Source organism: Rutidosis leptorrhynchoides, chromosome 1 (genome assembly GCF_046630445.1).
Source record: "Rutidosis leptorrhynchoides isolate AG116_Rl617_1_P2 chromosome 1, CSIRO_AGI_Rlap_v1, whole genome shotgun sequence".
In the NCBI taxonomy this organism is placed as follows: Eukaryota; Viridiplantae; Streptophyta; class Magnoliopsida; order Asterales; family Asteraceae; genus Rutidosis; species Rutidosis leptorrhynchoides.
The window spans coordinates 246,868,078-246,940,166 of NC_092333.1; the positions used below are offsets into that span (position 1 = coordinate 246,868,078).

General features: G+C 34.5%; 3 protein-coding genes across 3 annotated transcripts; 1 reads left to right on the forward strand and 2 right to left on the reverse strand.

Annotated features, from left to right (window-relative positions):
* Positions 1-14,482: 14,482 nt before the first annotated feature.
* On the reverse strand, positions 14,483-15,844 carry LOC139896466 (PKS-NRPS hybrid synthetase cheA-like). Its single transcript, XM_071879110.1, has 2 exons — positions 15,103-15,844; positions 14,483-15,018 (listed from the first exon to the last, which is right to left on the reverse strand). The coding sequence occupies exons 1-2, from the start codon at positions 15,842-15,844 to the stop codon at positions 14,483-14,485; spliced, it is 1,278 nt and encodes a 425-aa protein (XP_071735211.1).
* A 2,614-nt stretch (positions 15,845-18,458) lies between these two features.
* On the forward strand, positions 18,459-26,544 carry LOC139896475 (uncharacterized). The gene is made up of 18 exons (XM_071879118.1): positions 18,459-18,539; positions 18,640-18,750; positions 18,877-18,933; positions 19,171-19,244; positions 19,330-19,429; positions 19,637-19,710; positions 22,494-22,594; positions 22,694-22,797; positions 22,894-22,947; positions 23,026-23,081; positions 23,180-23,218; positions 23,555-23,696; positions 23,811-23,995; positions 24,108-24,175; positions 24,313-24,385; positions 24,492-24,553; positions 24,647-25,850; positions 25,956-26,544. The coding sequence occupies exons 1-18, from the start codon at positions 18,459-18,461 to the stop codon at positions 26,212-26,214; spliced, it is 2,844 nt and encodes a 947-aa protein (XP_071735219.1). The 3' UTR covers positions 26,215-26,544.
* Positions 26,545-30,335: 3,791 nt separating this feature from the next.
* On the reverse strand, positions 30,336-35,035 carry LOC139886542 (uncharacterized). The gene is made up of 3 exons (XM_071870380.1): positions 34,911-35,035; positions 30,858-34,676; positions 30,336-30,626 (listed from the first exon to the last, which is right to left on the reverse strand). Exon 2 carries the CDS (start codon positions 34,657-34,659, stop codon positions 30,859-30,861), a length of 3,801 nt encoding a protein of 1,266 aa, XP_071726481.1. The 5' UTR covers positions 34,660-34,676; positions 34,911-35,035; the 3' UTR covers positions 30,336-30,626; position 30,858.
* Between the last annotated feature and the right edge of the window lie 37,054 nt (positions 35,036-72,089).

Genomic DNA, 72,089 nt, shown 5'->3' on the forward strand with positions numbered 1-72,089 from the left:
GATAAATGATCACAAGGATGATATGAATCAATCCTTAAAGCCTCACAATCCAATTTAAGACTTAGATTCAATTAGGGTTTGTGAAGGGATGAAGTTTGGTACGTTCTTGTTTGAGAAGGTTCAAGAAATGAGAAGAGTGAAGCAGATATTACACACTTATGTGGGTTATAAACCCATACCCCATAACACACGGGTATTTATCAGTTATCTTAACTGATAACCTTTCGTATCTCCTTAGGCAGTCCTAACGGAGTCCAAATTAAATAAACCAACCTGTTCTGGGACCCTTGTCACAAACTGGTCATAACACAATTATAATAAAATAATAATAAAATAATTAAAATAAAAGCACTTAAGACTAAGCACAAACCCTAAGGGCAAAATAGGCAACTTATAACTAGCCCGGGTTTCAATCTGTTACAAATCCACCCCCTTAAGAAGATTCCGTCCTCGGAATCTAGTCTTAGTCAAACAAATGAGGGTAGTGTTTTCTCATCAACTCTTCCGTTTCCCACGTAAGATTAGATCCCAAACTGTGTTTCCACTCAATCAACACCATCGGAATCTCTTTCTTTCTCAGCTTAGTCACCTTTTGGTCAACCACACGGACCGGCTCTTCCACCAATTTCTTATTCAAATTGACCCTTAAATCTTCTAAAGGAAGAAGTTGTGTTTCATCGTCGACTTTACACTTACGAAGATAACATATGTTGAATGTATTATGAATACCGGCTAACTCTGATGGAAGATCTAACACCACAGTCTGATCATTCAACACTTCACTGATCGAAAACGGACCAATAAATCTCGGTGCTAACTTACCACGTTTACCGAATCTGATAACCCCTTTCCACGGCGAAATTTTCAGATACACTCGTTCACCCACATTAAAGGTTACCGGACGTCTACGCGGATCATCATACATTTTCTGCCTATCTCTAGCGGCTTTTAACTTTTCTCTCGCAATTGCAACTTTTTCGGCTGTCATTTGAACAATTTCGGGACCTGCAAACTGTTTCTCCCCGGCTTCTAACCAACAAGTCGGAGTTCTGCAATGACGACCGTATAACATTTCATAGGGCAGCATCCCTATACTCGAATGATATGAATTATTATACGCGAATTCCACCAACGGCAAATGTGCATCCCACGAACCACCGTAATCTAACACACAAGCCCTTAACATATCCTCCAAAGTCTGTATCGTTCTTTCACTCTGTCCGTCTGTCTGAGGATGATAAGCTGTACTTAAATTCACACGTATACCTAGATTCTGTTGAAGACTATTCCAAAAATTTGACACAAATCTGGAATCTCTGACTGAAACGATCGATAACGGCACACCATGACGGTTAACTATTTCTTTCACATACAATTCGGCTAACTCACTTAACGAAGCTGTCTCACGAGTAGCAAGAACATGAGCACTTTTAGTTAGACGATCCACTATTACCCAAATCATATCATGTCTTTTCTGAGTTCGAGGTAATTTGGTCACAAAATCCATCGTTATATGTTCCCATTTCCACTCTGGAATCTGTAACTGACGTAACGAACCATAAGGTTTCTGATGTCCTGCCTTCACTTGAGCACATATATGACACTTTTCGACATAACGGGTGATATCTGATTTCATTGTTGGCCACCAATACACTGTTTTCAAATCATGATACATCTTATTACTACCCGGATGTACTGTCAATCTGAATTTGTGAGCTTCTGTCATGATTAAATCCCTCAAATCTCCAAGCTTAGGCACCCAAACACGATTGTTTAAGGTCTTTAGTCCTTGTGAGTCATCAATTAAGTCCATTTTTCGTTTGGTCATTTGTTCAGATTTAATATGTGCGTCCTCTAAAGCACAGGCCTGAATGGTTCTTAAGCTGTTAATCAAATCTGAAGTTATATTCAAACGAAGAAATTTCACATTTTCACTTGACTTTTTACGACTTAGCGCATCTGCAACCACATTTGCCTTACCCGGATGGTATTTAATTTCACAATCGTAATCTTTGATCAACTCTTCCCATCGTCTCTGACGCATATTCAATTCTTTCTGTGAGAAGATATACTGCAAACTCTTGTGATCTGTACATATAACACAATGGGTTCCATACAAATAGTGTCTCCACAGTTTCAAAGCAAACACTACTGCGGCCATTTCAAGATCATGCACTGGATAATTCTTCTCATGAACTTTCAACTGTCGTGAGGTGTAGGCGATTACTTTATCTCTTTGCATTAATACACAACCCAACCCAGCAAATGACGCATCACAGTATACCACGAAGTCGTCTGAACCTTCTGGTAAAGCTAATACTGGTGCCTGACACAGTAGCTGTTTCAAAATCTGAAAAGCCTTTTTCTGTTCATCAGTCCATCGAAAGGCTACATCTTTACGAGTTAACTTAGTCAACGGACCCGCTATTTTTGAGAAATCCTTGATAAATCTGCGATAATAACCGGCTAATCCCAGAAAACTCTTAATCTCAGTCGGAGTCTTCGGAGAATTCCAATTCATTACCGCTTCTATCTTTGTCGGATCAACTTTTATACCCTCGGCACAAATCACATGACCCAAAAACTGCACTTCACGTAACCAAAATTCACACTTTGAAAATTTTGCAAATAGTTGTTCACGTTTCAACATGTTCAAAACCTGTCTCATATGTTCAGCATGTTCATTTTCGGTCTTTGAATACACTAGTATATCATCTATAAACACAATCACAAACTTATCTAAGAACGGGCGACACACTCTATTCATTAGATCCATGAAGATTGCTGGCGCATTCGTTAACCCAAATGGCATGACGAGAAATTCATAATGACCATACCTTGTTCTGAACGCTGTTTTCGGAATATCTGATTCAGCAACACGAACCTGATGATATCCGGATCGTAAGTCTATCTTAGAAAAGAATGAAGCACCCTGTAACTGATCGAACAAATCGTCTATTCGAGGTAACGGATACTTATTCTTCACTGTTCTTTTATTCAATTCACAATAATCAATACACATATGCATTGACCCATCTTTCTTTTTAACAAACAATACCGGAGCACCCCACGGTGAAGAACTCGGTCGAATAAAACTATGATCTAATAACTCTTGAATATGTGACATCATTTCACGGATTTCAGACGGCGCTAATTGGTATGGAGCTTTTGCAACTGGAGTTGTTCCAGGAACCAACTCAATCTTATATTCGACTTCCCTTACCGGTGGTAGACCTGGTAACTCATCTGGGAACACTTCGGAAAATTCTGATACTACCGGAATATCAGCCACTGTGTTCTTTTCTTTCTTCGTATCAATTACATATGCAAGAAATGATTCACAACCATTTCCCATCGACTTTTTCGCTTTCATCATGGTTATCAACGGAAGATTATACCCGCTCCCCTCCCCTCGGGCCACAACACGGGTTCCATCGGTCAGACGAAAGGTAATCATTTTCCTATTGCACTTAATATTTGCCCTAAGCGAGCTCAACCAATCCATTCCTAGTACTACATCAAAGCTAGTAATAGGTAACACTAAACAAGTCACCGGGAAAGACTTCCCTTCGATCTCTATACAAACCCCAGTCACATAGGTTGTGACGGGTGTGGTCTTACCATCGGCTACTTCTACACTAACCGGCTTGGGTAACACAGTAGCTGGTAAATTCAACTTAGCACAGAAATCTAGGGACATAAAACACCTATTGGCACCACAATCAAACAATACGCGAGCAGGTATTGAGTTGATTAGAAACATACCGGTGATCACTTCGTCGGTTGCCACCGCATTCTCAACCGACATCTGAAAAGCTCTAGCCTCTGCTGTTAGAGGGTTCTTCCTCTTTTACCCACTCGAGGCTGTTGACCCTCCGGCTGATGCTGAACGCGCCCCTGACCCTGCCCTGGAACTACCACTCTTCGACAGACAACTAATTGCACGATGCCCTGGTTTGTGACAACTCCAACACACACTATTCGGATACGGGCATGCTGAAGACTCATGCCCAACAACACCACACTTTAAGCATCTTCTTGTAGCCTCAGAACACTGACCACTATGAGAAGATCAACACGTGTGATACCAATTCCCTTTACCTGATCCAGATCCAGTACTACTCTGACCACTTTTACCCTTCGATTTAAACCCACTAGACTTCTTGGATTTAGATCCTGATTGACCAGATACTTGCCCACCTTGTTGTAGCACATTACCAAACATTCTGTTTCTGGCGGCCTGAACATCACTTTCTACCATCTTAGCCATCACAACAGCTTGAGACAATGATGTAGCTGTTCTAACAAAAGTTCAGTACTCTGGAAGAATAATACTAACAAAATGCTGAATACGAGATGCTTCTTCTGGCACCCATTGTTGTACAAACCTTAGTTTATCCATAAACTTCTCTACTACCTCATCGATCGTCATTTGAGGTGTCATCTTCATTTCAAGAAACTCAGTCTTGATTCGGTTCATATCAAATGGATTACAATACTGTTCACACACCTTCCCATAAAACTGCTCCCATGTGATCATACTCACTTGCTCTTTTGGTATACTGGAAATCAAAGAATCCCACCAAATCATAGCCATACCTTTCAACAGTCTACTAGCATATGTTACCTTCAACTCGAGTTCACACTGACACACTTCAAATACCCTTTCAAATTCTCGCAACCAATTGAGAGTTACAGTCGGATCAGTACTTCCAGAGAACTCGGAGGGTTTGCAATCACGAAAATTTTTATAAGTACACCTTTTGGATGGTTGCATGTAAGGTTGTTGGAACATTTGCATTTGGTATGGATTCATCATCATGGGATTTTGGTAAGTAAAGGTGTTTTGTGGTGGCATATAATATTGGTTAGGTATTTGATTCTGAAACTGGTTCTGGGGCACATTAGGTATCGTTTAAGATTGCGCGGTTGGAAATCCAGGTGGTGTATCATCATTTCCAGAATGCCTCGCCAATTCAAGCTCATTAATTTTGTCCTCAGCCTCTTTTAGCTTGCTTTCTAACTGAAGGATGTAACTACTCTGATCATCATCCGACTCAACACCCTCTTCTGGTGCTCTGAATGTTCCGGGGTTGGATGGGCCAGTTGCGTTTCTATCAGCCATACCTGTGCTACAAAACAGCTTACACAAAAGCTTAGTGGATAACAGTTAGTTCAATCACAACTAACACACGTATATCCTATTTTCACTTAGCCCCCACTCCCACAGACATGTTTGACTTGCCTCAGGGTTCGGGAACAAAATACGTGTACGTACTTGTTGCCAAACCATGCTCTGATACCAACTTGTAACACCGGCAAATTTTTTTTTTTTTTTTAAACACAGCGGAAGACTTTATTAACAAACACACTATAAGTCGCGTCATTACATTAATCTGAGTAATTAAGTTTAAGTTTACACAACGGTGTTACGTTGTTACAAAACATGATTTAAACAAAAGTCCACATCAGAGTAGGGTTGTCAAACATGTCTTCTGCATCAGCACCCATCCCTACTAGCAGTACCTAAACCTGCAAGGGAAGAATATGTGGGGGATTAGCACACCGCTAAGTGAATGGAATCTATCTAACAGATATAGCTTAAGTCACACACAAGCTATATACTAACAACAACACATGCTAACTACCAACTAGTATACAATAAGACAATACGAGGATCGGCAGCTTGTACGAGCACACGACTCCCAGCTGATCGGACTTGAGTCTACCGATAGTCCCTACTACTCAATTCACAGTATAGTTATCCAGATGCAGGGGATGCATCATTCACACTATACTCCACAATCAGTAGCCTATGGACCCAACCTCCCCTAGGCACGGTTGACCTCATATGGACTCTAACCTCTCCTAGGCACGGTCTCGAGTCCCTAGTCTCCCTAAGCCCGACTGGTGCCATTCACACAGTGTACACATAAATCACATACAACATCATGCATACTATATTATTCTAACATGGCAATTTCTACACTATGCATGGTAAAAGAGTCAACCACAGTAGCATGATATGCTACTTAAACTCTATCCGGAGATAGACCCACTCACTAATTACCAGCAACTGCTCAGTTATTATTTCTGAGCTTCCTCCTTGTCCTTATAACCTGAGAACAACACAAACAAAGTTAATATACATATCCAATAAATAATATAATTATTTCATACAATTAACTAGGTCATAACACCATATAATCATAATTTTATGAGTCTACATCATGACTCCATTCAATAATGGCATACAGGTGCGTGCAAAACACGATATACACACTAAAACTCCTTTTCCGATCCAAAAACAGTTTGATCTAGTTTCTTAAAAGTTCACCATTGAAAATTATTCTTTATTACGATTCTAACGATAGTTTATTCATCAAAAACGGAGTTACGTTTTGAAAGTTACGCCCGTTTTAATTTCATAAAGGTACTGTAGCAATAGTGACACTGTAGCAACTCGGTACTGCAGCAAATAGTGACACTGTAGCACCTCAGTACTGTAGCAAATAGTGACACTATAGCAACTCGGGCATTGTAGCAAATTGTGATACTGTAGCAACTCGGGCACTGTAGCAAATAGTGACACTGTAGCAACTCGGGCACTGTAGCAAATAGTGACACTGTAGCAACTCGATACTGTAGCAAATACTGTAGCAACTGGTTTCGAACACATTCGCTGATTTCGTGATTTCGTGATTTTTTCCCCAAAAACTCGATTTTTGAGCGATTTTGATCAAATTTTAAGCACATGGAAGCTACTAAACATATATACAACCTATTTCTAACATCAATTAACACATACAAACACATAATATGGAGATTCAAGCTCAAAATCATCAAAAACCCATTTACACCCAAAACCCAATTTCTATGAATTAAAGCACGAATTCAAGCTAACAAACCTGGATAAATGATCACAAGGATGATATGAATCAATCCTTAAAGCCTCACAATCCAATTTAAGACTTAGATTCAATTAGGGTTTGTGAAGGGATGAAGTTTGGTACGTTCTTGTTTGAGAAGGTTCAAGAAATGAGAAGAGTGAAGCAGATATTACACACTTATGTGGGTTATAAACCCATACCCCATAACACACGGGTATTTATCAGTTATCTTAACTGATAACCTTTCGTATCTCCTTAGGCAGTCCTAACGGAGTCCAAATTAAATAAACCAACCTGTTCTGGGACCCTTGTCACAAACTGGTCATAACACAATTATAATAAAATACTAATAAAATAATTAAAATAAAAGCACTTAAGACTAAGCACAAACCCTAAGGGCAAAATAGGCAACTTACAACTAGCCCGGGTTTCAGTCTGTTACAGTTTAAATATGAGTATTACTTTGTATTAGAAAGATATCTTATTGTAAATAAGAAAGATTTCTTGAGCTTAGATGATTACTTGGATTGGATTAAAAAGCTTGGAAGTAATCTTGCAAACTCGATAGTATTCTTGATTTTATGAAACTAGAACTTATAGAATTTATGAAGAACACTTAGAACTTGAAGATAGAACTTGAGATAGATCAATTAGATGAAGAAAATTGAAGAATGAAAGTATTTGTAGGTATTTTTAGTCGTTGGTATATGGATTAGATATAAAGGATGTGTAAGTTTGTTTTCATGTAAATAATTCATGAATGATTTATAATATTTTTTGTAATTTTGTGAGATATTTCATGCTAGTTGCCAAATGATAGTTCCCACATATTTAATGACTTACGTGGGCTGCTAAGGAGCTGATGATTGAGTGTATATACCAATAGTATATACATCTTAGAAGCTGTGAATTGTACGAGTACAAATACGGGTGCATACGAGTAGAATTGTTGATGATAATGAATGAGGATGTAATTGTAAGAACTTTTGTTAAGTAGAAGTACTTTGATATATGTCATGAAGTCTTCCAAAAGTGTATTAATACATCTTAATACACTACATGTATATACATTTAACTGAGTCGTTAAGTCATCGTTAGTCGTTATATGTAAGTGTTGTTTCGGAACCTTTAAGTTAACGATCTTGTTAAATGTAATTGATCCATTGTTATTACACTTAAATGAGATGTTAAATTTTTATGTTAACATGTTAACATGGTGTATTAATATATCTTAATATCATATAAATATGTGTAAAATACTATTACAACGATAATCGTTACATATATGTATTGTTTCGAAATCCTTAAGTTAGTAGTCTTATCTTACTCGTGTAGTTCATTGTTAATACGCTTAATGATATATGTAATTATCATTTCATGATGTTAAACATAGTGTTTTAATATCTTAACATGATACATATGTATTTAGTAAGACGTTGTTGTAACGATAGCCGTTATATATATCGTTTCACGTTTCTTGATTCACTACTTTCATTTTATGTATATAACTCATTGTTAATGTACTTGGTGAGATACTTACTTATCATAATATCATGTTATATATATATATATATATATATATATATATATATATATATATATATATATATATATATATATATATATATATATATATCTTGTTGTTTTTACAAGTTTTAACGTTCGTGAATCGCCGGTCAACTTGGGTGGTCAATTGTCTACATGAGACTCATTTCAATAAATCAAGTCTTAACAAGTTTGATTGCTTAACATGTTAGAAATATTTAATCATGCAAATATAGTTTTCATTTAATATATAATCATGGAAAAATTTGGGTCACTACATGGGTCACCATCACAGAGATATCCATTATTCAGCTCATCACTGCATAAATAAGTCTTGCAACATTTGTAGAGTTACTTCATAGGTCACCATCACAGAGATATCCATTATTCAGCTCATCACTGCATAAAGGTACTTTTCAATATTATTTACCTTACATTAATACTCTGTTGCTTATACTTTCTAGTGTTTTCGTGCGTCAATGCAAGTTGCTAACATTCAGCTGACTATATGTTTAGTACAATATATACTATCTTTCCCGGCGCACGCATAAAGGCATGATTAGTTCCACAAATCTCACTGCACTGACCATTGTAAACTCCTTCTCGTTGACCTGAAATAGAGACGTGTATTAACATCAACATGATTGTTACATTTTTATTACCATTAACTCGTGATAGTAAGTATTTATAGCTTTGATCTTCCATGTGTCTGAAGTAAAAGCCCTAACATCCCTCATGTCTATAGACAATTATATATTTGTTCATTTAGATATATAATTGTGTCATCTAATATTTAATGATTTTTCATGTGCGATAAGTTACTTCTTCCTACTGGACATCTAAGTAACAATGGTTTGTGTTAAAAGAATTTGCATTACATAAAAGCACCACAGTTTTAACACTATGAGGCTAAAATGTTCTTGCTTGAGCATAATCAAAATTGAAATGCAGTACATAAAAGTACCATAGTAATTGTTGTACCTGTAAAAATTTAGCATTTTCTTTTTGGGTGAAGGTACTACGTATAATTGGATAACAACTACAACGTTATTTTAAGGTGAGCTTTTGTTACACATGTATTATAGGTGTAAACAAGTATGAAATGGTGAAACATCAACATTAAGCCAATATACCTTTCGTTACTTCTTTATTATCCTGATGCACTAAAATTAACCCTATAATAGGTGTTGGGATCATGCTAACATCTTTTGCTAATGAGGTATTAAATATTTTGAAATCAGTTCTTATACTGTACTCCGCATTAGCTTGAGGGTGGTAATTTGAAATCAATAATGTGGGTCGATCATACATGTCCTTGGGTTTTGATGTGTGCGAGGTGTACTAGGAAATAGTATTATTTTTACAACGAAATACTATTAAATATGATACAATTTTACACAAGATATTTATTTATTTATAGAATGGATATACCTAAACCTTGCTACAACACTTATAGGCAGTGTACCTAATCGTACAGTAGTGTAGTTTTTAGTAAGTCCGGTTCTTTCCACAGGGATCTCTTAAACAAGCTTAACGCTATATATTTAAAAACTATATTTATAAAAATACAAAAATATATATAAGTAATATTATTATTATAAAGGGGGGTTTTTACCGTTTAATGACCGGTTTGTCGATTTTAAAACTTTAGTCGCAGTTAAAACCTAATGTAAAATATTAAATAAATAAAAGACTTAATTTAAAGCGTAAAGTAAATAACGAAAATGAAATTGCGATAAATAAAAGTGCGATAAAATAAAATTGTGATAATTAAAGAGAACGATAATTAAAAGTACAATTAAATAAAATGACAATAAATAAAAGTGCGATAATTAAAAGTGCAATTAAATATGAAATAAAAGAATTATGCTTATTTAAACTTCCGTAATCATGATGTTTGACGTGTTGATTTTTAGTTTATTTCCATGGATTAATTGTTCTTTGTCCTGGATTATTCAATATGTCTGGTTTTTGTCCATAACAGTCCATCAGTCATAAATATAAAGTGCGAGTGTCCTCGTCAAATTATCCTTATATCCGAAGTCAAATATTCCAACTAATTGGGGACTTAAACTGTAACAAGGTCTTAATACTTTATTTAATAATTACACCAGGATATCGACTGCGTGTAACCCAAGGTTTTAATACTTTGTTATCAATTATGCCAAGTGTCCTTGTACATAATTTCACCTCTGTTTTAATAAGTCTATTAACTATTACTCCATTCCCGTGTCCGGTTAAATGAACGATTATTCGTACATATAAATATCCCGCCCATCGTATCCGATCAAGTGTATATGGTTATTTCTAGGTACGTCCAATTGTAAATCTTTATATTAAAATTAACAAACTATCATTTAATTAAACAAATATAAAGCCCATTAATAGCCCATAGTCTAATTTTCACAAGTGTCGTTCTTTTGTCCAAACTCCAATTATGGTACAAAGCTCAATTACCCAATTTTAGTATTTTAGCCCAACATCATGATTACTTCAGCATTAAATAAGCATAATAATAACTTAGCTACGAGACATTAATTTAAAAATAACATTAACCATAACTTACAGTGATTAAAAATAGCGTAGCGTTACACGGACAGAATTTCGACTTACACCCTTACAACATTCGCTAACATACCCTTATTATTAGAATTTAAAATTAAAATTAAAATTAAAATATAAATATATATATATATATATATATATATACACGTTGATGAACGAGAAGAGAAAAAGATGTTAAATTTCGTCCAAAACTCGCGAACTTTATAGGACCAGGCCTGGATTTCAGGGCCATGCGATCGCATGGCTTTTGTGCCTCCAGGCCATGCGATCGCATGGTGGTAGGTAACAGCTCACATGATTTTGTTTTCTTGTTTGTCGACGTTTTAATAAATAAATATAATATATAAATAATTATAAGAATTATTTAAATATTATATTATATTTATGTGCATAGTTGACTTGTAATTTTTAGTCCGTTGCGTATAGCGTTGAGAGTTGACTTTGGTCCTGGTTCCGGATTTTCGAACGTCCTTGCGTACAATTTAATATCTTGTACTTTATGTTTTGCGTCTTGTACTCTTGTAATTTTGAGACGTTTCTTATCAATAATTGGAACCACTTTGATTGTACTTTGTACTTTTGAGCTTTTTGGTCGTTTGCGTCTTCAATTCGTCGAATCTGTCTTTTGTCTTCACCTTTTATTATTTAAATGAATATCACTTGTAAATAGAACAATTGCAACTAAAAGCTTGTCTTTCTTGAGGGATAATGCTATGAAATATATATTCGTTTTTAGCATTATCAGGTTTCTAATCAATATAATATATTGTTTTTAGTTATTTTTCTCACAATACCTTCAGTTCATCTTTTGACAATATATTAGGTTTCTTTGCACTTACTTGTATTTGAAAATATGTTTTACCCGATAATGATTAATACATCTATCTGCATGTAATGTAGGGTAGCAAAAGAACAGGATATCATCAAACTGTGTTTAATTTATCACTTACTCACATAAAGATAGCTCAATTTTCTTTAATTAGGATATGACCCAATACACTTAAGTGGTTTGCAGAAACTGAGTTGTGCATTAGATGGGATATGACGGCAATTGTTGGTATTCTGATTCCGGAGTGCTTAAAGGCCTGGTTATTCTTGACAACTTCTCGTGTTTCGATGCTGACTCTTGAGAATACTTTGATGAGTTAAGAACAATATTCGTGGTTCAATTAGCCTTGATGGGTTGGGTAAAGGGGCGAAGATGGGTTGACATGATCAAACCAGGGTTCGTTGACATCATGTTTGCATCTGTACATTTTCAAGCCAGGTGTAGCAAGATGATACTTCAATTATTTCGGTACATTAGGATACCTTCATCATGTACTTACCTTTGATGGTATTTATCCCATGTAGAGTTAACAATTTTCACTTATTTTTTCTAATTGTGTTGATTGGGTTTTGTTTAGTCAAAACATCTAAAAAGTGAAGAGCTCGGTTAAATTTGCTTCAAGTGTAATTTTAAAATATGGACAAGAATTTAGAAATGATAAAGGTTATATCTAAGTCGCGTTGATAGGTGCATACTTCTGGGTGGAATGGACACAAACAGAATTAGAAACCTTTTATTGCTTCAGGTTATATTGAAGAAAGTATATCGGTTAACTTGCAGAATATAAATGTTGATTTATTGAAGATCAAACATGTTGAGTTATATTGATCAAATGATGGTGTATCATGTTTAATGATGTTCATACCTTTTGTGACGATAATTTATGCATTATAGATTAAAACTTTCCTTAATGGATGGGCTTATAAATTTTCGGGGCTACATCAATGATAACTCCATATTTTTGCAGTTGATGATCAGGTGGATTTTGAGTGAAATGCACATAGTGGTACACTCTGAGATTACATATATATTACAGATACTTCAAGATATTTAAAAAGTTGTGACAATAAAAGATTACATATATTACGATAAAATTTAGTGTGGATCACCTATGACTGGTGACACCAGTGCATCTATTAATCTCACTGCCAGTATGGGTCATAACCCTCTAAAAAGCGTATTAAAGATGAAATGGAGTTGACTGCATTATCCGTAAAGTCATCCATAACGAAACCGAAGAAGTCCGTTCTCAGGTCAAATTGGTTTACTTTCATTAATTTTCTTAGGTGGATCTGTTTCGCACCGTTTAAAGACAATTCTCTTTGTAGCTACTTTTAACAGCTTTTATGTACATCAATGTTCGTTTCTTGGTCATTGTATATGCTTGGGTTCTTTCTATTTGTTAACAACTCATTGAATTACATGTACGTTATCATTTGTCATTATTGTCAGAATAAGTAAACTAAGTTATATGATTTTTAAAACTTCCATGCAACACACGAGCTTTTAGCCTAGATATAATAACTAATGGCATGTACTTTGGTTCATCTTAATTAGGAATTCGGTATACATATTTGTAATATATACATATCATACCACATTAAATTGAAATTATTTCATATATTTTTATTAAAAGATAAACTCACACACCCACCTAATACTAACACGAATATACACATCACGAATTATCCTAAACATGGCTCGAACCCTCAACATTAAAGTTGTAAGGGTGAACTCGATACCGCCAAATTATTGGCTCTTTGGTACAAATTATTTCATATATAGCTCACAATACTACCATGTTGATAAACTCAATTAATTTAACACGATTATTTTTACTAACCTACAACACACGAGCTCTAAACCTATTACATCATATATCTCATTATTAATTTTTAAAATTACATATTTACTCATTTAAAGAGACCTACATCAAATAAAATCATTATAAACCCTTAAACTCATCATAAATGTCCTTCAAATATCAAAATATCAGGTATCAAATATAATCAATAATCAATATCAATATCAATATAAATAATAAAACTCTCAAAATTAACCATTTAAATAAAAGATTTAATGAAACCAACTTCACGCAATTAAAATCCTTATATCCCCTAATATAGATATAGGTTAGTGATCTTTACACCACTAGACTTTTACCATACTTCACTTACTAACCTAAAATAAATAAACCTCTTAATTTCCCTAAAATTAATGTCCATAACTATCGTAAATTTTGTTCTTTTTAACTCATTCTTATAAACCTTTTGTTACAGTAGCCTACAACATTTGAGTATTTCTCAATTTTTTTTTATCACTTGACGCAACTACAATTTCAAAGAGTGTCCAAGACTTCGATGCTTAACAAACTATTGGCAAAGAAGTATCGGTATCAATTATACAATATATAACATTAGAATACATCCAAAAATGTAGATATAACTATTGTAAAAAAGACCAACACCATTCAAAAGAATCCATTCGAGTAATCATGATCATGATATTGAATAAAATTAAGAGTGTTGAAAGTACTCATAAACAAGTTTTACCATCAATCCCTCATTTGATTACAAAAGATAAAGTAGCAAAATACACAAAACAAAACATGTGTTATAATCAAAATAGAAAACAAAGTTTCATTGAAAAACTATCAAAATATGTCACTTGAAAGATCGGGATAAACATTTAAATCGATGATATTATTTTTATGATGAATTATGCTTACATTATTGCTCCCTTGAAATATGCAAGTAGAACTTGAGGGATTTTGTGATCTTGAGGATTCAACATACTCAAATCTTGAAGGATCCCTTGCGGTAGAAGTTATCCCCTTTCCTTTCTTCTTTTTTGATTTTGGTGGTCTACCTTTTAATTTTTGAATTATTGGCTCAAAGTACGTATCTGATTGGTTGACAAGTTTCGTAATCATTGAAGAAGCAACTTCTTTCTTGTTTCGAGGCCACTCTTGGTACTTCAAATACAACTCATCAAGCAAGTTCCGGAATGCCTTAATTTCATTATCTTCAGTATGTCGGTCATCTTCTAAATTCAGAGGGAACGTATCAATCCTCCATTGGGGATGAATAAGCTTTAGAGAAATTACATTTTCTTTAGACTCTTTCATCTTGTGAGCACATGGTAGACCCATAGTAGCCATTAAATGACCCGTACAAGGATTCATTGTACCTGAAAAATGACACAAATAATAAAGGTTAAAACGAATACACAATTATGTAAACAACGCAAAATACATTATTTTTCAGTTCGTACCTTTTTTCATTTTCTCATACTGATTAGATATTTCTTTTAGAGCAAACTGAGATACACGGTACAAAAGATCTCTATAAACTGGGTTATTGCAATACTTAGGGACTTGTATTTTCTGACTTGCGACTTTAACTTTAAGCTCATTAAATTCATGCTCTACTGCAAGACAAATTTTCTCCTTCACCATTTGAAACCCACCGGTAGAATTTTGTAAATACATCTTGAGTTTTGAATGAGCACCTTCCGCCCTTGACGATGCACGATTATGAAAATGTAAAAAAATTTCAGTCCATGGACTAACAAACTTTTCTTTCCAAGACAACCATATGTTCCTTATATACTCAATAGCATCTTTCTTGTTTGTATAAGTAAATTCGAATTCAGCCCAATTGTTCAAAAATATTGCTTCTGTTGTTGAATATACCACATTTTTCCAACTCAGCATAAACAAATCAAAATCTTCAGCATGCACAAAATACTTCTTGCAATTCGCCACTACATTCTTTTCAATATGCCAAACACACAAAAGATTTGTTGTCGATGGAAATACATTTGATATAGCATTCATCAATGCCAATTCTCTATCGGTCATAATCACCAAAGGGTGATTCTCATGTCCAATAATATCTTTAAACACATTTAGGGCCCACGTATAATTTTCTTCATCCTCTCTATCCAAAAAGGCAAACCCAGAGTAAAAAGAGCTATTAAAGCATGAAACACCAACAATATCAAGAAGAGGCATATTGTATTTGTTGGTTTTGTAAGTGCAATCCATCACAAAAATGTTGGAGAAGACTTTTGTCAGCTTGTTTGATAAGGGATGTGCAACGAACAAACGAGTTTTACGGCTTTCTGAATTATGTAAAACATCATAAAAAAACCTCCCTTTTGGAGCTGCTCAAATAATGCACCAACCTCTGAACGATTTCCTAAAGTTTCCTTTTTAATTTGTCTCTTCACATTGTATACAGTTCTGGAGGTTGCTGGAAGATTTGGGATTTGTTGTCGTAGAGAAGAAAGAATCTGCCTTGGGGGTATTCCAGCTTGGGTCATGTCTTTTACAACTTGTACCTTATTAGGTGATAATTGACGGAATGATGGATGACCAGAGATATCGGTGGATGGGTCATGGTTGTGTGCTAAGTTTTTTGGTTTAAATACCCAAATACCGTCACGTTCCTTGCTACCTATTATTCTGAATGGGCATTCAATTAAACGAGATATTGAGCTCTTTTTTTCTTTTAACCTCAATACCCTGTGTATCTCGATAAGAACCTCCCCTATCACATTGCAAAGTGTAGAACTTATCATTTTTCGAATTGCGAATTGATATTCCATATCCTCCTGCATAATAAAATTCACGCACACTCTTTAATAAATCATCCGACGATTCAAATTTAGAGCTAGAAAGATATATTTTTTCTTTTTCAATCAACAAATTCGACGAGTCATCAGATGCCTGTTACATAAAATAAATCAGCATGTAAACAATAGTATATACATCTAGTAAAACAAAACATCTAAAAAAAACCTAATAAAACCTAATAAGTAAAGTTATTTGAAAGACAACTATAAATATAAATTGAATACATATAATAATAATAAATTGAATATAAAGGTAAAGAACTTTTCCCTGTCCTACTATTCCTGCATGTTTGAGTGTTTGACAAAACTCCAACATACACATCTCATCATACGTGTATCAAATTCATATTAATATATTATTTATAATTTTATAATTTTATAATATTAATTAAAACGGAGTACTAATATTAATTGTATTCATTGTAGCAATAAATAAGATGTTAGAACATACCTATGTATTCATTGTATTAATTTGTTAGTTTCTTTGAGCTTTTGTTGTTTTTGTTTTTTGTGTTCGTGTTTGTAGAGGTGTTTGTGTTGTTTGGCCTCGGTGCCTATGTTTGTATCCTTGTTCCGAGTCTTCATTTTTTTGATGAAGGTCTCGTGTTTTATAAAAGTTTCGGTTTTTTTTGCCCAAAAAAAAAAAAAAAAGTATTCATTGTAGCAAAATACCAAAGAAGATGAGAATTGAAGCGGCCGTATGTATGTTTGTGAATATAGGTTTTATCACTAGGGTAATTAAAAGGTTTATATCTAATTAAGGCTAGTAAGGGTAAAATAGACAAAATACATATTTTAGTGGTGTATGGTAAAAGTTTAGTGGTGTAAAGATCACCACCCATAGATATAGGGTGATAACAACCGAATTCTCATTTATTCCACTTCACACAATAAATTTCATATAATACTAATGATCATCACAAAGATAAATAATCAACAAAATACTATTTTACTTTCAATACAAATAATATCAATAATAAAGACTTTTTTTAATTTTAATTGTATCATAAACATAATCGATAATCAATATCGCTATTAAAGTTTTCAAATAAACATACAGAGTCATAAATATATCTACTTCTGTTATAACAATAATATCAACAATAATAAAGAATTTTTTTATTTTAATTGTATCATAAACATAATAAATAATCAGTATCAGTACTAAAGTTTTCAAATAAACGTAGGAACTCGTAAATCTACTTCTACTATCTACTATTACATCTGTCCCACTACAAATTTTACTTAATTTTTGCACAAAGTTTTAAAAAATTTTACTAACATCATTCTCTATCAATCAGAAATTTTTTCTCTTCAGAATAACATTTTCTGATAACATTTTCTGATTGATCGAAACATCAAGAGGCCACTTGAAATAGGACATTTCAAAATAAAAAGGTGGACAAGGTATAATACGAGTAATAAATAAATATAAATAAATGGGGGATGATTCTCACACACACTTTTTTGATCCTCACACACCTATTTTAACCTTTTACTTTTCTAATAATACTCAATTGGTGTGTGAGGATCAAAAAAGTGTGTGTGAGAATCATCCCCAAAAAAACAGATGGCTGAAGTTGCCCATAGTGGTTGATAGGTGTAACATCCTCCGTCGTCGGTCATTCAACCCAATTTTTCTTTTTACTTCATCACCTCCTTATTTGATTTCACTTTTTTTTTTTTTTTTAATATTTTTTATTATTATTTTTTTTTAATTTTATGTTATCTTAAAAAAGTTGTTTAAATTCATTTTCAATTGAAGTCGGCTTACTGTCTTCACACACATAATTGCGATCCAGCTTTTAGGATTCAACTGCTAATTTACACCTGCTACCTCAACTTTAGGGTTTAGTTCACGAAATTAGGTTTCGTGCTTTCGATTTTGACATTTGTTTGGAGTTCAATCCACTCATTTTACGAGTTTATATTCGAAAGGATCTGAGATAATTTTTTTATTTTCAAAAATACAAAATTATAGCTTATAAGAAATGATTAGTGGAAATATATTTCATTTTAGAAAGAATTCATGGCCTGCTGAGGAATATATTAACCGGACTACTCGGCAACTGGTGAGTTAATTTAATATTTAATATTTAGATTTGAGATTTGATATTATTATTATTGTTGTTTTATTATCTCAATTTTTTGTTGATTTATTTTTTAATGTAGCTTGATTTTGATGGTGGTGCACCTCCTGAACAAGCATGGAGAAGAAAGTTGAACACTCATGCCAATATTCTCAAAGAATTCAGTATTACTTTTATGGAAGCATTAAAAATGGTGAGTTATTGTTTTTTATATTCATGTTTATCATTACAAAAGAATTCAGTATTACTTTTATATATTCATATTCATGTTTATGTTTATTATTACAAAATAAGTAGTGTTTATAAATGTTGATTGCAGATTCGGCTAGGGATACGATTATGGTCGTATGTTAGAGAAGAGGCCTCTCATGGAAGGGTAACTCTTTTAACTATGTTACTCTTGTGCATTATATGTGTATTTTGATAATTAAATTAGGATAGGATTCATGACTATAGACTATAGTATGATACCAAACAATCGGAATCAAGTAACCGATTGTGATTGTACTTAAACTTGCTGTAATAGAAATTAGTAAATGTATGTAAGTAATTATGGTTTAAGGATATGTGAATTGGATTCGGTTATGTATGATTTTGAGATTGATATGTGCAGAGAGCACCTATCGATCCTTTTAATCGTGAAGGCAAACCGTTAGCATCTCAAGGAGTTCCACTTGGTGGCATGGGGTAAGTTGGAAGGAAAAATCAATAATTTTGCATTCTGCTAATTAATCATTTTGAGAATGTTTTTGATTTAATTTTTTGTTTTCAGGAGTGGCAGCATAACGCGAGGTTTTAGAGGAGAATTCAGGCAATTTCAAATTCTGCCGGGTACATGTGAGGCCTCCCCTGTCATGGCCAATCAGTTCTCTGTAAAGCTCTATTTATAATTATACCTTTATTACTTATTTCATTACATTCTGTGTACCATGCGAGTGTATGGTTATTTAGAGCACTTATATTAAGGATGTTATGTAAACTAGTGGGTTGCAGGAAAATAAAATTTTTGATGTTATTTGGATATCTGATCAACATAAGGTTGGATCTTATTAATTCTAAGTTTTTATAAATGGACGCAGATTTTTATATCGAGAGAAGGTGGCAATAAAAAATACGCTTCAGTGTTATCCCCTGGCCAACATGAAGGGATAGGGTAAGGAGATAAATCCTTGTTTGTTATGTTTGATTGAAAGCGTACTAGTCTAGTGGGTCAAAAGTTGCATATCATGTATTTGTAAATTGTAAAGGATATAAGAACTTTTAAATTTTTATATCCAAGATATTGTAATATTTCCGAAAACCAATTTGGTTTCATGCCAGGGCGCTCTTCGATGGAGGCAATTCATATTTTAAGAAGCGTTATGGAGAAGTATAGGGAGAAACAAAAGGGTCTAGAGATGGTCTTCTTAGACTTGGAAAAGGCCTATGATTGCGTACCGCGAAAGTTGATTTGGAAGACCCTTAACGTTAGGGGTATCCCAAGTAGATATATTAGAGCTATTATGGATATGTACGATGGGGCGAAGGCCTGCGTTCGGACGCCTGTGGGAAACACAGAGTATTTCCCGATAGAAGTAGGGTTGCACCAGGGATCGGCCCTTAGTCCTTTCCTTTTTGCTTTGATCCTCGACGAGCTGTATCGAGGAATACAAGAGAACATCCCTTGGTGTCTGATTTTTGCCGATGATATCGTACTTGTATCGGAAACAAAGGATGAGCTTAATAGAAGGCTAGAACAATGGAGGGAAGCCCTAGAACAAAATGGGCTACGGATCAGTAGACAAAAGACGGAATATCTTAGTTGCGAATTCGGTAGGACTGATGATGAACTTAATGTTGGAGGGAACATCAGCATTGGGGACCAGATCTTGCACCCACAAGAGTCGTTTAGATATCTAGGCTCGGTCCTCCACAAATCAGGGAGGATAGATGAGGACGTGACTCATCGTATTAAGGTAGGTTGGTTGAAGTGGAGAGCAGCGAAAGGGGTTTTGTGCGACAAGAAGATACCACTCAAATTGAAAGGAAAATTCCTTAAGGTGGCAATCAGACCTGCCATGTTGTACGGATCAGAATGTTGGCCAATGACGAAGGCCCAAGAGAGAAGGATGGAGGTGGCAGAAATGAGGATGCTTAGGTGGACGTGTGGTAAAACCATGCTAGATATGATACCAAATGGTGTGTTTAGGGAAAAACTTGGAGTCAGTAGCATCATCGACAAGCTAAGAGAAGAACGACTTCGTTGGTTTGGGCATGTGATGAGACGACCACGTATTGCCCCGGTTAGGAGAGTTGAGGCACTCACGGTAGATGGTGTAAGGAGAAGGGGTAGACCTACTCGTAGGTGGATGGATAGACTAAGACTCGACATGAGGGAGCTTTCGTTGACCGAGGACATGACTTATGATAGGGATGCGTGGAGGGCTAGAATAAGAATAGTTGAGTAGGGCTATTTTTATTATTATTATTGTTATTGTTATTGTTATTGTTATTGTTATTACTGTTATTACTGTTATTACTGCTATTACTGCTATTACTGTTATTATTCTTACTATTACAATTATTAGTATTGTTATTGTTATTATTATTATTTTTTGTATCACTATTATTAATTATTAGTGTATTAGTATTTGTATTACAAATATTTATTACTATTAATATTTATATGAACTATTATTATTACTATTATTTGTATTACTATTACTATCGTTTTTATTAGTTTTATGTATTGTTACCAATAGTATTAAATGAGTATGTTTTTGGTATCTTTGGTTTTTGGATGTATGCATGCTTGCATGGTGGTTTGTACGTATGCACGTAGGTTCTTGTATGTTTGTATGTATGTATGCATGCAGGTAGGTTTTGTAATGAAGGTGTGATGCAGTTACACACGTTTTTATATGGGAGTTTGTTTTTTATGTATGTATATTTGTAGGTAGGTATGTATGTATGCTTGTTTTTACTTGTCTGCAGGTGTGGTATATTCACTCATGTATGTATGTTTTGCTAATAGGTTTATGTAGGACTGGGTGTTTATGCTATGTATGTATGGTTGTATGTGTGGCCTTATGCATGTATGTATGTACGTAGGTATGTTTCATACTTGTACGTAGGTATGTCTCATGTATTTACGTAGGTATGTCTGGTGTGTATGTAGGTTTAGGTATGTGTGTATGTATGTACGTATGTATGCATGTATGTATGATCAAGTGATTCGCATCGCTCGGTGCATCTTGGGACCATTTTGGCTGAGGACGACTTCCCTTGCCCTAGAGCTTGGTTGGTTCCTTTTAGTTGGGTAGTTTCGGGGGTGTCTACCGTAAAGGTGCATGAGTGGTTTTTGGTTTGCTAAGGGTGGTTGGCTCTTTGCTTGCGCAACAACTTCCACCCGGCATGCCCTCAAGTTGCTGTCCACAAGGTCTTTTGGCTCTTTTATCGAGGCAACGACAAGCGTCGTTTTAGTGGCGTCTTGACTGCAGCTCAGAGCCTAAATTGATTCTTAGGCATGCTTTAAACCCCATGAAAATCTGATTCTACCATCTTCATAGCGCCTCCCCTATATTTTATTATTATTACTATTATTATTATTATTATTATTATTATTATTGTTTTTTATTTATCTTTGTATGTTTTAATTTATTTTTTAATTTCTATTTTCTAGCTAAAAAAGTCTTTTTTTAGCCGGAGGTCCTCACGGAAGCAATCTCTCTACCCTGGAGTAGAGAGGGGGATGAATTTCCTTTACCGTGGGTGGAGAATTCTCTCGACTCGTGGTAACAGAAACGACTTCTCTTCTAGTTTAGGGTAGAGGAAGGATTGTCTACACCTTACCTCCCCCATACCTCGCAGGCGCGGGATTGGGTATTGTTGTTGTTGTTGTTGTTGTTGTATATTGTAATGCAAGTTTGATTGCTTAAATGTACATATATATTTCAGGAAATGTACAGATCAAGGTTTATCATCATGGGGTTGGAATTTGAGTGGCCAACATTCAACATATCACGCATTGTTCCCACGTGCATGGACAGTTTATGATGGTATCGTCTTTGGCATTTTACTTATTAATAAACATAACATTATGTTACTTATTTCCCTTCATATAAAGTATGAACTGTTTTCTCTTTGCTTGGTATCAGGCGAACCTGACCCGGAGTTAAAAGTGTCATGTCGCCAAATTTCACCATTTTTGCCTCATAATTACCGAGATAGTAGCCTTCCCACATCTGTATTTGTTTATACGGTATACAATTTAATCACTGTCTCATGAAAATTAATTTCTTCCATTATATTACGAATTTTATATCAAAGCATCACTCTACTTTCTTTTTTTTGTCAGTTGGTTAATACAGGGAAAGAAAGGGCACAAGTCAGCCTTCTCTTAACGTGGGCCGTAAGTCGCTATTTTGAGAATTTATAACGCTCTGCTTTGAGTTATTAGATCTTCATTTTCTGTATTTGTGTTTTACAGAATTCAATTGGAGGTATATCACATCTCTCCGGGGATCATGTGAATGAGCCATTCAAGTGAGTCTATTTTACTTGATGTTCTACTATTACTCCGTACCGAATGTATAATTTAATGTTTAGTGTGTCACTAAATTTTTCTCTTTTACTATTGACAGAGGTGAAGATGGTGTGTCTGGTGTGCTTCTGCATCACAAGTAAGTCAGCCATATTTCTGTTGCACTTTTAATTTTGGGCAATTCTACGTACTCAATTGGTTTTCACATTCTGTCTATATGTGACCATTTCAACCCAATTACTTATGAATGAGCTGAATCACGCTTGTGTTTTATCTTAAATGAGTAAAAGGGGAGTGGGTTAAAGGATTTAGAAGATGGCCTTGGTCTAATTATTAAAACATAAGTTTTCTGGGTCATTCCATCCTTGTTTGAACCCGTACTAAAAGTGACTGTCTTAAGCTGTTAAGTGTTACCCAATCAGCTTGATGCACACTGCTTGATAGGCCTAAATTTATCAGTAGTTAAAATTTACAGGACATCCAGAGGTAACCATCCCGTTACATTCGCCGTAGCAGCCTGCGAAACTCAGAACGTAAATGTGACGGTTTTACCAAGTTTTGGGTTGGCAGAGGGAAGTTCGGTTACCGCTAAAGAAATGTGGGGTAAAATGGAGCAGGTACATTTAAGCATCTCATATATGTAATGTTCATGTAAATTCCACATTTTTATCATATCAATTAGGCAAGTTATTAAATATTTTATGTTTTTCGTGTTGCTGATATGCATGTAGGATGGACATTTTGATCAGAATAACTTCAATAACGGGCCAACTTCTCCTTCATCAGCTGGTGATGCAAACTGTGCTGCAGTGTCTGCTTCAACATGGGTTGAACCAAATGGGAAGTGCACTGTTGCGTTTGCAATTGCATGGTCTTCTCCAAAAGTCAAATTTATGAAGGGAAAATCGTATCACAGGTTATCTATACGTATTCCCAAGTTACAATTATACGAGAACAAGTTATTCAACAAAATTAGCCTTGGAATTTCATATTCTGTGATATAATTAACTTTTGACTGTATTATACAGACGATATACTAGATACTATGGTACTTCCCAGAGAGCAGCTGAGGATTTGGTTCATGATGCTCTAACAAGTAGGTGTAGTCTCATATTTTATATTTTATAATATTATATCATTATTTACTATTATTATTATTATATTACGATGTAATTGGTATAAGGTAGATTGTTTTTTTAATATTTGTTTGCTGCATTTTGGTACTTCGGTTAGATTACAAAAGATGGGAAGATGAGATTGAGAAATGGCAAAATCCAATTTTGAAAAATGACAAGCTGCCAGAATGGTGAGTTTTAAATTCTAGTTATTTTAAGATTTATATTTGTCTTACTCGGGTGAAATGAATATCCACTTAATTGCTCAAAGAACTGATATATTTTGATTATATACAGGTACAAATTTACGTTATTCAATGAGTTGTACTTTTTGGTAGCTGGTGGCACAATCTGGATTGGTACTGATACTGAATGAACACAACCTAATTAATTTTATAAGGTTTCACTTATGTAGTTTGTAATTAGTATTTAACGACTTCTATTTTCCTTAGATACACAACTACCAGCAGCTGATTTCGTGCAAAATCAAGAGCAAAAACCTAAGATAACATATGACACTGATCATGGTCATGATGACACCACCGACAATGGTTTTGCATACGATGAAGAAAGTTCTATCACGGTTTCTAGTGAAGACGAGCTTGATGTGGAAGCCAGAAAACGTTTTTCCAATCAAAATGATGATAATGAAGACGTTGGCAGCTTTCTATATTTAGAAGGCGTTGAGTACATTATGTGGTGTACTTATGATGTTCACTTCTACGCGTCCTTTGCGCTTCTTGAACTCTTCCCGAAAATCGAACTCAGCATTCAACGGGAATTCGCACGAGCCGTTTTATTCGAAGACGAGAGAAAAGTCAAATTTTTAGCAGACGGAAAATGCGGTATTCGAAAAGTCAAAGGAGCAATCCCACATGATCTTGGAACTCATGATCCATGGCATGAAATGAACGCATACAACATACACGATACAAGCAAATGGAAAGATTTAAACCCTAAATTCGTGCTTCAAGTGTACCGAGATTTCGCTGCGACTGGCGATTTATCGTTTGGAGCCGAAGTATGGCCCGCTGTTTCTGCTGCTATGGCTTACATGGACCAGTTTGACCGAGATGAAGACTGTCTCATCGAAAACGACGGATTCCCTGATCAAACGTACGACGCATGGACGGTTCATGGTGTTAGTGCGTATTGCGGTGGTTTATGGCTAGCCGCACTGCAAGCGACGGCATCCATGGCTGCCCAACTAGGTGATACAGCCACTGCTGAAGGGTATAAGCGTAAATTCATCAAAGCAAAAACTGCTTATGAAACAAAACTATGGAACGGGTCTTACTTTAACTATGATAGTGGGTCAAGTAATAATAGTAAATCGATTCAAGCTGATCAATTAGCGGGTCAATGGTATATGGCGGCTTCGGGATTACCAAATTTGTTTGATGACGTGAAGATTCGAAGCACTTTGCAAAAGATTTATGATTTTAATGTTATGAAAGTTGGAAGTGGGCGGATGGGTGCGGTTAATGGTATGCATCCGAATGGAAAAGTTGATGAAACGTGTATGCAGTCTCGTGAGGTGTGGGCCGGGGTTACGTACGGTCTTGCGGCTACTATGATTCATGCGGGAATGGAAGAACAGGCGTTTACGACTGCTGAAGGTATATTTACGGCTGGCTGGTCAGAAGACGGTTTCGGGTAAGTATCTAAAAATCACTAATTTGGTATGTTGCTTTATATGTAAATGTACAAGTCGTTTAATGCAATATCCATTGCTAATAGGTTTGTTTTTGTTGTATGTAGATATGCTTTTCAAACACCAGAGGGATGGACGATGGATGGACATTTTCGGTCACTTGTATACATGAGGCCGCTAGCGATTTGGGGTATGCAGTGGGCATTATCCCCCGCAAAAGTAGTTTTGAATGCACCTTCGATTAACATGATGGACCGACTTCATGATTCTCCTGCTGCTGCTGTTTCGAATAATGAGACGGGAGCAAGAAAGATGGTTCACAAAGCCAAGTGCATGAGCGGTTCTGTATTCAATTGCACATGCTAACAGCACTCGTATTCGGTTAGTTTGTGCTTTCAGGGGCTAACGGATAAAACGACGTATTTTCGAGGGGATTGTTGGTGTTTTGGCAACTTACTCAGTTTAATCTAATTGATTCTTGGATAATGACATCGGTGTTGGTTAACATGAAAGCAAAATATGCATAAGCTTTGTAGACTACAAGTCAATGTTTATGTGATTCTCACTTGAGTGCGACTATGAAAGGGATGTTAAATCGGATATGGTTGTAATCATGTAAACTGTACATTCGTCCTATATTGTAAAAGCAAGAGCACATTATACTTTATAATTAAAGAAATAAAGTGGGCTTAAGGGTGGTTGTCATGTTTAGTTATTGCTTCTTTATAAAATGCTTGTATGGAATATGCGTAGGCCCTTCAGATGTCAACAGTATAACGCTTAATGAAATGAACATTATAATGAATGATTTATGTTGAACTAAAAAAAGTACACTTTCAAACTTGTGAAGTTGAGATATATTTTTGAAAACGAAGTTCATAATAATCGTATTTATGAGAAAATAATGAAATTAAAAGAATGTGCTCTCGTATTTTCTTAGAAAGGAAGCGATTAGATGATCTCGAGCTTTATTTCTGAAGTAGAAAGATCTTATTTCTTACACTTCACCTTTTTTTTTTTTTTTTTTTTAACGGCGGAAATTTTATATATAAGAAACTAGCAAGAAGCTAGAAAATTACAAAGAGCTAAGGCCACTTGCTATGGTACAACCCTTTCACTATCATTTTTCCTTCCACATCAGCGCCACATCAGCACAAACCCTTTAACATTCCTTTTGCTAAATACTCACTATCAGACTGTTTTTAACCAGGCGTCAGATTTCTCCCGTCATCCCAGTTGGCAAGTAGTTTGACGCCCTTGACGCCCCTAACGCGGCGTCAAAATTTGACGCCCCGGGCGTCAGTCGATAAGTTGAGGGATGTGTCAAAAAAATTTCAGCCAATCAGATTTCAGCACATATTTTTATATATTATTAATTAATAAATTATAAACCCAACTACTAATAATATTTTACCACATCACCCATTCATAAATTTAACCCTCAAATTTGACACTCCCCTTTATTTAACTTCATCTCTTGACCTTGCCACATCAACAAAAAGTAACTCACTTGACTTAGATGTCACCGCCACGGTTAGAAACAGTCTCATACACTCCATTTCAAACTTTAACCCATTTAAATTTATTAAATAAATATCACACATGATTTAAATTGGGACCCACACACCTCCTTTCACAATCCGTTACTACATTCACTAACAATCCTTTTCACAATGTGCTCACTATCATGGTGAGTGAGTGGCTGCCTTTAACAACCCCTTTCACATTACCATAGCATGTGGCCTAAGAAGCCAAAAGTTTCAATTTGAAACTAATTTTCTTTTGTTTTTTAGCCAATTAAAAGAGTACAATTTAATAAAGTCAAATAAACTACTCCTATTAACTGAAGTGTCACTGAAGACCACACAGTTACGATGCCGCCAAATAGTCCATAGAAGTGAAAGAAGGCATATTGCGGCTTAATCAAGCATTAAACCATATCTCAAACTCGTTCCAAGAAGAGAAAGAAGGCATATTGCGGCTTAACCAGACACTGAGTAAACGCCACAATTCCAAACTCCCTTAACACACCGGTTCAATAACAAGTAACTTAACTAATTATTGAATATTGTCATTTCAACTCATAAAATTTATTAATATTTAGATTTTGAGAAAATGGAACAATTTTTAGATGATAAACAAATATCTCTTTAACTTATAAAAATACACTAACGGAAAGATATGAGAAAATAAACGGATGTAACTACCATCTTCTCAATTTTATTAGACATTTTTTTTGTCTGCTTAAATAACGAACTATCAAAATTAAAGACAACTTCATGGATCCTAACATTAATAATCACCTCGCAAAATCTCCACTTAAAACACGAATAGTTGCGATGTTAGTTGTTAGATGTTAGTTTTTTGTGGCGTGCAATTAGTTAGTTGTAAGTTTAGTTTGTTGTTTAATTGGTTAGTTGCGATGTTTTGTTTATTGTGCGGTCAGCTCGGTCGTAGATAGCGGTTAGACTTTGTTTTCTAGTTCTGAGCCTTCCGTTTGTCGGTTGTATCTTTGTTCGGTTCGTTCATCTTTTGATGAATTATCCGTTGTTTTATAGTATTCGTTTTTTAGCCAAAAAAAAAAAAAAAAAAAAAAAAAAAAAAAAAAAACGAATATTTGTTATAGAAGTTACTAGTTTTTTTCTCTTGTTTCAATAAAATTCGCAATAGAGGTGTATTTTTAAACCATTTCTCGAGGCTTTAAAATTTGAACATTGCTAAGTTGCCTATTTTAACCTACGTTCACTTATAAAATCATATTAGGGCAAAAGAGATACTGAAGTAACAACAATGACCTCTTCAAAACATTGTGACATAGCGGTGTACATACCACCTCCCACTCTATTGACTCAACATCTTGAAACATTTTAGAGTGCAAGTCACAATAAGCATGAAAGGTGTGGTACTATAGACCATACAAGCATATGACCATAAGTAATGTGTACAATAACAAAAGAATCAACATTAACTCAGAGAACCAAACGAAGACAACCTTACATTCACGGAAAGATTAGTTCGGCAGAAGAAGAGAGAGAATGAAGAAAATTGGCTACACGTAAGAAGGAATCGAACGAAGAGAGGCCATTACCAATGTTGGTTGGACGTAGTGGTAGACAATATTGCAATTACGAGATCTCCTCTTGCCAAGGGTCGGGATTTACGGATAAGGGTGTCATTTGTCGAAAAATAAAAATCAATATAAAAATTAGGGGATGTTAGAATTTATAATTAGGGATGTTGGCCATTAATTTACAATTTTTAGTACACTATAATAGACACATTTAAAGAGTTGGGGGTTCCGGGTTACAAAGCATCCACATGCATCTCATATCTCCATCTCTGCCTCTTGCGAAGATTTTTGTAAATCGTATTCGTAGTACGTCTTAAATTGAAATGTTTCGAGATGTCTAATCGGTGAAGTTGTTACAAGGTCTTAAAAGAAGGCAAACGAGGCGTTCACCTCGGGTTCTTATAAGCTCAAAGATGATATTTGAGGATTCATAATACGGGGATGCAATTCTAAATATATTTTGGGAGGTTTTGATGTCAAGAAAAGCGGTTCATGGGCAAATGGAAATGGAAAAATGATCAAGGAGGCTTTTGCGACTTTTACCAAAATGATGATGAATATGGCCGATCAGAGTGAACCGGTTAACGCTTCTCGTATTTATTCCCGTGAGATCCCTAGTACGCCGCTCACAAACAAACATCAACAAAAGAAGAAAAAAATGATCCAAGATGCCGAGAGGGAGGTATTCGGTGTTTTTATTAAAGATATTTGAGCTCGTTGACCTCGGCTTCTCGTTGACCTTGCTAGTACGCCGCTCAAAAACAAACATCAACAAAAGAAGAAGAATTAATTGATCCAAGACGCAGAGGAGGTATTCGGCGTTTTCATTAAAGATATTTGAGCTCGTTGACCTCGACATCGTGGGCCATTGTGTCTTTGTCGTTTTAAAGTTTGGTGTCTTTGTTTGTATGTTTAAAGCGTTGCATTTTTTCCAGTTTTAGTTTTTCCAATTGTTTCGGATCTCAATTCGGTATGTTCAAGATGAAGCTCAGTATATATAGATAGTTCGCAAGTTTGCCACTTTCTAGATACGAGCCTCATCGGAGTTATCTTGTTGTATCCTTGTTGAAAACGTTTTCTATTCAAAAACGTTTTTCGTTATATAAAAGTTTTCGCTATTTTCTATAGAACAAAAATAAATAACCACCACCAACACATGCATCCCAAAAGAAGCAGTAAGCTGGTTCAGCACCAATAACCAGACATTTTTAGAGGTAAAACAACTGATGAGTTTAGTTTACTACACTACTGAAAACGCCCATATTGACCTTAAAGCATGGATATCCAAATCGACAACCATGAGATGCCAGCTTCCGAGGATCAACAATAAAGTAGGGTGCCAGCCTATCACGAGCATTTGTGCTTTAAGGGTTCCACAAAACAAAGAAATTTAGCTTCAAAGGAATGATGCATTAAACAGTAATTAAGAGAAAAGAAGTTCATTATATAAACCAGTATTTTAACTCATAGCAAGCAAAGGTCCATCCAAGAAGATCAGAGTAGTTCCAGCCATTTAAGACACCACACAACAACACGAAACTAATTAAAATGTTGACCCATTGAATAACTACTACAACTCATTCATCTTGACAGTCATTATCAATTTATCATATCTTAGTTTAAGTTTTAGCTATTTTGGGTCACACTATGATATATCAAATGTTTGTTGCCTTGAGTAGTCACGTCACTATAGACACGCATCATGTACCTGTCATCAACAAAAAACAAAAAACAAAAACCAAATCAGAAATCGCAAACAAAAAACAACCCCGGTGCTGCCAACAGCAAACATATACAAATAAAAAAAACATACACCAAATGTATCAAACTATCAATAATTCGACAAAAGTAGCAAGATAACATCCAAGGAAAGATCAAACAGACGATAATATTAAATGGCTACAACGCTATAAATAAAGATTTCAAAAGCATCAAGTACCTCAGATAAACATAGTCAGCTCGGGCCTACTGTAAACGTTCTGTCCTTCGTCTTCCAAAGTGGGATAAGCTGCCACAAGTGCATCCTGAGCGCCGATATAAAGCGAGTTGTAAATTTTCCAGTAAACTTCCCGAACCTTGCGTGCAGGATGGAACAGGCCCTGCAGACAGTAATTAAGCACAACCGCCGCACCCAATGCCACTCGCATACCCTCGATAGCTTCCATTACAGCATTTATAACATGTGGTGAAGTCTCAAAAATATTAGGCCATACATAGTTCAGTAAGTGAACCAACGCATCCTCACAGCCCAAACCAGCAACACCCAGAGCCATATGTTTAACCGCAGAGGCAGCAGTTTGTCTATGAACCAAGTCCCGGTCCATAAGAGCATCTTCAAGAAGTGGAGTCACTGCATATATGTAATCTTTCCCCATCTCACCAATGTACTCAAAAAGGAAAGATAAAGACTTGAGCACACCGTTCTGCACATTTAACTCGGGTACACGATACTCGTTCATTAAAGCGGGTAAAACAGTGAAAGGTGAACACGTTTCTGCAACGATTGCAATAGCAACGGTTGTGCAAACACGATTCTGTCTCTCTTGTACTTTGAGATTGTTTAAAAGGGTGGCCAGCACATCTTGAGGTCCTATAGCTTTTGCTATGTACCCAAACGTGTTTACAGTGGCCCGACGAATACCCTTCTTGTGGGCTTTTAGCATCTCAAGAAGCTCAAAACAGATCCTCATCCACTCACGTGCAGGAACAAACTCTGCACCACGATCAGCAATACGACCTACAAGATCGATACAGTTCTCCTGGACCTTTTCATGACGATTTTTCAAGATTGGGGTTAAACGTGGGAGTAAATCCTTTATCGGGGGAGTCATCTTGGTCATACCAATAACATTCACAATCGCTTTAAGAGCACCCAATATTGAACCCAAAACTTCAGGATATTCTTCTCCTAGATACTCATACAAAACAACCCCGAGATGCCCCATGAGTTGTTCTTCCTGGCATTGTTTCATTACGACTGCAATTCTTGAAATCAGATCTGCAGCCTGCTGTCTCACTTTCGCGCTTTTGTTGTTTAGACGCCACTTTATAGTACCACAAATTTGAGGAAGGTATGGTTTGACGCGTAGTCCAAGAGAGTTAACAACTGCACCAAACCCATTAAGCATCACATTGGCATCATCACTAGTTTGCTCCTGGAAGGCGTACAGAATACCATCAATGAGAAGCTCTTCTAAACGAGGATCAATATCAGATGCACCCAAATTTGCTACAACTTTCTCGATTGTTTCCATCACCATTCTTCTATATGGTTCGCTTTCGTCTTTCAAGTCTTCCACTATTCTGGACACAATGTCAGGAACACCAACTTTATTTGCTATCTCAACAGTAGTTTCAACAAGCTGTTTATAATTCCTGCGATCCAAAGCCATTCTTCTGACCCAAAAGTTTCTGAAAAACTCAGGAAGTATATCAGTACGAATGTAATCAGCCTCAACACCTTCAGTACTTACACACTGCTTTACAACTTTAAGCACAATTTTCTTCATTTCTTCATCTGGAGACTGGAACTCACGGATCAGTATAACCATAACTTCCTTGGTATAGTAGCTGGCATAGATTGCATCCATAAGAGGAATGATAAACCCGATCGCCTTCAAAAAAGCAGCCAAGACCTTGCCACGGTGGGACCGGATACCTTTCCATAAAGGTTTCAAAACCGAATCAAAGCTCTCAATACCATATGGTGCAGCAGCCTCAGCAAGTGCAGCCAAAGAGAGGGCTGTGATTGTTCTAACCTTTTGATTCTCATCGTTCAGACCATGTTCTATAATCTCCACAAGAGACTTCAAATGGGGTAGAACTGCACAGCCTATGAGTATAGCAATTTGCTGAACGATCTTGATACCAGTATGCCTTGCTTGCCATGATTTCTTACTTTGACATACAGCTTTTAAGAAAGGTAATAGAGCGGGGATTCCAAGTGCTGATGCAACAACACTAAAAGCTCTTGCGGTTGTATTCCTCACGTATTCATCAATGTTATCAATATCTGGACGCATTGCAGCAATCATAGTTGCTAATCCAGCTGCCTTACTGAGATTAGAAATGATTTCTCGACCCTCTACACGAGCATAATAGTCTTCATCAATCAACAATGGTTCTATGACGACTAAAATCTTATGAACATAAGGACGCACGAGCTCATCTAACTTGTAAAGTACTCTGTCAATGACCTTCACCAACAAGTGTCTTTCCTGATCCTCCAAAGTAGGTTGCATAAGCAAGGGAAGAATACGATTGAACAACGGGCCAGCACCAAGTTCACGAGCCTTATCAGTGAGCTGTCGCAAAGCTGTTTTCCTTTGTGGAGGAGTACCATTCTTAACCTTAAGCAACAATTTCATTATTTTACGCTCTTTTTGCTCGTCTGGAGACAACTCCTCTTCATCCTCTTCATTCAAAAGTGCACCAAAATACTGGTAATCCTCAGGCTTCATCATTGGCAAGCCACCTGGCATCTCTTTTGGAACATCAAACTGTTGACCCCTATTTTCTTCAGGAATTGCATACAAAGGTGTTCCTAAAGGAGTTGGGGTAGCAAGAAGCTTCCTTGCAGGAGTCCTAATAGGAATGTAAGAGGCTGGAGGTTCCAGAATCTTATACCCTTCTTGAGGAAACATCGCGTCCAATTCTTCATCTGTTAACGGTCTATTTCTTTCATCAATATCTTTCTCCCATCTAAGCAAATTATACTGCTCTGGCGTGATGGCACCGCGATTTAAGGCTCCTGGGGTGGGGGTAGCAAGTTCAATCCCACCAACAGGGGTAACACCAGGTGTATATGCAGCACCAGGTGTTGCACCACCTGGAGTAACACTTCCCATTGTCGCAGGGGTCTCATCCCACCTAGATCTCTGACGTTTAGGTGTAGGGGTTGCCATGCCCGACAACTTTGGCGTAGCATCCCAAGACATTCCAGCTGGTGTAGCACCTGGTGTGACTCCACCAGCTGGAGTAGCATCAGAATCGGCCAACCGACCAGGTGTTGGAGTTTCATCCCATCTGTTTTTCTTAGACAACGAAGGAGTTGCATCACCGATTCTCCCGGGTGTCGGTGTAGCATCCCATCTTCCAATCCCTGGAGTCGAATCTGGCATATCCCAATCAGAACCAGAACCAGTCTTTGCTTTCTTCGCTTCATTATCTTGAGACTGATCCCATCTGTTCCTTCTCTTTTGCGCAGGTTGTGAAGCTACAGGTTCTTTATCTTTTGCAGCAGCCTTATTCTCTTCCTCTTCCTTCTTCTTTCTAGCAATCACTTTCAAAGTCTCCTCTTTCTCTCTTTTCAAAGCTGCTTCTCTCATAACATCAGCATACGTTCTCGTTTCAGGTTTCGGAGTCTTATCACCGCTCGCAAAAGCATCGTGTCTCTCAGGCGAAATAACCTGATTCAGTCTCCTCCTCCTGTAATCATCCTCTCTATCAATAATCCTTTGCGATTTCTTAACCCCTAACGATTCGTCATCACCACCAAGAGGCACATTGTTTAACAAAGATCTTGGAGCAGTGTAAGAAGCTAGTTTCCTAGCAACCTCGTTATCCATAGTATCAGCAGTCTCATCATCATCATTAGCAGGAATCTCTCTGTTATAATCCTGAAACCGATTGTTTCCGTCATAAAGCTCGGTATCGAACGTAATCGAATTCGGAGCTAATGCCGCCTCCATTATTTTCCTTTCTTCCTGTGTTTTTGCAATCTCAGCATCCACTGGATCCATGCTTACTCTTCCAAAAACTGAAGAAAAATAACAACATATGTCAAATCTAGAAACAGCACATATAATAAAACGATCAACGATCAATAATATGATAAAAATAGCACAGAAATTAATAAACCCTAGCGAAATTAAGAAACGTATATATAATAAAACCTAAATGAAAACAACGAAACCCTAGAAAATTAGAAGCGTAGATATAAATAAGAATTGTAAATGTTCGTAGCTTAAATATGATGATACAAGTGAAATACCTTATCAGTGAAAGGATAAGAAAGAGCAGAATAGCAACTAGGGTTTGTAATTTTTAAGAAATATCTGAATAATGAAAACGAGAAAACTGAGAAGTCGGCGGTGGGGACTTGTATTTAGAGACGGGTTTTAAGTCGGTCTAATGGGCGGTTCCGGATGGACCTTGTTGATTCGAATCGGGTAAACGTACAAAATTACAGAAACGACAAAAGTAGTCCCTCGACTATAACATATTGTTTAATTTAGTCCGAAATAATCTGTTTTTGTATTACAAATATAAACTTCAATTTATTTTGAAAAAGTGATGAGTTTTTTTCGGTGCGGGTTACCCAGACAGTATTTTTACCATGATGTATGCGGATTAGTTGAATTAATCCTTGACTGTTTCAAATTCTTCCCTAAACACCATAGGATTTGAACTTAAAACCTTTTGTAAAAATATCATGCCCCAATCAATATAGTCTTTAACTTTGTTGTAAAATGTAAAAATGTAATGTAACTAGGTTAAGAGAATAGTAATAACAAAGAGGCTCTATAACCAACTGAGCTAACAACATTAATAGTCTTAATTCACATAGTACATATTATATACAAGACAAAGAGAGTGTTAAAAATAAATGACAAAATTGCTCATTTCATCCCTGTGTTTTTCACATTTTGCCCGTTTCATCCATGTATTTTATTTTCTGCATTTTTCATCCTTAAAAGCATTTTAAAGTCCCGATTTCATCCTTCACCCTAACGAAGGTTAACTGAGTCCGTTAAAACTATTCACATGGACTATTCACATAATCTTTAACTAATTAAACTTAAAAATCAATTCATTTTCTAATCCACATAAATATCAGTCTTTAAAATTTTTAACTTTTTCTTGAATTCATACATATTTTGTTCTGAAACATGAAATTACATTTGGACCACCTTAAATTGCACACGAATGAAAGATCACCGTTCAACAAAGGCACTTAGGTGTGAAGCTTTCGACATTGCAACCGATGGGTTCAACCCCCTATTGGTTATGATGATATTATGGAATGGAAACTATGCAAAACAGCAGGCTTTGATTTTCCCTAAGAGGTAACTATATGTGCAAACACACTTTCAGTTGTGCTAATCTTTTAATTCCTTACTGTAACAATTATTTTATTTAGCCAATTTGTAGTTAAATTTCTATATCATACTGTGTTGAAACCACGAGTTAAAAGGATACCTCTTCATATTGTATGTGAGATTGATTTTAATAAATGTAATACTTATAATAGTTTTGTGGCAATTCTTTCTTCATCCTTAAAGATGGTTGGAAATTGGAAACAGGTAGCATCAAAAGCTTAAAAACTACTTAGTACTAATTATGTATACATTGGATCCTTAATGAAGGGCTTATAAAGAAATAACAAGGAAACGAATCATATGTAAATAGTTTTAATCCAATAACAAGACAACAAATTATGTATAAAGTGGAGTTTTAAAACATAATCTTCAATATCAGTTCCAAGGTAATAAACACTTCTATGTTTTATCGTTATCAATCGTGATAAGTTATATATGAATTAAAGACATCGAGGCAAGGGAAAGGTTCAGTTATTAAGGATATAATATGCCTAATACCACAATCAAAAATCTGCAATGAAAGAATCTAGCAAGGCACTATAAGCAAAAAAAAAAAAAAAAAAAAAGAGGGACTGCAATCATAACTTTGCAGCAAGTCCAAGTTTACCCCTGATATAACCATTCCAAAAAAGAGACTGAATTTATTTTTGTAGTTTAATTAGTTGAAGATTACGTGAATAGTCCCTGTGAATAGTTTTAACGGACTCAGTTAACATTCGTTAGGGCGAGGGATGAAATTGGGACATTAAAATGCTTTTAAGGATGAAAAATGCAAAAAATAAAACGTAGGGATGAAACGCGCAAAAATTAGAAAACACAGAAACAAAATGGGCAATTTTGTCAAAATAAAACACTGTTCAGTTTTTTAATGATTTAGTATAAGGACTAAAATAATAAAAATAATAATAATTACATCAATTAATAATTATAAATCAATTTTAATATGGAATATTGAATAATATAAAGAATAAAAAAAATACACATAATGTAATGCAGGGTAACAGGTAAGAGTACTTGGAGTGGACCGTTGTCACTGAGAAAAAAGTGGAGAATCTTCAATAAAGTTGTGATATTAAAGTAACATTATTCTTTTAGAATTTGCTAGCTACAACTCTAACAGATGTCGTTAAGATGCATAAAAAACTTGTACACGGTGATTACGTTTGATTTTAATGTGACAGTTACTGAATTGTACATACTTTTTCTGCACCTATCATTTTCATTACTCCGTATCTTTTAGCTTGAATCATTATTTTCACAACAAACAAAAAAGAATAAAAGAAAAAAATTTGAAAAATCAATGTGTGCGAGAGAAAGTGATTAGAGACAATCTCCAATGCATGTAACATTGCCTGAGACATCGATCGAAAGTGGGGACTAGAGAGATACTATTATAAAAGTGTTGCAGAAATAGGACACCGTTGATAACGGTGCCCACTCCTAAAGTTCCAAGAAGTTAATAATTCAAATTCAGAGTGTTTGAGTAATACAGTACTCATACCAATACTTATTAACGATAGAATTCCTACACGTATAAATCTCGCATTCAGAGGTATTGACATTAGCACGATTGTATTGTTAAACTAAGAATTCGATATGCTAAATGTATGAATTTGATCTCTGTATTGATTTTGATATTGATTACAGATTGTATTGAATTGAAAAACATTTTTACAAGTGTTCTTTTATACAGTACAAAATGTAACAGCTATTTCTTAAAGGAGGTATGGCTCCATTTTGCTTTTGGAACCACCTTGTCATAAAAGGAAAAAGGCTGCTTTTGTATGGTGACTTGTAACCGTTGGATTCAGCTGTTTATGTACTCTTGTGATGAACTATAAAAGGAAGTGATGAAGATAACATTTTCTGATCCTAAAGTCAAATTACCTAAAATGGTAATTTGACTTTTGTTGACTTTGTAGTTGTATTCTAACACTCCCTCTCAAGTTGAATAGTGGAGTTTTCAATGTTCAACATGCCGAGAACTTCGCTGGAGAGTCTTCAATTGACTGATTTGGTAAGGATGTCGGTTAGCTGGTCTTCTGATCTGATTGATGGTAAAGAAATGATTTCACCATCTAAATTTTCTCTGATAAAATGTCTATCTATTTCAACATGTTTTGTTCGGTCATGTTGAATGGGGTTTTCTGAAATAGCGATTACTGCTTCATTGTCGTACAGGATTTGAATAGCTGTTTATGGTGGAAAACCAATCTCTGTTAGAAGCTTCTTGATCCATAAGTCATCGACTACTCCTTTAGCTATTCCTCTGAATTCTGATTCGGCACTTGAAAGGGAGACAACCTTTTGTTTCTTACTCCTCCGTGCAACTAAATTATCCCTGACATGTGTGAAGAATTCGGATGTAGATTTTCTATCCCCTTTTTCTCCAGCCCAGCTTGCATCTGTATATATTTGAGTCTTTAAATGTCTATGTCTCTTAAAAACAACTCCATGATCCGCTGTTTTCTTCAAATATCCGATGATTCTCATTACAGCTTCCATATGGTGAACCTGTGGTTGATGCATGAATTGGCTCACAACTCCAACTGCATGTGCTATATCAGGTCGAGTGTGAGCAAGATAGATGAGTTTTCCCACCATCCTTTGGTATTCCCCTTTATCAGCAAGATCAACTTCATCTTCCATGTATAGCTTCTGGTTTGAAATCATTGGAGTGTCAGCTGGTTTGCAATCAATCATACCTGTTTCTGCAAGAAAATCAAGAACATACTTATTTTGACAGATAAATATTCCCTGTTGGGATCGTAATACCTCCATCCCCAAAAAATATTTAAGTCTGCCCAAGTCTTTCATTTCAAGTTCTTTAAATAAGTTCATTTTTAAGTTAGAAATTTCCTCTCTATCATTTCCTATCATTATCATATCATCAACATAAATTATCAAGCATGTAATTAATTTTTCTCTTCTTTTAAAAAATAGAGTATGATCCGAGTTACTCTGTTTGAGATCATATTTTTTCATAAATAAAGTAAATCTCCCAAACCAAGCCCGTGGGGATTATTTTAACCCATATAAAGATTTTTTAAGTTAACAAGCTTCCCCATTTTTGAAGTTTCTGAAGAATCCTGGAGGAGCTTCCATATAGACTTCTTCTTTTAGTTCACCATGTAGAAAGGCATTCTTAACATCAAATTGGTGAAGTGGTCATTCTTCATTTGCAGCAACTGAGAAAAGAACCCTGATGGTATCAATCTTCGCAACTGGTGAGAAAGTCTCAGAATAATCTATTCCATATGTTTGAGTATATCCCTTGGCAACCAGCCGGGCTTTGTATCTTTCAATGGTACCATCTGGTTTGTATTTTATTGTAAACACCCATCGATTTTCTACTGCTTTTTTTCCTTGAGGAACGACACATTTTTTCCATGTGTCACTTTTCTTGAGTGCTTCCATTTCTTCTTCCATGGCCTTTCTCCATTTGTCAGATTTCATTGCTTGATCAACTGTAGCAGAATTGAATTTATGTGCTTCATTTGATAGATTCCCGTGTGCAATATTAGCAATTGGGTATCTGGATCTTTGAGCTTCTTTTTCTGGAGAGTATCTCTTCGGTGGTACTCCTCTGTTGGATCTTAGTGGTAGAACATATCTTTCTGTGGAATTGTTGTCAAGTGGTATATCTTGAGTTTGACTGTTTTGTTCCTCTTAAACTTCATTACTTGAGGAGACTTCATTTGGTTCAATGATAGGTGATTCGGGACAAGGATTTAGTGATTCGGGATTAGAATTTGGTGATTCTGGAATAAGATTTGGTGATTCGGGACAAGGATTTGGTGATTCGGGATTAGGATTTGGTGATTCTGGATTAGAATTTGGTGTTGGTGTTTGAATGTTACCAGGGTTAGGTATCCAGGCTATCCAACTGAGAGTGTCATTATCCTCTTTCTCCCCCTAACTCGTGAGTTGGGTATCATAAAAATATTCGGTTTCGACAAAGTCACAGTTCATTGTAGTAAAGACATGACGTCTTTTTGGACTATAGCACCGATATCCTTTTTGGTTTATTCCATAGCCAACCATGACACATTTTTCCGCACAAGGATCAAGTTTGGTACGCTCATGTTTTGGAATATGGACAAAGACCGAGCACCCAAATATACGAGGTTCAATGCTAAATGAAGTCGGGAGGTTGTGGAATTGGGAAAGGGTATCTTTAGGGGTTTTGTGCCCAAAACTTTAGTAGGTAAATGGTTGATAAGATAGGTAGCGGAAGCAAGAGCTTCAGGCCAAAAACTCTTCGGAACTTTAGATTTAATTAATAAAGCTCTAGTCATTTCTAAGAGTAGTCGATTTTTCCGTTCGGCTACTCCATTTTGTTCGGGAGTGTGAGTGCAAGATATTTGGTGAATAATCCCGTTTTCTTCGCAAAATTGTTTCATTGAAGTATTGACAAATTCACCCCCATTATCGGATCTCAAAATTTATATATTTTTGTTAAATTGAGTTTTTATCATTTTATAAAAATGGGAAAACTTTTCAAACACTTCAGAATTGTGAGTCAAAAAATAAATCAAGGTCATGCGTGAATGGTCATCAATAAACAGGAAAAAGTACCAAAAATTTCTCCCCCAATAACCGGTGCAGGACCTCACACATCAGAGTGGATTAGAGCAAAAGGTACATATTTCCTCGTATTACTAGTTTTGAATGTACTTCGATGACTTTTGGCCAAAATACAAGTTTCACAGTTTAAATTAACATTGGATTTAAAAAGATAGGAAATAAATCATGTAAGTATCCGGCAGAGGGATGACTCAATCTCCTATGCCATAATCATGCCTCTCTATCGGGTGTTCCGTGTGCAAGCATCACAGAACCTTGTTGGGTTGCTTCGTCTACATAGTATAACCCACCCCGTTCAGTGCCCCACGCAGTAATCACCCCAGTCCTGATATCTTGTAGGATACAAAAAGTAGGGTGTAATAAAACAGAACAATTCAGTTCTTTCGTAATGTGACTAACGGATAGAAGTTTATGAGATAGGGTTGGAATATATAAACAATTTGATAGTTTCATAGTCAGAGTGACTTCAATTCTCCCACCCCCTTCAACTTGTACAATCCCTCTGTTAGCCGTTTGAATTTTATTAACACGAGGTTTTGATTCGGAATAAAAATCGGACTTTTCAAAAGTTATAGTGTGTGTAGCACCGCAATAAAAAATACAATCGTTACTTTTTACGTTATTTGAAATAACATTAGCTTTTCCGATAAAACATGAGTTTTTAGTTGAATGTTTATTTTTAAACAGGTTTTGGACCGATTTAATATTTTTGTTCATCTCATGATTTTGAATCTGGGCCTGAACACTGCTATCAAACCCTCCCATTTTTCCTTTTTGGGCCGAATTAAGTCCACCTAGTAAGCTTAATTTGCTATGCCCACCCCTTTTGTCTTCTTGGGCCATGATGTGTAAAATTTAGTATATAAATTATCTCTGGAAAATGCCGGTTTAAAAGATTACTACACACTAACGGGCAGTGTACCCGATCGTGTAATAGTATAAAGTTGGTAATTCTGAAATCGTTCCAAGGACAGTTTAAAGTGAGAATTAAGATTGCAGCTAATGAAAATAGACTAAGTTAATCTATTAAAATTGAAAGTACGAGATAATTGGTTTGTGGCTATTTAACGATTAGCCAAATCAAGGATAGATCAAAAGTAAAAGACAATATTTTTAGTTTTTAAGTTTAAATAAATTAAATTGCAGACTCAACGAAAAATAAAGATAATTTAATTCAATAGATAAAAGAATGTTCGCCTAGATCTCCTATTCGCAGTGTCGGATGATTTTTTATTAAGCACTAGTTCAATTTACCAATACATGCAACTACAGAGTCGGTTTGCCCAAAGTTCTCTTTTAGCAAACACGTCAAACTAGGATTTATTGGCTTAGGGGTCCCTTTCACCAAAGACCTCTTTCATTTGTGACTTAGTAATTAACTAATTATAAGATTAAGATTCAATTGGTTACGCGTTCGCTCCACACAATTCACCCCTACTTTGTTCAATCTATGTTACCCGGTTTACTCTCTTGGTCCAGTAAGCACCCAATTGATTAAGACAAATCAATTGAAAATTAGTTCACTAAATTGAAACAGGGTTCCCTTTGTTCAAACAAGATCACTAATCAATCCAAGTAACAAATATCAAATCCCATAAGAATGGTTCTTAATCAAAACTCATAATTATCATGTATTAATCAAATTAAGCGTTAAGTATCATCCAAACACATACTAATATTCAATCTAGACAAACATTAAAGAACTTAGCCAACAATCATGGCTAAAACCAAAATCACAATCAAAATAATAGAAGAATTCATTGTTTGAAACAAAGAGATTAACCTAATAGATGATTGAATCTTGAACGATGAATGAATCGAAGCACGTTCCCGTAATGATTGAAGCATTAGAATGATCTTGGGATTCCCCAAAAATCACCCTTTTTCGTCAAAAAGCTGCTGCAAATCGTCTGGGAATAGAATATGATCATTAGGGTAAAAATTCGTGCCTTAAATACCCCAATTCTGAAACCGGCAGGAGATGGAGCGGCGCTCCATTTATTGAGCGGCGCTCAATATGCTGTAACATCTGATCTGTTGAACTTGAAAACCCTTGACCTCAAATTCTATGCCTACTGGAGCGGCGCTCCATGTTTTGAGCGGCGCTCCATGCCCATTTTGCTGAATCCGGAGCTGAAAACTCAGTAAATCCAATCAAACTCGAATCGAACCAACATCTTTCACTCGTTTACATAGAAAATCACTATAACCATAAAATAACTTAAAATTTCATCTTCTTGGTCTTAGAACTCAAACTTTCATAACACTTATCGAAATAAACGCCAAATCGTATCCAAAAGGACTAAAATGTGATCGATATCGCTAAGGAAAACGTGTATTAAATATGCGATATCAAACAACCCCACACTAGAGTTTTGCTTGTCCTCAAGCAATCGAACTCGAAAATAATCTTCTACCATATGATAACTTCTTCAAACATATATGTAGAACCAAACGAACAACCAACAAACCAACATCTAGCACGGGCACGATTTTGGAGTAAATATCAACCATTCCTCCCACTTGAATTCCCCCGAAATTAACTTCCCAAACCTCAAGCAATTAATATGAACAAAGTAGCTAAATAAAGTCTCGAATAGCGTACCATAATAATGAGGTAGAGAATCTCGAACCATAATATAAGTCTTCAAAGAAACCGGGAATCAAGTGGGAACTGAGCACCAAAAATATAGCAATCGAACATGTGTGCCAAAAAGAACGCACGGGCTACCCCGCAATTGGCCAAGCCAATGCCTCCCACAGTACCTAACATCATAAGATGTCGGTAAGAAAATAATGTGCTTAGGAGGATACACATTACGTCCGGATATCATCGAAAATCATGAGGTAATCATCTAATCCGTTAAGTCAATCATAAAGATTGAGGTTCATCAGGCTTAAAAGCTGATATCTTACCTTTCCGGAGGTTATCCACTGGGGATCTGATCAATCACAGATTTGTGTATCATGATACGCTCCCCATTTGACGAGACAGATCTCCCTCATCGAGATAAGTCTGACTACCATTTTCTCTGTTTGATGTTGAGGCATGGTAGATTTCCAGTCGATGTTAGAAATGACTTTTCAAGATTTTTTGTCACCCTACAACTGGTCTGGACTACAACTTCTGAAATAAATCAGCAAGTGTGTCGATTTGGAGACTTTACTCCTAGAGTTAAACAAAGTGGTCAGGTGCAACATTATCCTGGTTAGGAGAAACAATGAGGATCGCCCTATTAAAGTTTTCGATCTAGCGCATGGCCCGGTTTTGACCACACGATACAATCACCATTCATACGGTTAACACCCGCCTTGGTGCAGGTGACCTACATATGAATTTTTATGTTCATGTAGGATTTCACATTCAAAATAATGAACATGTTTTGAAAGTTCAAGACTTTCACCTCTAACAGTACCTCACCATGATGGGTAATGAAATGGTATAGTTTAAGAGGTATACGTACCAAGTGAAACAGTTGGAAGATTTTACTTCCTAGTTGCCTACTTCCCACATGACAAGCTTTTCTGCTTGTTTTAAGAAAGGTAGGAAGTAGATACTACCCTTCCGATAAATCCCAAAAACCTTTGGGTGCCATAGCTTTTGGCTATGGGTTGTGTTGTCTAAGCAAACATAAGCACATAGCTATTGTTCCTGAAAAGGACAACACTGATGAAGCTCAAGGCTCCTCTTCTCACAGTATCACACCATTAGATGATGTAATAATAAAATGGTATAGTTTCGGAAGTCTGCTATACCAAGTAACCAAAAGTTTTTGATCTGGCACATGATTCGATCACAATCACGCTATGCATTCACTGCTCTCTCACGATTTACACCCATTTTTGGTACAGGTGACCTAATATTGAGTTCCCCGAACTTGTAGGATTTCATGTCTAAGGAAATGAACATGTGGAACAATTTTGGCTTCTTTGAAACCACGAAATATGCCATAAAATACCAAGCCAAATCAAAACCAATTTTCATAACAAAGGTTTTGGCCGAATTTTTAATTGTTTTTCTACTTTTTTTTTTATATTTTTAAACTAACTTTTCTATTTTTTTTACCCCTAATTTTTCAATTTTTTTTTTGTTTTCGACCAAAACCTGTGAAACTGTCAAGTCTTTTAATATCAAAACTAAAATGACGATGACTCAATTAACAACCAACCCGAGAGATTTTACATCCCCCACCCCACTCTTGAGATCAAGTAATGTCCCCATCACTTGAGATAAAAAAATAGATTAAAATCGAAAGGGTTATGTGAGAAAGAAAATATAAAAACTTATCGAGCTTAACCACTGATCGCGGAATGCCAGTGACAGATGGCGCTGAACTGACTGCCAGCATAAGAACATCGTCCATTCCCGATCATCACACCAATATCATCAATCATGTAGTTTTGCTGAACTTAATGCCAGACTTGAAAATTCATTTCACCAACAAACCTAAGAAAAGAAAAACAAAAGAACTACATAAACAGGACAAGGTGGCACCACCCGATGCCTAAACGCCTTGCCCCCAAAATAAGTTTTCAAAGTACAGAAGCAAAATACATAATTATCCAAATACAGACCAAAGGAAAAGAAATTGTTTTAAACAAATTATAACAACATCATGCGCAACGACAAATCATTCACTCGGCCACAAATATCTGAAGGGGTCCCAAGCCACACCATAAGTGTCCTGGCAAGCCTGATACGGGTCATACGATGGATTCGGCCTCGGGATCGTAGTACGCGTCAGAATGTAAGCCTCCGGTGTCTGACGCATCTGTCTCTGAATCTGCCTCTGATGAATCTCCTACTGATTATGAACCTGAATCCCCATCACATTATACTCAACCCTATCAACTAGCTCACCCAAACGACCAACTTCCGTTCCAAACTGTCCCAACGATGTGTTAATCGACCCATAACTATTCCGATGCCAAGCCATCAAATCCTCATTATGCTTCTGTTGTTCCTCCAACATCCTCTGATTATGCTCCACTTGAGCATCATACGCTGACTGACTATCCCGAAACTCCAAATGCATCTCATCTACACTGTTAACCAAAGAATCCCAACTTTCTTCACTAAGTGCCCACGTACCCGGTATGTTTGCAGCACTAGAACTTCATGCATCATAAGTTGATCGACTAGCACCACGCCCGCGACCACGACCATCACCATCACCTTATTGTTGTTGTTGTTGTTGTTGTTGTTCATTAACCCATAACACCCAACCTCCTTGACTCCTCTTAATAAATTTGGCCCTTGAGAAAAATAAAAGATTAGTAGGCATCTCCTTAATATCCAACCTGGTACACCTACTAGTAAGAACCGAAAATGACCGAGCAATCCGAGTAACCAAATGTCCACCTAACAAAGCGCGTTCTGTACGTTTATCAGTACCAACTTCCTGCAACTAAACTCCTACCATACAAGGCACATCAATTCATTCTCGCAATTTAATTTGTTGTAGAATCCAAAGATCCCTTCGCTGAACTTTATTCGCATTCCCCCGTGCCATGAACATATGCGAAATCATTTTGAAAATAATACGGTCCTCTGGTAATCGAAACATGGACCCAACACTTCTACTCGCACTAAAAGCACCCGCGGTGTCCTTTGCCACAGTTGGCCAATACTCACTCTCACTAAAAGCTTCTTGCCCGAACACCTTACACTGTATCAAAAACCACTTCAAATCATTGTCATTCAACTCGGGATACAAATCTAATGCCCGAGCTAACCCAATCTTACTAATGCCTCGAACTAGTCCACCTAACCGAAATGTCAAGAAATCCTCCTCGATCGGAGAAGCTCGTGGTTGACAACTAACCGTCGAAAAGAACTCTAAAGTTAATTGGTCATAGATATCCTCACAGATTTCAAACAACTTCTCATATGGCCTCAACTCTTGACCCGCATATGTTAACCACAAATAACCACGCAAGCTTCTCACAATATTATTACCCAACGCCGTAAGTTGCGTCCAATACAAATAAAACGTTCTCTCAATCGGACGTGCGCTGATTATCGTGAATCGTTCCTCAAAATCCTCATCATTAGCAATTTGTGACAACCAAAGTTCTGGATTTTTTGGTGGTTGTCGTTGTGACGCCCCGTACAAAACCATCGTGTACGGATCATCAACAACAGGATCATTACAAGGTCATACACTATATGCTGTTTGAAAACCAGTTTTGCATTCATGAAAATATAGCGTTTTACAAAAGATAACGTGCTTCCTATGAATAGAAGCATAAACATAAGTATGTGACCCAAAGGTCATTACAAAGCCATTGTTTGAAAATAACGTAAATTACGAATGCAAAATAAAAGTTCCATGATTGAGACATCTCTAAGTAATGCAGCGGAAGTCTAACACAGCAAGTCTGTAACACCAAGAGAGCAAGTCTAACAGCGGAAGCAACAACGTTTAAGCACCTGAGGAATACATGCTTAAAAAGTCAACACGAATGTTGGTGAGCTATAGTTTGTTCGTAATCAGTAATGTAATGTAGGCCATGAGATTTCAGTGCTTCAACCAGCAGTTTAAATCAGTAATTCAAATCAGTATGATAAAGTATATGTTCAACCGTGGGCACTTGGTAACTAACTTAACGTAAATAATACCCCCTAAAAGTACACTTAGCGAGTGCGTATGTTTACGAAGTATTAAACACTCGTTAAATGCTAGCGCGACTAGCCCGAGTGGGGATGTCAAACCCTATAGATCCATATCTAAAATTCGCGTTCACCGGTTCAAAGACCAATGACTAAACGTTACCGAGCTAAGGGGAAAGTTTATTGTGATGCCCCGTCCTAATCCATCTGGACGAAGTCATCAACATTTGATCTCAGAGCGATGATCGACTCCAAATAATGTCCTTAAAATGAGCAAATGCACAGCGGAAGATTTCTTTCATACCTGAGAATAAACATGCTTTCAAGTGTCAACCAAAAGGTTGGTGAGTTCATTAGTTTATCATAAAGAATCATTTCATAATTTTAATAGACCACAAGATTTCATACTTCCATTTCTCATAATCATACGTCCCATGCATAGAGACAAAAATATCATTCATATGGATTGATCACCTGGTAATCGACATTCACAATATACATATAAGAATATCCCCATCATTCCGGGATCCTCCTTCGGACATGATATAAATTTCAAAGTACTAAAGCATCCAGTACTTTGGATGGGGCTTGTTGGGCCCGATAGATCTATCTTTAGAGTTCGCGTCAATTAGGGTTTCTGTTCCCTAATTCTTAGATTACCAGACTATATAGGGTGATATTCGATTTGATAATCCAACCATAGAATGTAGTTTCGATCACTTGTGTCTATTTCGTAAAGCATTTATAAAAGCAGCGCATGTATTCTCAGTCCCAAAAATATATATTGCAAAAATATTTAAAAAGGGAATAATGAAACTCACCTAATGTATTTTGTAGTAAAAATACATATGACGACATTTGACAATTGAACAATGCAGGGTTGGCCTCGGATTCACGAACCTATATCATTCGTATATATATTAAAATGTATAATCGTATTCGAACAAGTTTATATATTATAACTTGAATTATATATTATACTTATTTAGTTTGTATATATATTTAAAATGTTTAATATCTACACATTTGGTTATATTAATATATTTATATATATATATGGTTAGTTTTATATGAAAATATTCTTAATTCATTCTATATAAGTATTTATATAAATAATGTTATTATATTTGGTATGTGATATATAAACTATTAATATGATTATAATATATGTATTAAGTATATTTTAGGTACAAAATATTTATTTGTAACGAAAATGATAGTTTTGATAATAATGATTTGCTAATTATAATAACTTTCTTAATATTGATAATACTAATATTAATAACGATATTGCTAAGATATGTTTATAATAATAATAGTAAAACTAATAATTATGAAAAATGATATTTATACCAATATTAGTGAGAGTAATGATAACATGTATTGTTTTATAACAACAATAATAATAATCCTAAACATATTCATAATAATAATAGTACTAGAAATGGTACAATTACTAATATTTACAAAAATAATAATAAGTTGCATTATTTTTGTCACTAATTAATGTTTATAATGATAATTTTATTATGTTCCTAATAATGATAATAATAATAATAATCATCCTTATTCTTAATTATAATAATAATACTAAGTAATTATAATAACTTTAGTAAAGATAACAATTTTAACAATAATAATTAGTACTAACAATAACAATAACAATAATAACAATAACAATCATAATCATAATCATAATCATAATCATAATAATAATAATAATAATAATAATAATAATAATAATAATAATAATAATAATAATAATAATAATAATAATAATAATAATAATAATAATAATAATAACAAAGAAAAACTACCTTTAAAGGATAAAAAGTTGATAATCTGCCCAGGCCGGGACTCGAACCCGCGACCTCTCGAAACCTGACAAGCACCCACACCGTTGCACCATTTCTGTTTATTCGAATATATCCTAACCGAATTTTATTTAACCCCATTTATTCTGTTCATCTTCTTCATCAACCTCATCGACCAGAAATCACAACCCAATTCTCCCAGCGAGTTTTAAAATTTACTTAGGACTTATAAATGACATAGAAGTATTTAGAAGTCGCTTAAATTAATTAAAACAAATCAAATAATCAAAATAAAATACTGGAACATCATACCTTCGTTTAAGAACTTAGAATTCAAACTCAGATTATAGGACTTTTCAGCTAATGATTAAAACATGAAAGTGATTCCATTTTATTGTTAGAAACTTTCTGGGAATTTAATTTGACTGCAAACACTGAAACAAATCCAAATTTTACGATGAACAATCTATTTGACTTTTTAGAATCAACTTTGACTTCCAAAATTCGATCTCAATTCGACGAGGTTTAATATGAAACTTTCCAGAAAGTTTAAAGATTATATTCCTAACAACACTGCATTTAAAATTTTTGGATTCGAATTCGAAATCTTTTAGTTTGAAAAATGGACACGGAAGCAGAGTTCTAATCGGGTTCTTCACCATTTTGATATATACTTGGTCAGATTAGGAGTTATTTGTGACTTCTATGATTTAATAAAGATAATGTGAGGTAGTAGGATTTCAATTACAACTGGTACCGATTGTTTTGTAGCCTAATCAAATCGACAGGGATGATTCTTCCCGTACGTAATATATATAAAAAAATACAAAAGTGAAATTGATAGATAACTGATTTTGGAGTTTTCTTTGTGTTTGGAATCTAATTGTACGAAAATTACCATCATCAATAGATGAATTGTGACTTGAAACCAAATCTGAATTACCAAATCTCTTTATACAGTTTTATATATATATATTTTGATATTAATAAACAATTAAATAATAATATTAATAATAATAACTTTATAAATAATAATAGTAATAATAGTTATTAATAACATTAACAATTATGATAAATGATAATAATAATCTTATTAATGATATTAAAATAATAATAATAATAACATAATAACTTATACTTTTCTATAATAACAATATTAATAATACAATTATTAATATTAACATTTATAATGAAAATAAGATTATTAGTATAACTTTTATATTTTAACTTGTAATTAAATTTAATATGTAGAATTTATATTTTATTAACTATCTAATAATTAATAAGTATATTATATATCCTATGACAACATTTATTTTATATTGAATATTTATACAATATAATACCAATTATTAATAGGAATCATATACATATACATATAGTTTCATAATAGTAGTATCATATGCATGTTTATATATATTTACTTTAATTGTACTTAATTATTCTGTTTATAGTTTTTACATTTTACATTACAACTTATTTATTCTATATATTATTTTTACATATTTAATTCTAACGATTAAATTGTATTTTATTATTTCATAATATTATTTATACACATATATTTATATTTTTATATATACATATATACATATCTTTTAACAACAATCGTTCGTGAATCGTCGGGAATAATCAAAGGTCAAATGCATTCATGTAAACTGTTCCAAAGTTTTTGAGACTCAACATTACATACTTTGCTTATCGTATCGAAATCATATAAAGATTAAGTTTAAATTTAGTCGGAAATTCCCGGGTCATCACAGTACCTACCCGTTAAAGAAATTTCGTCCCGAAATTTAAGTGAGGTCGTCATGGCTAGCAATAAATATGTTTTCCTGACGAATATGAGCTGATAAATAGAGTTTTATCATTATTGAATAATACAGATAAAATAATTTGATTATTCGAAGAGCACGAATGAAGCTATCACAAAAGAGTGAAATGAATAAATGAAGTTTCGTTTTAACTTTTGATGTTGCCTTGGTTGAATTCTGGAATTCAAGGGATTTAAAAGAAAATCTTGGAAATCTATAAGATTTGATTCTTCGGCGAATAAGGAAATTAAGATCTCTATAATTAAATACGGTGATCTGCCTTGATTTCTTTGTCTGATATTTCCATTATAAATTTAACTCTTCCATTCCATTATCCTCACCATTCCTACACTTTCCTTCTTAGTTCATACATCCAAAAGATTGTGAAAATTGCTTAATCCCGTTCTAATCCTTGATATTTTTCTAATTATCATTTCTGTCATCCTTCTTTTCAAGCTTCCACCAGAAGAATCTGTTTACTTCTACTATTACCTTGGGGTGATACTATTCTTAATTATACCGTGTCTTTATATTGCTATTCGTATTAATATCCATGGTTTGTAACCTCCGTGTTGTTATTGGGCTTTATATTTTCTCTTATATTTTGGATCTCTTTGTCTTTTTATTCTCCTCTCGACCTCTAGTACAGTGAGTAACAGTCCAGAATTCGGATTTGATTTGAATGAACTTAATGTTCTAACAAAGAAAGAACGAAATCGTACGATTTGATTTGTCAAATTATTAGAATCATTGAGAATAGAATTATCAAGAATATATTTTCTTGATATGTTCAGAAGTTAAGTAGAATGAAAGAGTTATGTAACATGGCACGTGATGACGTTAGAATCTGTGAATCAACACGTCCCATTAGAAACTCAGCATGACTTACTGTAATATAATCACGTTGATCAAGTGTCATTATATTATACTAACTCACGCATCAGTTCTCAACATTATTTCAATAATATTCATATTTTAATCTTGAAAGTTTACAGAATATAGGAACTAACAGTTTCTATATGATGTAACACTGATAGCACGAAGAGATTAATAATTTCAGATAAGAATAGTTCTGAAAATATCTTCCGAAATATGGAGGATATTTATAATGAAAGATACGATAATATCTCGGAATATCTAAGATCAACAGATGATAGAAACTATTGTCAGCAAGGGTTTAGAGTAAGGAGCAAGATATTCACTAAAGACTTTAGCAGACATTGAATCACTTGGATTCTTTGAAGTCAAGCTTATTCTTTGTGATTTGTCCACGACTTTCTTCATAGTTTCGCATAATCTGTTTTTCGATACTAAATTTTCTCTTGAATGTTTCCAATATAATGATACACAGGAAGCACGAAGAGGTATATAATTTCGGACGAGAATATTTATGAAAATATCCTCAGAAATATCGAAGATATTGATGACGATATTTTCGAATTTATAAGTTCGATGGTTGATGGAGAAAGATTTTCCGCAAGATTTTAACATGACTTTGGAGCAAGATATTCTCTAAAGATTTCAACGGATCCAGAATTACCTGAATCCTTTGAATATAGAGTTTGGTTTTTGTATTTGTCCTTGGTCTCCTTCATGGGTAACTTAATCTGTTTTTCAATACCCAATTTTCTATCGAGCGTTCCTAACACTCCTTTCTTTATCATCAAACTTTTGGCCGTTTAGACCATCTACCATTTTTCTGTTTCCTCTGCATTTAATGCTATGATATCTGAATCATCGGTTATTAATCCGAGGTGGTTTCAAGAGAATTGTGTTTTTAGATGATTAAACGCTGATGGTAATATGGTGGAATATGAAAAGTTCCCTGGTAACAATAAAAGAGCACGCGTATATCTCAACGTTACAATAAGGTTGTTTCGTACGAAAAGTTGAAGTTGTCCTGCTGGAGCTGTGACAAATTTGTCTATTTCGAAGAAGAAAGGCAAGGTTATTTTGGGTAATAATAACACTAAAGAAATTAGCACAGTTATGTGTTAAACGTTTACTCAGTTTCCGTGTGTTTTTCAAGTGCATAACTAAATGCATCAATCTTTTTCTCCCGTAGATGAAGTGCGGTTGATTCATCTTCTCGATTGAGGTATTTTCAAGGATCATGAAAGGTTTGAACGCGGATTATAATTGTCAGGATACAGATGAGATTTAAGATGAAATCAAGTGGCAAACTTGAAGAATTGTTTAGTTTCATATGTTATATTCAATATTTTAATTCATTTTAATTGTCCAATGTTATTAGTCCACAGTCGATAGTCCACAGTTGACAGTGCAATCATTCATATATAGTTTAATATATAATATTTAAATTAATTAATACGTATCGTGACCCGTGTACATGTCTCAGACTCGATCACAACTCAAAGTATATATATTATTATAGAATCAACCTCAACCCTGTATAGAGAACTCGATCATTACTGCATATAGAGTGTCTATGGTGATTCCAAATAATATATATAGATGTGTCGATATGATATGTCAAAATCTTGTATACGTGTCCCGATATTTAAAGTGCGTAAAATAAATAACAGAAATTAAATGACGATAAATAAAGTGCGTAAAGTAAATAACAGAAATTAAATGACAATAAATAAAATTGCGAGAATATAAATTGCGATAAATAAATTGCGATAAATAAAATGTAATACGGAATTAACAGTTAGCTAGGAACAGTTAGCTAGGATTTTGTTAGCGTGGTTTCTTAATAAAATTTAATATTGTTAATTAGTCTGTTTCTAATCAATTTTTATTGTGTCCATTATTTCTTCATTATGCCATTTGTTGGATTCTGATAGGTCAAAATTCAAATATGAAATTGAATTTGAATGAAAATAGTTATTCTTTGGTGAATGGATAAGTATCCCGGTGGTTGTAAATAGGATAGTGAATAACTGTTGAATCAGATTCGAAGAATATACAGTGTAACTTATTAATGTGAAATTTAAATATTCCTCGGGTATTACCTACCCGTTAAAATATTTTTTATTATTAACAGTTTGTACAAAAGAATTTTTAATTACAATCTTTATGAAAACATATATACATATATATTTTCTTCAAATGTAATCATGAATTTAATGAGTTAACATGATATTAAACTCATTTAGTTTTCAGTTGGAACTAGAATAAATAATCTCTAAAACATTAGAGATTACATAATCACCATGTCGAACGAAGATAACTGATGTAGAATGTCATGTAGAATGATGATTATACTCGAGGTATAGATTGAGATGTTGAGGCATGTGATATTGAAATTTGGGTTGTTAGTGGTACTGTTGGTGCCGGTGATTTGGATGAAGCTGGTACGTTTTGCACCATATTTTCCAAGACTACAACTTATGCGCGAAGTTCGTTAACTTCTTCTATTACACCGGGATGATTGTCGGTTCGGACGAGCGGATGAATGAGGTTTAGAATCTGAGATAGTATATGATCGTGATGAGATACTTTGGAAATGAGAGAGAAAATGGTGTCTCGAACAGGTTCGCCGGTAAACGTTTTAGGTTCATTGTCAAGAGGTGAATTTGGTTAGTGGAAATGATCGCCTTCTTCGCGTTTCCATTGATTAAGTCGACTACGAACCCATCTCTAATTCATTCAGAATAGATGATGGCTAATTGATCGATTCATTCCGGTTACTCTGCTTTCGGAGCTCGAGTGGAAATCCATATCGAAATAGCTGTCGGAATAACTATCGAAATAGCTATCGAAATCTGATGGACTCGAACTGGTTGAGGGATTCATCTCGTACGATCAGATGAAGGATTTTCGATAAGAAATAGATTATAGGATGTAGATTAGTACCCTGTAATACATAATTTACATATGCATATATAATACTAAAATCCCATAAGCTACGGAGGAATCTACGGAAGCTGTCAGGCAAAGGTAACAATAACAGATACGCTAAGATATGAATTTAACTATACACTGTCTATGCAATAAAGGCAGTAAGACGTGTCTTAGACTTTAAGGATGATAAGCAAATAATTTTTCGATACTAAATGATAAGCAAAACTTTTGACATGCAAACACGGTCGAAGTCCAGACTCATTAATGCATTCTAACGACTATCAGTTAGACTCACTAATGCAAGACCTGGTTCGCTAAGACCACCGCTCTGATACCAACTGTGATGCCCCGTCCTAATCCATCTGGACGAAGTCATCAACATTTGATCTCAGAGCGATGATCGACTCCAAATAATGTCCTTAAAATGAGCAAATGCACAGTGGAAGATTTCTTTCATACCTGAGAATAAACATGCTTTCAAGTGTCAACCAAAAGGTTGGTGAGTTCATTAGTTTATCATAAAGAATCATTTCATAATTTTAATAGACCACAAGATTTCATACTTCCATTTCTCATAATCATACGTCCCATGCATAGAGACAAAAATATCATTCATATGGATTGATCACCTGGTAATCGACATTCACAATATACATATAAGAATATCCCCATCATTCCGGGATCCTCCTTCGGACATGATATAAATTTCAAAGTACTAAAGCATCCAGTACTTTGGATGGGGCTTGTTGGGCCCGATAGATCTATCTTTAGAGTTCGCGTCAATTAGGGTTTTTGTTCCCTAATTCTTAGATTACCAGACTATATAGGGTGATATTCGATTTGATAATCCAACCATAGAATGTAGTTTCGATCACTTGTGTAGTGACCCGAACTTTTCCATGTTTATATATATTAATTGAGATTGATATTTACATGATTAAATGTTTCCAACATGTTAAGCAATCAAACTTGTTAAGACTTGATTAATTGAAATATGTTTCATATAGACAATTGACCACCCAAGTTGACCGGTGATTCACGAACGTTAAAACTTGTAAAAAAAAACTATATGATGACATATATATGGTTATATATATAGTTAACATGATATTATGATAAGTAAACATATCATTAATTATATTAACAATGAACTACATATGTAAAAACAAGACTACTAACTTAATGATTTTGAAACGAGACATATATGTAACGTTTATCGTTGTAACGACATTTAATGTATATATATCATATTAAGAGATATTCGTACATCATAATATCATGATAATATAATAATTTAAAATCTCTTTTGATATTATAAACATTGGGTTAACAACATTTAACAAGATCGTTAACCTAAAGGTTTCAAAACAACACTTACATGTAACGACTAACGATGACTTAACGACTCAGTTAAAATGTATATACATGTAGTGTTTTAATATGTATTTATACACTTTTGAAAGACTTCAATACACTTATCAAAATACTTCTACTTAACAAAAATGCTTACAATTACATTCTCGTTCAGTTTCATCAACAATTCTACTCGTATGCACCCGTATTCGTACTCGTACAATACACAGCTTTTAGATGTATGTACTATTGGTATATACACTCCAATGATCAGCTCTTAGCAGCCCATGTGAGTCACCTAACACATGTGGGAACCATCATTTGGCAACTAGCATGAAATATCTCATAAGATTACAAAAATATGAGTAATCATTCATGACTTATTTACATGAAAACAAAATTACATATCCTTTATATCTAATCCATACACCAACGACCAAAAACACCTACAAACACTTTCATTCTTCAATTTTCTTCATCTAATTGATCTCTCTCAAGTTCTATCTTCAAGTTCTAAGTGTTCTTCATAAATTCCAAAAGTTCTAGTTTCATAAAATCAAGAATACTTTCAAGTTTGCTAGCTCACTTCCAATCTTGTAAGGTGATCATCCAACCTCAAGAAATCTTTGTTTCTTACAGTAGGTTATCATTCTAATACAAGGTAATAATCATATTCAAACTTTGGTTCAATTTCTATAACTAAAACAATCTTATTTCAAGTGATGATCTTACTTGAACTTGTTTTCGTGTCATGATTCTGCTTCAAGAACTTCGAGCCATCCAAGGATCCGTTGAAGCTAGATCCATTTTTCTCTTTTCCAGTAGGTTTATCCAAGGAACTTAAGGTAGTAATGATGTTCATAACATCATTCGATTCATACATATAAAGCTATCTTATTCGAAGGTTTAAACTTGTAATCACTAGAACATAGTTTAGTTAATTCTAAACTTGTTTGCAAACAAAAGTTAATCCTTCTAACTTGACTTTTAAAATCAACTAAACACATGTTCTATATCTATATGATATGCTAACTTAATGATTTAAAACCTGAAAACACGAAAAACACTGTAAAACCGGATTTACGCCGTCGTAGTAACACCGCGGGCTGTTTTGGGTTAGTTAATTAAAAACTATGATAAACTTTGATTTAAAAGTTGTTATTCTGAGAAAATGATTTTTATTATGAACATGAAACTATATCCAAAAATTATGGTTAAACTCAAAGTGGAAGTATGTTTTCTAAAATGGTCATCTAGACGTCGTTCTTTCGACTGAAATGACTACCTTTACAAAAACGACTTGTAACTTATTTTTCCGACTATAAACCTATACTTTTTCTGTTTAGATTCATAAAATAGAGTTCAATATGAAATCATAGCAATTTGATTCACTCAAAACGGATTTAAAATGAAGAAGTTATGGGTAAAACAAGATTGGATAATATTTCTCATTTTAGCTACGTGAAAATTGGTAACAAATCTATTCCAACCATAACTTAATCAACTTGTATTGTATATTATGTAATCTTGAGATACCATAGACATGTATACAATGTTTCGACCTATCATGTCGACACATCTATATATATTTCGGAACAACCATAGACACTCTATATGTGAATGTTGGAGTTAGCTATACAGGGTTGAGGTTGATTCCAAAATATATATAGTTTGAGTTGTGATCAATACTGAGATACGTATACACTGGGTCGTGGATTGATTCAAGATAATATTTATCGATTTATTTCTGTACATCTAACTGTGGACAACTAGTTATAGGTTACTAACGAGGACAGCTGACTTAATAAATTTAAAACATCAAAATATATTAAAAGTGTTGTAAATATATTTTGAACATACTTTAATATATATGTATATATTGTTATAGGTTCGTGAATCAACAGTGGCCAAGTCTTACTTCCCGACGAAGTAAAAATCTGTGAAAGTGAGTTATAGTCCCACTTTTAAAATCTAATATTTTTGGGATGAGAATACATGCAGGTTTTATAAATGATTTACAAAATAGACACAAGTACGTGAAACTACATTCTATGGTTGAATTATCGAAATCGAATATGCCCCTTTTTATTAAGTCTGGTAATCTAAGAATTAGGGAACAGACACCCTAATTGACGCGAATCCTAAAGATAGATCTATTGGGCCTAACAAACCCCATCCAAAGTACCGGATACTTTAGTACTTCGAAATTTATATCATATCTGAAGGGTGTCCCGGAATGATGGGGATATTCTTATATATGCATCTTGTTATTGTCGGTTACCAGGTGTTCACCATATGAATGATTTTTATCTCTATGTATGGGATGTGTATTGAAATATGAAATCTTGTGGTCTATTGTTACGATTTGATATATATAGGTTAAACCTATAACTCACCAACATTTTTGTTGACGTTTTAAGCATGTTTATTCTCAGGTGATTATTAAGAGCTTCCGCTGTCGCATACTTAAATAAGGACAAGATTTGGAGTCCATGCTTGTATGATATTGTATAAAAACTGCATTCAAGAAACTTATTTTGTTGTAACATATTTGTATTGTAAACCATTATGTAATGGTCGTGTGTAAACAGGATATTTTAGATTATCATTATTTGATAATCTACGTAAAGCTTTTTAAACCTTTATTGATGAAATAAAGGTTATGGTTTGTTTAAAAATGAATGCAGTCTTTGAAAAACGTCTCATATAGAGGTCAAAACCTCGCAACGAAATCAATTAATATGGAACGTTTTTAATCAATAAGAACGGGACATTTCAGTTGGTATCCGAGCGTTGGTCTTAGAGAACCAGAAAATTTGCATTAGTGTGTCTTATCGAGTTTGTTAGGATGCATTAGTGAGTCTGGACTTCGACCGTGTTTTCTTTAAAAATGATTGCTTAACATTTTTGTTGGAAACTATATATTTTTAACATATGAATATTATGTGATATATTAATCTCTTAACGTGTTTGATATTATGTGATAGATGTCTACCTCTAGAACAAGTCCCATTGACTCACCTAATAATAATGAAGAGTCAAATGTAAATTGGAATGATTTGTGGACTGATTCACAAGTTCCCGAAGAGGAACCGGAAGAAGAGTCGGAACCGGAAGAAGAATCAGAACCGGAAGAAGAATCGGAACCGGATGAAGAAATAGAACCGGTGGGGGAAATAATAAAACGATTAAGTAAAAGAAAATCCTCAACCAACCGACCAAAGTTAATTATGGTCAATGGTGTTTCCGCCAAGGAAGCAAAATATTGGGAGGATTACCAATTCTCCGATGAATCGGATTCCGACGAGAATTCCGATGATGTTATAGAAATTACCCCAACTGAATTTAAAAAGGCAAAAGAAAATAATAAGGGAAAGGGCATAAAAATAGAGAAATCAAATTCCAACCCCGATGAACTTTATATGTATCGTCAACCCCCGAAGTCCTTAAGTTGTAACAATGACCCGGGAACCTCTAAACCACCAGGTTTTTCTAAACCAATGTGGACAACGACGGCTCGTATTAGGGGAACATCATATATCCCTAGAAACTTGGCAAAACGAACCAAAACCGAAGAAGAAGAAACGAGCGAGTCGGAATAAGATAGTTGTATTCGTGTGGTGTAATATATGTAATATAGTGTTCTTATGCTTTATGATATATGTAAAAATTGCTTGTATTAATAAGTATTTTTTTATGAAACTAACTCTTGTCTATTTTACAGTTTAAAAACACAAAATGGATAGACAACCCAATATTTTAAGAGACCTACCCGGAGACATGATTGATGAAATCTTGTCTAGAGTCGGCCAGAATTCTTCGGCACAACTATTTAAGGCGAGATCAGTTTGTAAGACATTCGAAGAACGTTCCAAGAATGTCTTGGTTTATAAGAGACTTTCGTTTGAAAGATGGGGGATATCACATTGGGAAACCCATAAGTTACGATGTGTTTTCTTTGACGCATATATTGCGGGGAACCCAAATGCTATTTTACGCAACGGGTTAAGAAATTATTTTGACTCAATATATCCGAATATTGGACTTCGTGATTTAGAAAAAGCGGCTAACATGCAACATAAAGAAGCATGTTATGCTTACGGATTAGTAATGTTCGCTTCTCACCAAAGTGAGAACAAGAACATCGGGCTACAACTATTAAACAAAACGTTTCCACAAGTGACGGAGTCGGTAATTGGGGTAAGAAATGAGGTTTTTAGATTATTACGGGACTGTTGGACATTACGTAACCCTCGTCCCTTTGATGACGTTACAACACGCTGTCTTATCAACGGCCATAACGGTTATGTTGCACAAGACCAAGGATGGGAAGTAGTCCTAGTAAAACCAGAATGCATGACTTGTTTCTGGACGTATGAATTACGTGTCTTTATTGCCTTTGCTGAACGACTTGTGTACTAGCTAGAATTGTCTTCACAACTATCTTGTATCAAAGTTATTGTGTGCTATATTTCATGCTTTATGTAAAATAAGCGGTATTGTAAGTTTGTAAAATATTGTATAAAAGTTTGAACGCGAAATATTATTATAATCAGTTTTTCATATAGAATTGTAGTAGTTGAATTGTATATTAGCTACTAAGTATGAACTTAACGGGTAGGTACTACCCGAATTTAAACTTATAAAACGCTAATATGAAGAAAAAGCTTTTATAAATGAGTTCATATTATGCTACGAAATACTATTAACTACTCTTAATATTCTGTATGATTAACTTGTTCCATTTAACTATTTTGAAGGAAATGGCACCGACTACTCGACACACCGTGAATATGAATGAAGAGGAATTCCGTACTTTTCTAGCTTCAAACATAGCCGCAGTACAGGCTGCGCTACATACCAATAATAACCTTGGATCTAGCAGTACAGGAAATCGTGTAGGATGCACCTACAAAGAATTCACTGCCTGCAAACCTTTGGAATTTGATGGAACCGAAGGACCGATCGGATTGAAACGGTGGACCGAGAAGGTTGAATCGGTGTTTGCCATAAGTAAGTGTACTGAAGAGGACAAAGTGAAGTACGCTACGCATACCTTCACAGGTTCTGCATTAACATGGTGGAATACCTATCTAGAGCAAGTGGGACAAGATGATGCGTACGCACTACCTTGGTCAGCATTCAAGCACTTGATGAACGAGAAGTACCGTCCCAGAACCGAGGTCAATAAGCTCAAGACAGAACTTAGAGGGTTACGAACCCAAGGATTTGATATTACCACGTACGAAAGACGATTCACAGAATTGTGCCTATTGTGTCCGGGAGCATTCGAAGATGAGGAAGAGAAGATCGACGCGTTTGTGAAAGGATTACCGGAAAGAATCCAAGAAGATATAAGTTCACACGAGCCCGCCTCCATACAACAGGCATGTAGAATGGCTCACAAACTAGTGAACCAGATTGAAGAAAGAATTAAAGAACAGACTGCTGAAGAGGCCAATGTGAAGCAAGTCAAAAGAAAGTGGGAGGAAAACGGTGATAAGAATCACCAATACAACAACAACAGCAATTACAACAATAATCGCAACAATTATCCCAACAATCGCAACATCAATCACAACTACAACAAACGGCCCAACAACAACAACAACAACAACAACAACAACAACAACAACAACAACAACAGCAACTACAACAATCATCCCAACAACAATAATAACCGCAACAACAACAACAATCAGAAGCAACTATGCCAAAGGTGTGAAAAGAATCACTCGGGGTTCTGCACCAAATTTTGCAACAAGTGTAAAAGAAATGGTCATAGCGCGGCGAAGTGTGAGGTCTACGGACCAGGGGTTAATAGAACGAAAGGAACAAATGGTGTCGGAACGAGTAATGGCGGAGCAAGTAGTGTCGGAGCAAGTAGTGTCGGAGCAAGTTATGCCAATGTAGTTTGTTATAAATGTGGAAAACCAGGCCACATTATTAGAAATTGCCCGAACCAGGAGAACACGAATGGACAAGGCCGTGGAAGAGTTTTCAATATTAATGCGATAGAGGCACAGGAAGACCCGGAGCTTGTTACGGGTACGTTTCTTATTGACAATAAATCTGCTTACGTTTTATTTGATTCGGGTGCGGATAGAAGCTATATGAGTAGAGATTTTTGTGCTAAATTAAGTTGTCCATTGACGCCTTTGGATAGTAAATTTTTACTCGAATTAGCAAATGGTAAATTAATTTCAGCAGATAATATATGTCGGAATCGAGAAATTAAACTGGTTAGCGAAACATTTAAGATTGATTTGATACCAGTAGAGTTAGGGAGTTTTGATGTGATAATCGGTATGGACTGGTTGAAAGAAGTGAAAGCGGAGATCGTTTGTTACAAAAATGCAATTCGCATTATACGAGAAAAAGGAAAACCCTTAATGGTGTACGGAGAAAAGGGCAACACGAAGCTACATCTTATTAGTAATTTGAAGGCACAAAAACTAATAAGAAAAGGTTGCTATGCTGTTCTAGCACACGTCGAGAAAGTACAAACTGAAGAAAAGAGCATCAATGATGTTCCCATTGCAAAAGAATTTCCCGATGTATTTCCGAAAGAATTACCGGGATTACCCCCACATCGATCCGTTGAATTTCAAATAGATCTTGTACCAGGAGCTGCACCAATAGCTCGTGCTCCTTACAGACTCGCACCCAGCGAGATGAAAGAACTGCAAAGCCAATTACAAGAACTTTTAGAGCGTGGTTTCATTCGACCAAGCACATCACCGTGGGGAGCTCCTGTTTTGTTTGTCAAGAAGAAAGATGGTACATTCAGGTTGTGTATCGACTACCGAGAGTTGAACAAACTTACCATCAAGAACCGCTACCCACTACCGAGAATCGACGACTTATTTGATCAACTACAAGGCTCGTCTGTTTATTCAAAGATTGACTTACGTTCCGGGTATCATCAAATGCGGGTGAAAGAAGATGATATTCCAAAGACTGCTTTCAGAACACGTTACGGTCATTACGAGTTTATGGTCATGCCGTTTGGTTTAACTAATGCACCAGCTGTGTTCATGGACCTTATGAACCGAGTGTGTGGACCATACCTTGACAAGTTTGTCATTGTTTTCATTGATGACATACTTATTTACTCAAAGAATGACCAAGAACACGGTGAACATTTGAGAAAGGTGTTAGAAGTATTGAGGAAGGAAGAATTGTACGCTAAGTTTTCAAAGTGTGCATTTTGGTTGGAAGAAGTTCAATTCCTCGGTCACATAGTGAACAAAGAAGGTATTAAGGTGGATCCGGCAAAGATAGAAACTGTTGAAAAGTGGGAAACCCCGAAAACTCCGAAACACATACGCCAGTTTTTAGGACTAGCTGGTTACTACAGAAGGTTCATCCAAGACTTTTCCAGAATAGCAAAACCCTTGACTGCATTAACGCATAAAGGGAAGAAATTTGAATGGAATGATGAACAAGAGAAAGCGTTTCAGTTATTGAAGAAAAAGCTAACTACGGCACCTATATTGTCATTGCCTGAAGGGAATGATGATTTTGTGATTTATTGTGACGCATCAAAGCAAGGTCTCGGTTGTGTATTAATGCAACGAACGAAGGTGATTGCTTATGCGTCTAGACAATTGAAGATTCACGAACAAAATTATACGACGCATGATTTGGAATTAGGCGCGGTTGTTTTTGCATTAAAGACTTGGAGGCACTACTTATATGGGGTCAAAAGTATTATATATACCGACCACAAAAGTCTTCAACACATATTTAATCAGAAACAACTGAATATGAGGCAGCGTAGGTGGATTGAATTATTGAATGATTACGACTTTGAGATTCGTTACCACCCGGGGAAGGCAAATGTGGTAGCCGATGCCTTGAGCAGGAAGGACAGAGAACCCATTCGAGTAAAATCTATGAATATAATGATTCATAATAACATTACTACTCAAATAAAGGAGGCGCAACAAGGAGTTTTAAAAGAGGGAAATTTAAAGGATGAAATACCCAAAGGATCGGAGAAGCATCTTAATATTCGGGAAGACGGAACCCGGTATAGGGCTGAAAGGATTTGGGTACCAAAATTTGGAGATATGAGAGAAATGGTACTTAGAGAAGCTCATAAAACCAGATACTCAATACATCCTGGAACGGGGAAGATGTACAAGGATCTCAAGAAATATTTTTGGTGGCCGGGTATGAAAGCCGATGTTGCTAAATACGTAGGAGAATGTTTGACGTGTTCTAAGGTCAAAGCTGGGCACCAGAAACCATCAGGTCTACTTCAACAACCCGAAATCCCGGAATGGAAATGGGAAAACATTACCATGGATTTCGTCACTAAATTGCCAAGGACTGCAAGTGGTTTTGATACTATTTGGGTAATAGTTGATCGTCTCACCAAATCAGCACACTTCCTACCAATAAGAGAAGATGACAAGATGGAGAAGTTAGCACGACTGTATTTGAAGGAAGTCGTCTCCAGACATGGAATACCAATCTCTATTATCTCTGATAGGGATGGCAGATTTATTTCAAGATTCTGGCAGACATTACATTACAGCAAGCATTAGGAACTCGTCTAGACATGAGTACTGCCTATCATCCACAAACTGATGGGCAGAGCGAAAGGACGATACAAACGCTTGAAGACATGCTACGAGCATGTGTTATTGATTTCGGAAACAGTTGGGATCGACATCTACCGTTAGCAGAATTTTCCTACAACAACAGCTACCATTCAAGCATTGAGATGGCGCCGTTTGAAGCACTTTATGGTAGAAAGTGCAGGTCTTCGATTTGTTGGAGTGAAGTGGGGGATAGACAGATTACGGGTCCGGAGATTATACAAGAAACTACCGAGAAGATCATCCAAATTCAACAACGGTTGAAAACCGCCCAAAGTAGACAAAAGAGTACGCTGACATTAAAAGAAAAGATATAGAATTTGAAATTGGAGAGATGGTCATGCTTAAAGTTGCACCTTGGAAAGGCGTTGTTCGATTTGGTAAACGAGAGAAATTAAATCCAAGGTATATTGGACCATTCAAGATTATTGATCGTGTCGGACCAGTAGCTTACCGACTAGAGTTACCTCAACAACTCGCGACTGTACATAACACTTTCCACGTCTCGAATTTAAAGAAATGTTTTGCTAAAGAAGATCTCACTATTCCGTTAGATGAAATCCAAATCAACGAAAAACTTCAATTCATCGAAGAACCCGTCGAAATAATGGATCGTGAGGTTAAAAGACTTAAGCAAAACAAGATACCAATTGTTAAGGTTCGATGGAATGCTCGTAGAGGACCCGAGTTCACCTGGGAGTGTGAAGATCAGATGAAGAAGAAATACCCGCATCTATTTCCAGAAGATTCGTCAACACCTTCAACAGCTTAAAATTTCGGGACGAAATTTATTTAACGGGTAGGTACTGTAGTGACCCGAACTTTTCCATGTTTATATATATTAATTGAGATTGATATTTACATGATTAAATGTTTCCAACATGTTAAGGAATCAAACTTGTTAAGACTTGATTAATTGAAATATGTTTCATATAGACAATTGACCACCCAAGTTGACCGGTGATTCACGAACGTTAAAACTTGTAAAAAAAAACTATATGATGACATATATATGGTTATATATATAGTTAACATGATATTATGATAAGTAAACATATCATTAATTATATTAACAATGAACTACATATGTAAAAACAAGACTACTAACTTAATGATTTTGAAACGAGACATATATGTAACGTTTATCGTTGTAACGACATTTAATGTATATATATCATATTAAGAGATATTCGTACATCATAATATCATGATAATATAATAATTTAAAATCTCTTTTGATATTATAAACATTGGGTTAACAACATTTAACAAGATCGTTAACCTAAAGGTTTCAAAACAACACTTACATGTAACGACTAACGATGACTTAACGACTCAGTTAAAATGTATATACATGTAGTGTTTTAATATGTATTTATAAACTTTTGAAAGACTTCAATACACTTATCAAAATACTTCTACTTAACAAAAATGCTTACAATTACATTCTCGTTCAGTTTCATCAACAATTCTACTCGTATGCACCCGTATTCGTACTCGTACAATACACAGCTTTTAGATGTATGTACTATTGGTATATACACTCCAATGATCAGCTCTTAGCAGCCCATGTGAGTCACCTAACACATGTGGGAACCATCATTTGGCAACTAGCATGAAATATCTCATAAGATTACAAAAATATGAGTAATCATTCATGACTTATTTACATGAAAACAAAATTACATATCCTTTATATCTAATCCATACACCAACGACCAAAAACACCTACAAACACTTTCATTCTTCAATTTTCTTCATCTAATTGATCTCTCTCAAGTTCTATCTTCAAGTTCTAAGTGTTCTTCATAAATTCCAAAAGTTCTAGTTTCATAAAATCAAGAATACTTTCAAGTTTGCTAGCTCACTTCCAATCTTGTAAGGTGATCATCCAACCTCAAGAAATCTTTGTTTCTTACAGTAGGTTATCATTCTAATACAAGGTAATAATCATATTCAAACTTTGGTTCAATTTCTATAACTAAAACAATCTTATTTCAAGTGATGATCTTACTTGAACTTGTTTTCGTGTCATGATTCTGCTTCAAGAACTTCGAGCCATCCAAGGATCCGTTGAAGCTAGATCCATTTTTCTCTTTTCCAGTAGGTTTATCCAAGGAACTTAAGGTAGTAATGATGTTCATAACATCATTCGATTCATACATATAAAGCTATCTTATTCGAAGGTTTAAACTTGTAATCACTAGAACATAGTTTAGTTAATTCTAAACTTGTTTGCAAACAAAAGTTAATCCTTATAACTTGACTTTTAAAATCAACTAAACACATGTTCTATATCTATATGATATGCTAACTTAATGATTTAAAACCTGAAAACACGAAAAACACTGTAAAACCGGATTTACGCCGTCGTAGTAACACCGCGGGCTGTTTTGGGTTAGTTAATTAAAAACTATGATAAACTTTGATTTAAAAGTTGTTATTCTGAGAAAATGATTTTTATTATGAACATGAAACTATATCCAAAAATTATGGTTAAACTCAAAGTGGAAGTATGTTTTCTAAAATGGTCATCTAGACGTCGTTCTTTCGACTGAAATGACTACCTTTACAAAAACGACTTGTAACTTATTTTTCCGACTATAAACCTATACTTTTTCTGTTTAGATTCATAAAATAGAGTTCAATATGAAATCATAGCAATTTGATTCACTCAAAACGGATTTAAAATGAAGAAGTTATGGGTAAAACAAGATTGGATAATATTTCTCATTTTAGCTACGTGAAAATTGGTAACAAATCTATTCCAACCATAACTTAATCAACTTGTATTGTATATTATGTAATCTTGAGATACCATAGACACGTATACAATGTTTCGACCTATCATGTCGACACATCTATATATATTTCGGAACAACCATAGACACTCTATATGTGAATGTTGGAGTTAGCTATACAGGGTTGAGGTTGATTCCAAAATATATATAGTTTGAGTTGTGATCAATACTGAGATACGTATACACTGGGTCGTGGATTGATTCAAGATAATATTTATCGATTTATTTCTGTACATCTAACTGTGGACAACTAGTTATAGGTTACTAACGAGGACAGCTGACTTAATAAACTTAAAACATCAAAATATATTAAAAGTGTTGTAAATATATTTTGAACATACTTTAATATATATGTATATATTGTTATAGGTTCGTGAATCAACAGTGGCCAAGTCTTACTTCCCGACGAAGTAAAAATCTGTGAAAGTGAGTTATAGTCCCACTTTTAAAATCTAATATTTTTGGGATGAGAATACATGCAGGTTTTATAAATGATTTACAAAATAGACACAAGTACGTGAAACTACATTCTATGGTTGAATTATCGAAATCGAATATGCCCCTTTTTATTAAGTCTGGTAATCTAAGAATTAGGGAACAGACACCCTAATTGACGCGAATCCTAAAGATAGATCTATTGGGCCTAACAAACCCCATCCAAAGTACCGGATGCTTTAGTACTTCGAAATTTATATCATATCTGAAGGGTGTCCCGGAATGATGGGGATATTCTTATATATGCATCTTGTTATTGTCGGTTACCAGGTGTTCACCATATGAATGATTTTTATCTCTATGTATGGGATGTGTATTGAAATATGAAATCTTGTGGTCTATTGTTACGATTTGATATATATAGGTTAAACCTATAACTCACCAACATTTTTGTTGACGTTTTAAGCATGTTTATTCTCAGGTGATTATTAAGAGCTTCCGCTGTCGCATACTTAAATAAGGACAAGATTTGGAGTCCATGCTTGTATGATATTGTATAAAAACTGCATTCAAGAAACTTATTTTGTTGTAACATATTTGTATTGTAAACCATTATGTAATGGTCGTGTGTAAACAGGATATTTTAGATTATCATTATTTGATAATCTACGTAAAGCTTTTTAAACCTTTATTGATGAAATAAAGGTTATGGTTTGTTTAAAAATGAATGCAGTCTTTGAAAAACGTCTCATATAGAGGTCAAAACCTCGCAACGAAATCAATTAATATGGAACGTTTTTAATCAATAAGAACGGGACATTTCAACTTGTGTCTATTTCGTAAAGCATTTATAAAAGCAGCGCATGTATTCTCAGTCCCAAAAATATATATTGCAAAAATATTTAAAAAGGGAATAATGAAACTCACCTAATGTATTTTGTAGTAAAAATACATATGACGACATTTGACAATTGAACAATGCAGGGTTGGCCTCGGATTCACGAACCTATATCATTCGTATATATATTAAAATGTATAATCGTATTCGAACAAGTTTATATATTATAACTTGAATTATATATTATACTTATTTAGTTTGTATATATATTTAAAATGTTTAATATCTACACATTTGGTTATATTAATATATTTCTATATATATATATGGTTAGTTTTATATGAAAATATTCTTAATTCATTCTATATAAGTATTTATATAAATAATGTTATTATATTTGGTATGTGATATATAAACTATTAATATGATTATAATATATGTATTAAGTATATTTTAGGTACAAAATATTTATTTGTAACGAAAATGATAGTTTTGATAATAATGATTTGCTAATTATAATAACTTTCTTAATATTGATAATACTAATATTAATAACGATATTGCTAAGATATGTTTATAATAATAATAGTAAAACTAATAATTATGAAAAATGATATTTATACCAATATTAGTGAGAGTAATGATAACATGTATTGTTTTATAACAACAATAATAATAATCCTAAACATATTCATAATAATAATAGTACTAGAAATGGTACAATTACTAATATTTACAAAAATAATAATAAGTTGCATTATTTTTGTCACTAATTAATGTTTATAATGATAATTTTATTATGTTCCTAATAATGATAATAATAATAATAATCATCCTTATTCTTAATTATAATAATAATACTAAGTAATTATAATAACTTTAGTAAAGATAACAATTTTAACAATAATAATTAGTACTAACAATAACAATAACAATAATAACAATAACAATCATAATCATAATCATAATCATAATCATAATAATAATAATAATAATAATAATAATAATAATAATAATAATAATAATAATAATAATAATAATAATAATAATAATAACAAAGAAAAACTACCTTTAAAGGATAAAAAGTTGATAATCTGCCCAGGCCGGGACTCGAACCCGCGACCTCTCGAAACCCGACAAGCACCCACACCGTTGCACCATTTCTGTTTATTCGAATATATCCTAACCGAATTTTATTTAACCCCATTTATTCTGTTCATCTTCTTCATCAACCTCATCGACCAGAAATCACAACCCAATTCTCCCAGCGAGTTTTAAAATTTACTTAGGACTTATAAATGACACAGAAGTATTTAGAAGTCGCTTAAATTAATTAAAACAAATCAAATAATCAAAATAAAATACTGGAACATCATACCTTCGTTTAAGAACTTAGAATTCAAACTCAGATTATAGGACTTTTCAGCTAATGATTAAAACATGAAAGTGATTCCATTTTATTGTTAGAAACTTTCTGGGAATTTAATTTGACTGCAAACACTGAAACAAATCCAAATTTTACGATGAACAATCTATTTGACTTTTTAGAATCAACTTTGACTTCCAAAATTCGATCTCAATTCGACGAGGTTTAATATGAAACTTTCCAGAAAGTTTAAAGATTATATTCCTAACAACACTGCATTTAAAATTTTTGGATTCGAATTCGAAATCTTTTAGTTTGAAAAATGGACACGGAAGCAGAGTTCTAATCGGGTTCTTCACCATTTTGATATATACTTGGTCAGTATAGGAGTTATTTGTGACTTCTATGATTTAATAAAGATAATGTGAGGTAGTAGGATTTCAATTACAACTGGTACCGATTGTTTTGTAGCCTAATCAAATCGACAGGGATGATTCTTCCCGTACGTAATATATATAAAAAAATACAAAAGTGAAATTGATAGATAACTGATTTTGGAGTTTTCTTTGTGTTTGGAATCTAATTGTACGAAAATTACCATCATCAATAGATGAATTGTGACTTGAAACCAAATCTGAATTACCAAATCTCTTTATACAGTTTTATATATATATATATTTTGATATTAATAAACAATTAAATAATAATATTAATAATAATAACTTTATAAATAATAATAGTAATAATAGTTATTAATAACATTAACAATTATGATAAATGATAATAATAATCTTATTAATGATATTAAAATAATAATAATAATAACATAATAACTTATACTTTTCTATAATAACAATATTAATAATACAATTATTAATATTAACATTTATAATGAAAATAAGATTATTAGTATAACTTTTATATTTTAACTTGTAATTAAATTTAATATGTAGAATTTATATTTTATTAACTATCTAATAATTAATAAGTATATTATATATCCTATGACAACATTTATTTTATATTGAATATTTATACAATATAATACCAATTATTAATAGGAATCATATACATATACATATAGTTTCATAATAGTAGTATCATATGCATGTTTATATATATTTACTTTAATTGTACTTAATTATTCTGTTTATAGTTTTTACATTTTACATTACAACTTATTTATTCTATATATTATTTTTACATATTTAATTCTAACGATTAAATTGTATTTTATTATTTCATAATATTATTTATACACATATATTTATATTTTTATATATACATATATACATATCTTTTAACAACAATCGTTCGTGAATCGTCGGGAATAATCAAAGGTCAAATGCATTCATGTAAACTGTTCCAAAGTTTTTGAGACTCAACATTACATACTTTGCTTATCGTATCGAAATCATATAAAGATTAAGTTTAAATTTAGTCGGAAATTCCCGGGTCATCACATTTATGCCGTTGTATAACTCACACATATATAAAGTTTAAGTACTCGTGCCTAGTATGTAAAACGTAAAATGCGCATGTATTCTCAGTTCCAAAAATAGTTAAAGTAAAAAGGGATACTATAACTCACAGTGAAAAGTAGTAAAGTTGATTCGGGAAAGTAAGCAAGTAGTGTGTTCGAAAGGTCCTCAACCTAAGTCAAAAGTTACTAAGTCATTAAATCATTCCCAAAGGTTTAAAAGTATGTAAATTAGGTCTTAAGTATCATCATCATTCATCATCAAACAAAAAGTGTAAAGTAAGTTTTATTCAAGAATAGAGTTTGAAATAAAGGCTGACTTCGTTTAGTCGCCACGACCTCTATACAAACTGAAATGAGGTGAGACCAGTGGCCATGGCTCCGTATATGAGTCCCCCAGAGGCTGACAGTAATAAAATGACAGTAATTAAAAGTATGATGAGAAATACAATAAAAGAATTATGCTTATTTAAACTTCCGTAATCATGATGTTTGACGTTTTGATTTTAATTTATTTATCTGGGTTAATTGTCCTTTATCCTGGATTTATT

Coding starts and splice junctions, on each gene's coding strand:
- LOC139896475 (XM_071879118.1), top strand. CDS start 18,459: ATGATTAGTGGAAATATATTTCATTTTAGAAAGAATTCATGGCCTGCT. Junction 22,595..22,693: donor TGCATGGACAGTTTATGATG/GTATCGTCTTTG, acceptor GCTTGGTATCAG/GCGAACCTGACCCGGAGTTA. Junction 23,697..23,810: donor TGTGGGGTAAAATGGAGCAG/GTACATTTAAGC, acceptor ATATGCATGTAG/GATGGACATTTTGATCAGAA.
- LOC139886542 (XM_071870380.1), bottom strand. CDS start 34,659: ATGGATCCAGTGGATGCTGAGATTGCAAAAACACAGGAAGAAAGGAAA.
- LOC139896466 (XM_071879110.1), bottom strand. CDS start 15,844: ATGCCTCTTCTTGATATTGTTGGTGTTTCATGCTTTAATAGCTCTTTT. Junction 15,019..15,102: donor GTATGAGAAAATGAAAAAAG/GTACGAACTGAA, acceptor GTCATTTTTCAG/GTACAATGAATCCTTGTACG.